The following is a 72,089-nucleotide window of genomic DNA, read 5'->3' as shown; positions in this document are numbered from 1 at the left end:
CAGACTCAGAAAGACTCACATGGTATATACTCACTTGTAATTGGAAATTAGCACAACAGCGATGTCCCCTGAAAGTCTTCACTTACCAGGAGATTAGGATAGATGCAGGGACCTCCTATTGGGACTCTGGGTGAGAGAAGTACAGGAGAATGGGAAAATAAAAAGATTCAGAGGGTTCTAGAAACCTACAAGAAAATCATGATGGGCAGGTCTAGACCCAGGGACATCTACTCAAATTATTGTACAAACAAAGGTCAATACATGAAGTAAATATTGAACTCTTACCCAGATCTAGTCAATGGACAGGATATTATCTACAGTTGTGTGGAGAGCGGGGACTGACTCTGACATTAACTCTGGTGCCCCATATTTGACTACTTCTCCTTGGTGGGAAGGCCTGGTAGCCCTCAGAGAAAGAATAGGAAGGCTACCAAGATGAGACTTGATAGGCTGTGATCATATGGAGGGGGAGAAGGTCCCCTTCTGTCACAGACCGAGGGGAGGGGAATAAGGTGAAAGAAAGAGGGAAGCCTGCATGGGAGAGAGCAAGCACGGATATAACAATAACAATTTAGATGTAATCTGAATAAATTAATAAAAAACACCCTATAATCATAAAATATGTACTGTCTACTTTCACTATTGTGCAATCATGGATATCTATGGTAGAAAAATATTTGAGAGACCAATTAACTTTTATTGAATTAAGAAAATTAGGAAGATGGGTAATTGCAAGCAAGGAGATAGCTACATGGGAAGACAGCAAGCAAGTAAGTGAGCAAGAAGCAAGGAGTCAGAGAGACAGCAAGTGAGACAGGGACAGAAACAGGGACAGATATACAAATGTTTTCATCTAAAAATACTTTTACAAAGTAATATTTTCATATTAAGAAAAATTTAGTTGTGATATTTGTTTATAACATTTTGTGATTATGAGAGGTGCAATTTTTTTAAAAAATTCAATAATTTTTGTCAGATTTAATTTTGAGGTCATTGTAACTGAATCATGTAACATTAAAAATAATAATATAAATCAAAGGAACCTGCAATAAAAGCAAAATATTATAGATTATGTGTCTGCATAGTATATAAAACCAATGGACCTACCATAAAAGTAAAATATTACATAATAGCTGTCTGTATAGTGTATAAAACCATTGAAGACATTAAACTTTAAGATTTTTTATACATAGTCTGTATTTCAATTAAATGCTTTCTCTGAGTTAATAATCCTTAGGTCTACTTTGTAAGATATTTAATGCTTCAGCATTGAAATGTGTAAGTGTAGTCTTCAATAGCTTTCAGTTAATTTACTTTTGGACTGAAATGTCTGACTTGGCTTGTAAAAGTACTTTTCACCATGTGCTTCAAGCCTCCTAGGTATTTAACACAAGTATTTTGTTAATATTTTTTTATTTTTAAATGATTTTTATTTAATTAGTGCTCCATGAGTCATTGGATAACATTTAATGAGGTTCCTTATGGAACTTGAATAGGATGAACATGACGAGACTTTTTCAACCTCAGGTCCTCTGACTGTCATTGGCTTTGCTAAAGAATATTTGCTGGCATTGACAAAGACTGCTTCTCTTACACTGTAGTCATCATGTGTTCAGGATCCCACTTCCTTTTCTATTAACCCTCATTAAGAACATGCCTTCTTCAGTTTATCATATCTCATCATTTTAACTATGATAAAACATATTAACTTCCAGAATATCAACTTTTATTAATTAAATTTATTAAAACAGAAATTCAACCATTTATATTGACTTTAGCTCACTAAAAACCCACAGTTCTTAGAAAACTTAATGGGGCCAGCAGACACAATAGTTACTATACTCTCTATATACAGAAAGTAAAGTTTCTTAAGAATGTCAAGTAGTCTACAATCTTAAGTATGTATGATAAATGCCTTGATGAATGCTGACTATCTTACTAAATTATATTTTGAGAGGATAAAGAGGGTGTAAGCCATGAACCCCTAATTTAACTCCAACAACCTACCATAAATTTTAATCCAAGTGGAAAACAACATTTAAAGGTAAAGCTACCTTATGAGACAGACTAATTTGTTAATGTCATAATCTGAATTGAATTCTTATTTTACTTTGGAACACCATGTTCTTGCTGGATGTTTAATGTACAAATTAAAGCTATTAACATAGTTTTATTATTTCCACTTCTGGATATAAGGAAGATGATCTGTTCGGAGTATCTATAGTGTCCACAGAAGTATGACTAAGGATGTAATAGAAAGGTTTTCACACTTGAAAGTCCCTTTTCTGTCTCAGAGAAAGAACAAATGCTAGTCTTCTTGCTCTAAGGGAAGATCAGAGAATCTGTCAAAGACCTCTAAAATGGAAGAGGCAAAGCTTATGCAATCGCTCTGCATACGCCCAACTCTTAGCTTGCAGACTTTTTTAATGGAGATAATCTGCTCAAAAATACATCAGATCAGGATATCTTTCCTGAGGCTTTTTGCATTACAAATTTTCTAAAGCTGAAGGTACAAGAAAGGGTGACTGTGAATCAGACAGTGTACAAAAATGCCCTTACCAAATGTCATATTTTTAAAACCTCTCCATATTCAAACCATTGCACTCTGCCCCTTTAATTATAAGATAGATCAAGAATAAAAAAGCAAATGACAAATTGGTGTTAAAATTCACTCCCAGACTCACTCATGATTAGATTTTTGTCTGTGTCCTAAAACATCTGCTGAGCCTTCTAATGTCACTGGTTTTACTAAGTAGATAACACTATTTACTGTCAGAAGATAGCAGGTGAAGCAAATGCAGTTATAATTTCATTAACTAGCCTTACAGGAAGGAGAGCAAAGCATTTGGACACCATGGGTGTTTCTCAAGGGTCAGACAAGTGGCATCTGTGTCACTTAGCTCATAATGCTTTTGGGCAGAGCACGCAGTGGTGCGTGCACAGAGCTGACATCTCCATTGAGTCCCAGCACACCTTGAGTGTTTAGATTCCCCTTCACTTGTGTTCTCAGATGAATAAAATCTTAAGGACAATGAATTAATGCTTCAAGAGAAAATAAAGGTGAATAATTTTACACTCAAATTTTAAAACAACTCAATAGTAGCAAATATCTCAACAATCAGTATAGTGAAATTACAATTTTTTTTTCCTCAAGAATAATTCTTTAAACTTAAATTTTAAAAAAATAAGGAAGTCTTTAAATATGGTATCTTGCTTTTTTATTTATAATATATTTAAGTGGTTAATCCCTAAGTTACTGACTCTTCACAATATGAACTCTTAGAATTGAGGCATATTAATTTTCTAGAAATGCCATAACAAGTTACGACAATATAGATTGCATAAGAAACACAAATAAACAGTCTTCTTTCATGTATCTCAAGGCAAGAATTTCTCTTTTTGGTCACTGAGGTTAGTGTCTGTGTCCTGTGTTAGTGTCTGATAACTTGTTGGAAATCCTTCTTTGTGTTTGGATTGTATACAAAGCATCCAATCTTACTTTTACAGTTTTTTTTCCATGTGCATATTTTTGTGTCCTGAGTTAACTTTTATAAAAACAACACTGGAAATACTGAATAAGGGTTTTCAGATGACCACGTTTGAACTTCATTACTTCTGTATAAACTGTCTCCCAATAAAGCCATATTCTGAACCAAGAGGTTTGAAACACCTTTCTTTTCCTAAAGAATATCCAATTTTAATTATAGCTGGTACCAAGTTGGATAAGACATAATTATTATTCAATCTGACTCATATATAGTTGGAGATGTTGACCAGTCATAAATAATTCTTATATGCAATGCCAGAAGAAGTAATCATTTAAAAATTTATTCTCTATTCATGGAAGAATATGGAAGACATAACAAAAGATTCCAATATAGCGTAAGAGAGTTTTCAATGTAAGTTCACATGTTGAAAAGGCTGAATTAGGTTATGTTTGTGCCCATTCCATAGCTAATAGCTCTGAGCAGTTCCAGTCAGTCTTTCCCTAGCCCCAGAACCCACCTTTTGAATCTATAGCATCAAATGCATATGTTTCTTGCTTCCCACATCGTTGGATGAACTACTTTTCAATTTCGCTCACTTTCTTTTCAATTTAATTTTGAGGGGTGCTTCATTTGTGACTTCTGTAGTTAAATAATTTTCACGGATCTTATATCATCCCCTCCTTTGACAGCTCACTCCTTTTCAAGTTGATATTCCTCCCAATTGCTTTTCCAGGAGCCAAATAATTTTTATATTATTATCAACATAAATATTTGGTTTAGTCTGCCATCATTCTTTAAGTAATGCTTGAAAAGCTCCCACACAATAAAGTAAAACTTGACTCAATTCATTGCCTTTCGTAAGTATATTTAATCTAAATTCTCATTGTGATAACATGTACTTCCTGGCTTTCCCTCCTATTCTGATGAAAACATAAATAAACTGAATATCTAAGAATTTTAGGACTAGAATCTCCAGATTTATTTTTCTTGCAATTTCTTTTTTTAAAGCAGTTTATTCAGGTTACAACTTGTTTGTTGTCCCCTCACTTGTACCCCCCTTCCTCCCTCTTTAATCCGATTCCTCTCCCCTAGGTCTGTGATAGAAGGGGACCTCTTCCCCAACCATATGATCACAGCCTATCAGGTCTCATCCTGGTAGTCTGCTTACTCTTCCTCTGAGTGCCATCAGGTCTCCTCACCAAGGGGAAGTGGTCAAATAGGGGGCATTCGTGTTCATGTCAGAGTTAGTCCTTGCTCTCGACACAACTGTGGAGAATGTGCTGTCCATTGACTAGATCTGGATAGGAGTTATAGGTTTACTGCATGTACTGTCCTTGGTTGGTACATTAGTTTAAGCTGAACCTCCGGGTACAGATCTACTAGCCTTAATGGTCTTCTTGTATTTCCTTGGATCCTTCTATTTCTCCATACTCCCTTACCTCTCTTATGTGGAGTTCCAATAGGAAATCCCAGTATCTATCACAATCTCCTGCTAAGTAAAGACTTTCAGGGGACATCTCTGTTGGGCTAATGTCCAGTTATAAGTGAGTATAGTTTTACATGTTCAAAATAGTTTTGTTTACTCTTTTGAGACATCAAGTTGTGTAGAGTAGATTCTACTTTATCCTGATTTTGTATCATGTTCTTTTCACACTCAAGAAAACATATGTGTATTGGTATGTTCATAAAATGGACCACTGTTCTTAGTTGAACATGTATATAAGACATTCCTTTTGATATTTATTATGTATTATATCATTAAAGTACAATACTTTTAATTTTTCTTTATCATATATAATTATATATGATGTATGTTTATATGTCTGTATATATAATCATTTTACATTTCTACTGATATTTATTGAGCATTGGAAGATTACATGGGGCATGAGAGTAATTGGAGCAATTGGTACTTGAAAGTAGAATTAGTAGCCATCAGATAGGCCATGTTTAGAAATCTAGAATCTGGTTATTAAAATAAAAAGAATGTAACTGTAGAGAGATACATGTTGAAGGTTCATGGATAGAAGCAAGCTTAGAGAAATAGATTATATGTGGCTGTTGTATTGAGGAAATGGAACCTGAAAGATACAGTCAAAATAAAGTAATTAATCAACTCATCAACTAAAATTGAAATGTAAGGTGCCATTAAACTCATGAGATTAAAATTGTTTTTCTGCCTTTTCAGCTACTAGCTAAAAATCATGACTTATCCCTTGCTTATGTTTATACTTACGAAGCATGACACAGTGTTTATGTGAAAGAAATTCTGGTGAAAATACTTACTTTTTTTTATCCTATTGGAGCTTCCGTGGTGGTGGTGTGTGTATATACGTGTGTGTGTGTGTGTGTGTGTGTGTGTGTGTGTGTGTGTGTGTGTAATTTGTTAATTACTATCAAGCCCTAATATCTGGTTACACCCCCAGAGAAGCACATTGTCACAAAGAGCAACTGATGCTGTGTAACTTTGCTCCCCAACAATCCCTGATTGGGGAATAAAGTTGCTGACAACATGGGATGGGCAGAAGAGAAATAGGCAGGGCTTGGGTTCTCCAGGATTGGAGTCTAAGAGATAGACCATGAAGCAGGAGGAGAGGAAGCTCGAAAGTAGGAAGTCAGAATGGACTATGAGCAAGTACCCAAGAGCAGGTTTCTCTGAGGACTGACTTGATGGAGCAGAAGCAACCAAATAGAACACATGCAAGTATTTGGGACTTGGATGCAAAGCAGACAAGATAGCTTAGAGGTAATTTGCCAAGCTTTGGTCCTTTAAAGCTTATAAAATAAATTATAGTCTCTCTATGTCAATTACTAGGGAAGTAGCTGAGGTAGAAAAGCCTTCAGGAGTCTAATATATTTTCAACAACATTGTCCATTTACTATTTTTGCATATATAATAAAAATGTTTGACATGTATAAAATAAATTTTTGAATAGTAGAAAATAGCAATGGAATCATAAGTCCAGTTCTAATACTCTCTATTTGAACTAATGAGTTCCCAATAATGTCATGAGATGTTTTCTAAAGCCTACATGGAGGACACATGACAGTGAAGGGAAAAGCCTCTGCTCAACTATTGGGCAAAGTGAGCATCTGTTCTCACGGAAAGAACCATTTTGATGCATTGGTCCAGCAGCAAATTTAGATTAGTGTGAAAATTATTCAAGTAGAGGAAGAGAGTGTCGAGACGGGGGTTTTTCTGTATAGCCTTGCCTGTCCTGGACTTGCTTTGTAGACCAGGCTCTCCTCACCCTCACAGAGATCTGCCTGCCTCTGTCTCCCAGAGTGCTAGTATTAAAGTCATGAGATAGCATGTCTACTTGGGAAATGAGTTTTTAAAACTATAGCTACATTAATAGTCTATAGTAAATTTAACTGAATATTTGTGCCACTCTTAGAAAAATGAAGGAATGAGTGTGGCATTTCTTTAAGGCATCCTGTATTATGTTTATGTATCACATGTCAGATAAAATCTCTAGTGGTGAATAAGTATCAAGAGGGATTGGTTAGCACAAATCTGAAGAATAGCACTGTGATATTTTAAAACAAACAACAATAGTATCAGTATTCCTCTAAAATGTGTTTTAAAATATCATTATAAATATTTTGTTCAATACTGAGGAGGTATCTGTAAAATTATACATCCTAAGCCTACTCTATTCATTGTATTCTCCCTCTCTCTCTCTCTCTCTCTCTCTCTCTCTCTCTCTCTCTCTGTGTGTGTGTGTGTGTGTGTGTGTGTGTGTGTGCTTGTGCTTGTTTTCATGCAGCCATAATTAAATGGAGTAAATTTTCAAAAGAAATTAAAATGTTTAATATTATATCTCAGCTGATATTATCTATCAATTCTTGATACAGTTTTTAGGGTCTAAGTTTGATTTTTCTAGTTTGTCTATGAGAAAATTAATGCAGAATATTTGAAGATCTTACAGTAGACATGATCATCTTTTTCTAAACTTAACCTAATCTTTTAGACATGTAACCATAAATCAGGACCAACAGGAATTTATTCATTTATATTATTTAAATATCTCTTCACAGTAATGGAGTTAATGATATACATTGAAGTGTGTATCTAACAGTCATATCACTTGTGGTTTTAATTTCCTTCTGGAAAGTTTATTATTACTGGCATTGATCATTCATGATGTTTGAATTTACTGTCTCTTTCTACATCTAGGACCTCTATTCATCTTCACACAAACCAATTCGTTCTACATTTAAGATGATGACATCTTATGTGTGATGGTGATATTCTTTATAATAATGTATGATTACCCACATGCTTTCTTATAAAAAGCATCTAAATATAGATTCAATATTTGAAAGAACAAATAGCTTTAAGTGAAATAATTTTAAAGATATAGCTTTACATTTGCAATTTGGCTTTTGGTTTTGGGTTTCATTCCATATTTTGTTAAATATGTCCTTAAATTGTGGAAACAAACAATATAAATCAAAGAGAAAATAGCAACACATACAGTTTAAAATATAAACTAATAAACTTTTAATAAAACTTGCACATGAGGTTGATTAGAGAGTAAAAGTAGTTCTTTGTGTTAAGAAAATAGGTGTGAAGAAAATGTCTTACACATTGATTGCTGGCTGAACACCATGCATTCAGAATATTTCTACTTACTTTCACACTAAGATCTCTGTGACCCTTACTCACCACTTACCAGTCATTATATTGTTACAGCTGACAAAACTATTTAAAATGGAAGATTTATGCCTGTTTGACATATCCCATTTACAACATATTTATTATATCTTTTATTTTTGATATGACAATTTTTATTTATTTTAAGCACACTTCTTACTTTTGACAATATTTCTGCAGCCATTCATAATCTCAAACACAAGCAATAATCTTACCCTTCTCAACTAGTGGATGAGGCATTACTGTAATTTAGTGTTTGAAACCAGAAATAGACTGTGAGCATACTTTCCAACAAGACACTCACAGTAGCTCCACTGATGACACAGTCTCAGATTTTATATGTTCAGAGAGTTTTGGGTGACTGTTCAGGCAGCAAACTCTCTGTCATCTTCTCATTTGGGAAGCTGCTATCTTGCACTCCCTGTGTACTCAGGTAATCAATTTTATTCCTTCTCAAGTCTCTGATGGGATTTAAGACCAGATAGGTTAGTTTTATGATTAAGCTTAATTGTTTAGGGATTAAAATATTTTTAAGTCTAGATAGATGTTTTAAGTTGATAATGATAAGCTATGATAGATACTATGCCATTTACAACTAGACACAAAGAAGTAAGATGATGTTAAAAATGTTTTAAAGTTTTCAAAGATTTCAAGAATTATAACATAATCTCTAGCATTTTATAATACATTATCAACCTTCAAATTAACGGCATTTCCAAAGTTTCATTAAAATAATATGTACTTTAAAGAGGTATTTCATCTCACTAATATTTCAACATTTATTATATATTATATATAATTAGACAGCAAATGTAATTTACTAATCTATACTTCTAGCTCTTGTATATAGCTTCAAGTCTATGTCTACATTTCTATATCTATGAATATAAATGAAAAGAAGTATGCCATAATTTGCCTAGGCTTCACTCAGAATGTATCACTAGAAGACTTTAGTTTTTATTTCACTTAAAAATGTTTATTTTATTTTTTCCTTATATAATATATCATGATTATAGTTTTCCTTCCTCTTCCATTCTCAGTTTTTCCCCACTTCCCCCTCACAAACAGACCTATACCCCTTCGGTCTCTCATTAGAAAAAAGACCAGAATTACAGAGGATAATAATTATGATATAATTAATGTAACAATATAATATAAAGATGAAGCAAAACTAACACATCAGAATAGGAGGAAACAAACAAACAGAAGGAACAGAGCACAAGGAAAGGTGCAAGAAGCATATATACATGCAAAGACTCAGTTCTTCAAACCATAAAGAATCTCATATAAGCACTAAACTAGAAACCATTATATATATATATGTATGTATGTATGTATGTATGTATGTATGTATGTATGTATGTATGTATATCTGCAGGAGAAAGCTTCTCTGCTTTACGAACTGAGTTATACTGACTGATCTTTGAATATAGCAGAATGTCATTTTATTGCTACATTTCAACAGTAGAATTCGGTTTTCCCCTAGGTCCTTCGATTTTTGGTTCACCTAGAAGTGTTTGTTATGGGTTTTAACTTATGGCGATGAAATATTCATCCAGGAGATATTTGTTTTCACGTTCTTAGTTTTGGTCATTGGTAATAAGCAGCAGTATGCGGTGTTCTGCTTTCCAACTCTTATGGGTTGTGCCAACCACTGTCATGAGGTAAACAAGTTATACTTTGCAGTTCAGTGTGCTGCAGAACCATGACGCTTACCAACACATATGTGTTCAGTGTTCCTCCAGCTCATGTTTAAGAATTTAAATATTTTTAAAAGTCCTGGCTAGGTACAGTTTATCATTCACAGCTTGCATTGCCCAGGAGCTAGAAACCTAGTCATGTTAGCTGACCTTACTGCTTTTCTCCCATTTAAAGTGAAAGTATTGCTGTGATAATAGGGTGACTGCTAAATTTCTCTCATTGACATGGTCTTCTTGTTTCTTTCTGGTTCTTCTGTCACGCTGGTTTAAATGGATTTACACAATTATGAGGTAACAAAGTCCTTATTAGACATGCCAAGTTTTTTTTTTAAATCACTCTGCCAGGAATGGGTGACATCATTTGGACTAGATGACTGTGAGGTCCCACAGATCCCCAAACATTACAAGTTATTGTCAATACTTTTCGGTTACTGTCTTAAGTGATACTAAGACTTCATATATTTGAGATGTAGAAGACAGAGACATAAAGCTTAAGGTAGACTTAAAAGCTCCTCCCTCCCTGGCTAGCTTTCATCATGCAGAATAGTACTATTCATTCTCTTGTCAATCTTACCTAGCTGTGTAGAATTTCTGATGCTACAATAAAGACTGACTTAGAAAGACGTGACCACTGGAGTAATAGTGGCACAAATGTGATAGTAGTAACAATGCACTACTTCATTAGATCTAAGTTTTTATCAACAAGATTAAACCCATACAGGGCACATTTGTTGGTCCAAGGACCTGTGACTACATAGGTCATACATCATAGAGATAATGAGTTTTAAACTGACTTTTAATGATTTATGGTTATGTTTTAAACATAACATATTAAGTTTAAGGCATTCGAATTTCAACAAGTTTTGTAAGGGAAGCGCAATGATTTTATGAAAGATTAGCAACAAGACTCTGCTGGTTCTGGGAGTGAAGAAAGCATAGATTCTTTTTGGCCTCTTTTTCATTGATCACAAAGTCTTTGCAGAAAAGGGTTTGATATTATATTTAAGGCTAAGCATTGCACAATATTTTATTCTATGTACCATCGGCAGACTGGAGGCTATACAGAAGAAAGAAGCTTTACTGATGAGGAATGAGAGATACATTGCTAGAAGAAGAGGGGGAAAAAAGATGGTAAACAGCAGATGACTACAAGAAAATATGTTTTCTGGACCAGCAGGTCAGTTACACATATGAAATCAAAGAAGTATGAAGGAAGTGTGTGTGAAAATTGTGAAAGCTTAACCATGGAATAATCAGGTCAAGGAGTAGAAAAACGGTCCCTGGAGCCCACTGCTGAGAAGCTATAAGCAATTGATAGCTACTGAGAAAGGAAGAATAGTTACTTAGGGCCTACGGCCCATGTTTAGTTAATTACCCTGCAGTAGATGTCCACATGTTCAAGAGTATAAAGAAAGGATGTATGGACTTTATAGTTCACATTGTTATTTTTTAAAATATTTTTATTTAAGTAGTTTACTCAGATTACATCTTTATTATTATCCTCTCACTTGTATCTTCCCAATCCTCCTCCCTCCCTCCTTTGCCCTATTCCCCTCCCCTAGTTCTGTGACAGAAGGGGACCTCTTCTCCCACCGTAGGGTCACAGCCTGTAAGGTTTCATCCTGGTGGCCTGATTACCCTTCCTTTGGGTGCCACCAGGCCTCCCCACCAAGAGGAAGTGGTCAAATAGGGGGCACCAGAGTTCATGTCAGAGTCAGTCTCCGCTCTCCACACAATTGTGGAGAATGTGCTATTAATTGGCTAGATCTGAATAGGGGGTCTAGGTTTATCACATGCATTGTCCTTGGGTGTACAGTAGTCTGAGAGGACCACCCTGTGGCCAGATACATCATCCTTGATGGTCTTCTTGTAGGGTTCAAGGACTCTCTGGTTCCTTCCATTTCCCCGTTCTCGCATACTTCTCTCACCAGGAGTCACAATAGGAATTCTGAGCTTTTATGCTGATTCCATGCTAAATGAGAACTCTCAGAGGATATCACTGTTGGGTTTGTGTCCAATTATAAGTGAGTTTGTACCATGTGTGTCTTTCTCGGTCTATGTTAACTCACTCAGGATGATCATTTCTAGTTCCATCCATTTGCCTGAAATTTTCAAGATTTCCTTGTTTTTAATAGCTAAGTATTATTCCACAGTGTAAATGTACCAGTTTCATTATCCATTCTTTGACTGCGGGAGGACACAAGGTTTGGTTAGTAGTAAAGGGTAGTAGAAATTACAGGCATGTTATTCTGAACACAATATCATCACTTACTATACCTAAAATTATCATTAATTACTGTTGACCTGAATATAAAACCTGTCACCTCAATGCTGGAATTACAGGTATGTATGCTATCCAAGGTCTATGTGGTGCTAGATAAGAATTGTTTTAATTTGTTAAAATTCAACAATGACATTTACTGACTTACATGTACTTTTTATTGACATAGAAATATTTAAATATTTATATAGACATTATAGTATGGATTATACTCAAGTCAATAGTCACTTGTTTTATAATACATACATCTATTACTTTTTAGCCATAACAAATATTTGATGACTTTATTTCATCTAAGTTCAACTGCATAATGATACTGTAGCATTTATGCACATTACTTTAAAGCCACAGGCTTAAAATAGTGTTGACTAATTCTTATCATTTCTAACATTTGTTTTCTTTGGTTTTTTTTTTTTTGTCCCAATTACAATTCAGAACATTTTTCCAGTTATACATTTTTCTCAACAGCAAACATGATTTTGTGTTTAATTATTTTGCTCCTCTGAGTTAATTGATGATTTTTATTTCTGCTTTTATCCTCTCCATTTTAAATTATATTTATATATTTTCTTCTTATTATTAATAAATCTTAGGACATGGGCTTATTGTTTTATTTATTTCCAGTGTAAGCATCTACCAACTGTACTGAGATTGCTGTCTAATGGTATTTTATGCACACTGATGCATCCATCTTCAGTCGATTTCACATGTTTCAGTACCATTTGCATCCACTATCTCCTTCACTTCTCTAACCTGCTCTTACTAATACCATTGTTCTACCTTTGACTATCCTACAGCATATTCAAGATATGTATTAATTCTACAAAGAGACTAACAGCAATTACCTCATATGAATTCAATATGATTTGGGTTAAACAAATCTATAAACTTTCAAATTTTCAAGTTGTTTAATATAGTTTGTGGTCAAAGCTAGGTGTGTCTTGATGGTCATTTGACGTGAAATAGTTGAGGTAAAATTTGAGCTATGTACCTTGGCATGTTTAATGAAAGTACTTATTAAAACTTTTTTACTACTGTTTTTGTAAGAATTCATAAAGCAACAAGGTAATTATTGGACAGATCTTCACATTTTCTGTTTTCCTTTAGTAATTCATGCTATAGCATTGAAAAATTAATCCTATTTAAAATTTCAATTTATTGATTAAGAATATACTCAATGTATCATTTGAAAATTTTTAGTGACTGCTGAATCGAAGGCTTTCATTTGCAATCATGCGTATTTACAATGTTGCTCCTAATGAGAGATCTACAAGGAGACCAACAGAACCCACTAAACTGTGCCCAAGGGACTTATGGAGATTGATGTACCAACCAAAAGGCCACCTAGGTCACCTATACATACTTAGCCAATGGGTAGCTTGTGCATCATGTGGATGCCCTATAAAGGGGGGAAGGGGCTGTATCTGACATGGACTATGTTGCCTACTTTTTGATCACTTACTCCTGGATGGGAGTCCTCACCAGGCCACAGGAGAAGAATATGTGCTAAGCACTGGTGTGTCTTGATGTATTTACTGGTGTGAGTCAGTGGGGAGGGGTTCCCCTTATCTGAGGAGTATGTGAGGAGGGATAGGGAGAAGTGGGAGGGCAGATGAAAACAGTAGAAGAGGAAAGAAGAGGGTTCAATGTTGATGTAAAATGAATAAATAAAATATTTAATTTAAAAATATATAAAAATCATTTCAAATTTTGATTTGTATAAATTGTGGAAGAAATGAAAAGGCTCAAGTGATTTTCACATTTTGCATGTAAATACCTTAAACATGTAAATTTGTTAATGTATTTTATGAAATTGGAAATTTGTGTTTATCTATAATGTCAAAGAAATCAATGTACATACAATCCATGTATATATTCTCTGTGTAAGGAAACCATATATGCCCATTATGTTCATGTTCCAAAGAATATTAACATTTTTATTCCTAATATCTTAAAAGTTCTCCTAAGGAAGGGAATCAACTTCAGTTATAGGTTGTAAGCCTAAACTGCTTGCTCAGCGCAGGAGACTTGATCCTCAGTGACTCATAAAACCAAATGTGATGCTGCAAGTCTGCATTCCTTGCACTTGGAGAAGTAGAAAAAAGATCAGAAATTCATTGTCACTCACAACTAGTAGCAACTTAGAGGTCCCTTATGATAAAGGAGATTGTGTCTCATATGTACTTAGGGATGGAGAGATGGCTCAGGGATCAGGAGCACTGGATGTTCTTCCTGAATACCTGGGAATCTATTCCTAACACACACATTACAGCTCACAGTAATCTGTAACTCAATTACCAGAAAATTTAATACAGCCTCCTTACTTCCAAAGGTATCAGACACACTCATGGTCCACAGGTATATATGCAGATAAAACAACATGTACATAAAATAATGATGATAGTAATAATTAATTAGTAAACAACTATTTTAGCATTATTATTTACACTTTCCTTTATCTCTGATTTGGTGTATTTGAAATTTTTAGAGCACACTCATAGACTCCCAGGAGCTTTCCCTGTCCCATAGATGCCACCCACACCAATTTCAGTTCTCTCTCTCTTGGGCCCAGCTTTCCTCAACACCCCTCTCCACTTCTTCTGCACCCAGATCCATCCTTCTACCTACTTTATTTTATTTCCAGTCTGTCTATGCAAGACTTCCTCCCTTGGTCTCACTTTGGTTTCTTTGGGTGTACGGATTGTAGCATTGCTATCCTATACTTTATGGCTAATATCCACTTATATGTGAGTATATATCATACATGCCTTTTTGTTTCTGGATTAACTCACTCAAGTTGATCTGTTTTAGTTTCATCCATTTGCCTGCAAATACAAGGATGTCTTTGTATTTGATAGATAAGTAATATCCCATTGTGTAAATGTACCACATTTTCTTTATTCATTCTTTGGTTGAGGAACATCTAGGTTGTTTCCAGTTTTCAGATATGACAAATAAAGATGCTATGATTATATTTGAGCAAATGCCTCTGTTGTATGGTGGGGCATGTTTTTGGTATATACTGAGGAATGGTATAGCTGGCTCTTGAGGAACATTTGTTGCCAATTTTCTGAGAAAACTCCAGACTGATTTCCAAACTATCTGTATATCTAGTCAATATTGTACTTGAAGCTCTAGTTAGAACAAAAAGACAATAAAGTAGATCAATAGGATAAAAATACGAAAGGAAGAATTCAAAGTATTGCTCCTTGGATATGATATGATTATATACATAAATGACTCCAAAATTCTACTACAGAACTTCTACAGTTGATAACCATCTTCACCCAAGTAGCTGGGTGCAAATTTAACTAAAAAAATCAGTATCCCTTTTTCATATAAGTGATAAATGGGCTGAAAAAGAAAGTATGGAAACAACACACTTCACAATAGTCACAAATAGTATAAAATATTTTGTGGTAACTCTAAACAAGAACATGAAAAACTTGTATGTAAGACATTCAAGTGTTTGAGGAAAGAAACTGAGGAAGATATTAGAAGACAGAAAGTTCATTGATGCTCATGAATTTATAGGATTAGCATAGTAAAAATGACCACCTTACTAAAAACAATCTACACAGTCAATGCAATTTCCATCAAAATTCCACCATAATTTTTACAGATGTTGAAAAAGCAATCCTCAACTTCATATAGAAAATTGAAAAAATCTTAATAGTTAAAACAATAAAAGAACATCTGGAGGAATGAAATAACCATCCCTGATTTCAAGCTGTAATACAGAGTAATAATAATATAATCCACATTGTTTTTGGTATTAAAAGAGACAAGTTGATCAATGCATTCAAATCAAAGACCCAGAAGTAAGCCCCACACACCTATTGACACTTGCTTTTTTACAAAGAAGCCAAATTGATACAATGAAAAAAAAGATAGCATGTTCAACAAATAGTGCTGGTCTAATTGGATGTCTACATGTAGAGAAATACAAATAGATCCATATTTATCACCCATCACATAACTAAAGTCCAAGTGGATTAAAACCAGACAAACTAAATTTGTTAGAAGAAAAAGTGAAAATGTGCCTTGAACTCAGTGGCACATGAGACAACTTCCAGAATGGAACTCATATAACTCAGGCTCTAAGATCAACAATTAATAAATTGGCCCTCACACACACACACACACACACACACACACACACACACACACACACACACACACACAAACAAAAACTAAAGAGCTTCTGCAAGGCAAAGGACACTATCAACAGAATAAATCAACAGAATACAGACTGGGAAAAGATCTTCCCCAACCCTACATCTGACAACAGGTTAATATCCAAAATATATAAATAACTCAAGAATTTAACCACCAAACGAAAAATCCCAATTGAAAAATATGGTACAGAGCTAAACAAAGAATTCTCAACAGAGGAATATCGAATGGCTGAGAAACACTTAAAAAATGTTCAACATCCTCACTCAGTCTTCAGGGAAAATGCAAATCAAAAGGACTCTGAGATTCCATCTTATACCTATCAGAATGGCTAAGATCAAAAACTCAAGTGACAGAAAATGCTGTCGAGGATGTGGAGAAAGGGGAACACTCCTCCATTGCTGGTGGGAGTGCAAAGTTGTACAAACCCTTTGGAAATCAATCTGGCACTTTCTCAGAAAATTGAGAAAAATGCTACCTCAAGACCCAGCTCTACCACATAGTGTTATTTTTATCACTTCAACGATAACCCCTCTTTCATGTCAACTAATCAGTCTCACTAGACATGCCAACTGTACTTATTTCTTTTCTAAATGTAAGACTCTGCTTAAGATACTACACATCAACTTTTGTTGTTGATAGTTACCACTATTTTTATTTTATAACAAAATAGATATTAAAGTACAAATTATATTATGAAGGCTGATTACATTTGCTCTTAACCATAACTTCAACAAGGAGAATTGAGAGGAATAAGTGGAGCCATTGTCTATTTAAATGGCTTCAGTGATACTGACTTACATAAATTTATTCCAAATGATTGCAAATCCACTGGGCTTCCTACATTATGACTATTGAAAGTGGCTGAAAATTTCCTTCATTGTTGTTGATTCCATTTTATTTTGAGTTATGGTTTGGCAGAAGTGAAATGCAATTGAAGGTGTTAAGGTCACTTTAATGACATAGTCAAAGAATGCTAATGACACTAGCAATATAAATTAAAATGTATTGTTTTTCATTTAACTTGTCTTACATATTATTATTAATTTAATATTACTTTATTATGGTAATACTTCTCAATTTTGATATTAAGTCCATAAAGTCTATTGTTGATCAAAATTTTTATATAGTAGGTAACAAATTTAATAGCTGTTTTATTTTTCTTTATTTTCTTTCATTATTTATTTATTTATTCACTCTAAATCTTGGTTACCTTCCCTCCTCTCATCCCAGTCCAAGCCTCCCTCCTTTCTTCTTCCTTCCTCCCCAATCCTCAGAAAATAGGTGCTCCCCTCTACCTACCCAGCCCAGATCATCAAGTTACATCAGGAATGAACAGGTCCTTTTCCCCTGTGTCCTGGCAGTGCAGTTCTGCCAGAAGGAAGTGATCAAAAAACAGGTCACAGAGTACATGTTAGGGACAGCCTCTGTTCCACATACTAGGTGACCCACATGAAGCCTGAGCTGCTCATAGTAGGTCCTAACTTTTGTCTCTAATTTGAAGTTTTTTCTGAATAAGGTATATATGGTTTTGAGCAAAATTATTGTGTTTTCTGTATTATCTCTGATTTTTACTAACTTTCTGCAATTTATAATTCGTCACCATTTTAAGCTCACACCTATAATGGTATGTTCTGGATTTTCTTCTTCAAAATTGCTATCTCACTTTAGTTCTGTGTGTAGATTTATATATTATTTAATGTTTATTATTAATCTTAATGTTGTTGACATCGGAGTTGTTTCTATAATATTAAGTATGGTCTATGTTCTGTACATTCCTTGAGAAGAATACTGTGTCATCATTTTATAAGGGCTTTATTATTTATATTGATCTGGAGGAAAATCTTTGCCTTTGAAGATTATTAAAATGGTTATAATATCTTTTCCTCTTATTGTTCTTTTCATATATTTTAAACAAATTACAGGTCTATTTGCTGGGATAAATCAGTAATGCCATTAATTCTGTTTTTTGAGTCTACATTTAATGAATTGTATCCCTTTGAAACCCAGAAATACTAAAAGTACTTTTTTTGGTAAACTCACCAATGTCAGTAATTCAATATTCATTTTCCATAATAGCTGAGGATGATGATCACAAAATCTCATAATACACAAGTGAAACTTATTCCAAACCAAATAAAAATATCAAGAAATGAAAGTTTTCAAATCTAAAATGGTGAATAAGTAACTGAAAAAGTGATTAAGAGAATTTTTATGATGTACAGAGTCTGTAAATGGTGAAATGATCACAATGGGACAGCATAAATATAAAACCAGAATCCAAAAGTGTATTCTGCCATTGAAATTTTTCAGTTATAAAGGGAACAACAAAGAGTCTAAAAGTAGATGTTTTTATAACCCTGAGAGATAAATCTACCACATTTTATTTAATTATCAAAGCAATAAACTCATAATTGATAACAAATGTTTAGGTCCCCTTTCATTTTTCCTGATTGTAATTTATGTTTCTCACAGTTTATTCATCTGAGTATTGATAGGTTTACAGGCTGGATTTTTTCTGGTAAGTATACAAGCTGTGTTAGAACAAGGGCAATGGTCTTTCTTCCACAAAGGAGAAGCACAACTATACAGACTGACATAATGTGAAGCTTGCATGCAGTTGCAATAGGAGACATAAATGTTTTAGATCACCCATGTCTGAGAATAACATCGTTTTTGCCTAAGATTTGTCCTCATTCCTCCACCTCTGTAATTATCCCTGTTGATTTTTTTCCCATTGCAATTTTTTTATTCAGGTTTTTTTGTTTAATTTTTTTTTTTTGTTAATTTTACATCCTGATTGTGGCCCCCTCATTCATTACTTCCAAATCCCACCCTCTCTCCCTGATACTGCCTCCCTACACAAGTACTCAGAAAAGGGAACCCTCCTTCCCTAACATCCAACCTCAGCCTACCAAGTCTCATTTGGACTGGCCATATCCTCTTCCTCTGGCCTGGCAAGCCCATCCCACCAGGCTGAAGTGATCAACATGTGGGGGCAAGAGTCCATATCAGAGCCCTATTCCTTACAATATGAGATGCACAAGGAGATTTCTCTGCCTATCTACATCTAAGCAGATGGTCTAGGTCCTCACTGTGCATGGAACTTGGTTGGTGCATCAGTTTCTATAGCACCCCTCCTCTGCCCACATTTGTTGGCTCCATTGGTTTCCTTGTGAAGCTCCTGGCCGTTCCAGGTTCTTCTATTTCCCAACTATTCCATAAGACACCCTGCACTCAACCCCTAATTTTGGCTGTGTGTCTCAGAATCGGCTTGGATCTCTTGTTGGGTAGAGTTTTTCAGGTGACTATTGTAGAGGTCTCCTTTCCTGTTCCTTCTCTTTCATAGTTTCTGGTGTCTATTCCATTCATCCTTCTGAATGAGAATTAAGCATTCTCCCTAGCGTCCTTCTTGTTGTTTGGTTTCTTTAGATCTGTGTATTGTAGCATGATTTTCCTGTATTATGTGGCTAATATCAGCTTATAAATTAGTATATTACCATGCAGGTTTTTCTAGGTTTGTGTTACTAACCCAGGATGATATTTGTAGTTTCTTCCATCTTCCTGGAAATTTCAAGATATCCTTGGTTGTAATAGCTGAGTAGATTCTCATTGTGTAAATGTACCACATTATCTCTGTCCATGCTTCACTTGAGGGACATCCAGGTCATTTCGAGATTCCGCATTTTATGATTAAAGCTGAGGTAAACATAGTTGAGCATATGTCCTTGTTGTATGGTGGAGGTATATGCCCATCAGTGGTATGGCTAGTTCTTGAGGTAGAACTATTTCCAGTTTTCTGAGAAAGCACCAGATTGATTTCCTAAGAGACTGTACATGTTTGCGCACCCACCAACAATGGAGGAGTGTTCCCTTTTTTGAACATCCTCAACAGCATGTGCTGTCATTTGAGTTTTTGATCTTAGCCATTCTGATAGGTATAAGATGGAATCTCAGAATTCTTTGAATTTGCATTTGCATTTTCCCTGAAGACTGAGGATGTTGAACATTTCCTTAAGTGTTTCTCAGCCATCCGATATTGCTCTGTTGAGAATTCTCTGTTCAGCTCTGTACCCTTTTTTTCTTTTTTTCTTTAATTAATTTATTCAGATTACATCTCCATTGTTATCCCCTCACTTGTATCCTCCCAATCCTGCTCCTCCCTCTTTCACCCTATCCCCCTCCCCTAGATCTGTGACAGAAGATGACCTCCTTCCCCACTATATGGTCACATCCTATCAAGTATCATCCTGATAGCCTGCTTATCTTTACTTTAAATGCCACCAGGCTTTCCTGCCAAGGGGAAGTAGTCAGATATGTGGTGCCAGAGATTATTTGGTTTCATGTTGTCTAATTTACTGAGTTATTTATATATTTTGGATATTAGCCCTTTGTTAGATGTAGGATTGGTGAAGATCTTTTCCCAGTCTGTAGGCTGTTGTTTTATTCTGTTGACAGTGTCCTTTGCCTTATAGAAATTTTTCAGTTTCAGGAGGCCCCACTTATTAATTGTTGGTCGTTCAAGTTGAGCTACTGATATTCTGTTCAGGAAATGGTCTCCTGTGCTAATGAGTTAAAAGCTCTTTCCCACTCTTTCTTCAATTAGATTTAATGTGTCTGGTTTTATTTTGATGTATTTAATTCATTTGGACTTCAGGATTTTTGCAGAGTGATAAATAAGGGTCTATTTGCATACTTATACAGGTAGACATCTAGTTAGAGTAGGACCATTGTTTAAAGATACTGTCTTTATTCCATTGTATGGATTTGGGTACTTTGTCAAAAATAAATTATACATAGGTGTGTGGATTTATTTCTGGGTCTTCTATTCTATTCTAGAAAAAGAAACCTGTCTGTTTCTATGCCAGTACCATGCTGTTTTTTTTTAACTAGTGTTACTATGTAGTATGGCTTGAGATCAGGGGTGGAGATACTTCCAGAATTTCTTTTTTTTTTTTAATTTTTTACTAATTTATTCTTGTTACATCTTAATGGTTATCCCATCCCTTGTATCCTCCCATTCTTCCCTCCCTCCTATTTTCTCCTTATTCCCCTCCCTTATGACTGTTCCTGAGGGGGATTACCTCCCCCTGTATATGCTCATAGGGTATCAAGTCTCTTCTTGGTAACCTGCTATCCTTCCTCTTAGTGCCACCAGGTCTCCCCTTCCAGGGGATGTGGTCAAATGTGAGGCACCAGAGTATGTGTGAAAGTCATACCCCACTCTCTACTCAACTGTGGAGAATGTTCTAACCATTGGCTAGATCTGGGTAGGGGTTTAAAGTTTACCACCTGTATTGTCCTTGGCTGGTGTCTTAGTTTGAGCGGGACCCCTGGACTCAAATCTGCCTATCATAATGTTCTACTTGTAGGTTTCTAGGACCCTCTGGATCCTTCTACTTTGCTATTCTCCCATGCTTCTCTCATCTAGAGTCCCAGTAGGATGTCCTCCCCTCTGTCCCAGTTTCCTGGTAAGTGAAGGCTTTATTTGCTCAACCATGTTCATAGCAGCCTTATTCATAATAGCCAGAACATGGAAACAGCCTAAGTGTCCCTCAGTAGAAGAATGGATAAAGAAACTGTGGTACATACACACTATGGAATACTACTCACCTATTAAAAACAAGGAATTCCCAAAATTTGTGGAAAAATGGATTGAGCTAGAAATGATCATAATAAATGACTCAAATGGTATATACTCACTTATATCTGCATACTAGTCCAAGGGGAATTTCTTTTATTTTTATAGGATTGTCTTAGCTATTTTTTCCCTAATGAAAATGAGAATTGTTCTTTCTAGTTCTGTAAAGATAGATATTGATTTACATTCAGAATTTTAGATGCACCAAGATAGGAAAGATGTTTTCTTCAAGGCTGTCATATACAAGTAGCTGAAATACTAAGAGTGTAATATTCATATAATTCCTGATTGTGTTATGGTTCTTCTTGCTATAGGTAATTTATTGTATATATGTGTAACAATATAAATATATATATATATGTAAAAATGTTTACTTAAAAAATAGAATTGTGTTGCCATCATATCGGAATTGCATTAAATCTGTAGATTGTTTTGGAAAGGTGGCCATTTTTACTATGTTAATCCACAGATCCATGAGCATGGGAGATCTTGCTATCTTCTGATATCTTCTTTAATTTCTTTATTCAGAAATTTGAAGTTTATTTTTCATATAAGCCTTTCACTTGCTTGGTTAGAGTTACATGAAAATACTTTATATTATTTGTTGCTGTTGATTATTAGTTGTTCTGCATAGTGTTATGTCAACTTAATACTCAAACGAGAGTTCTCTGAAATGCTGAGAAAATGCTTCCATAAGGTCCAGCTACAAAACATTTTCTTAATTAGTAATAGACATGGGCAGGGTCCAGCATACTTTTGGGTGGTTCTATCCCTGTGCTTGTACTACTGAATTCTATAAGAAACCAGGCTGAGAAACAAGCCAGTAAGCCCCACCCCTCCATGGCTTCTGCATAAGCTCCTGCCTCTAGGATGATTCCGTGTTTGAGTTCTTTCTTGACCTCCATTAATAATGGACAGTATGAGTGTATAAGTTAAATAAATCCTTTTTTCCCTAGCTTGCTTTTTTGTCATGGTGTTTTCGTCTCAGCCATAGATGCACTAAGACAATAGTAATATAGCTAAATTGTGACTTAGCTGCTTTTATACACTAATCAAAAATCTATTTTATTTTTTATAAACTCACTTACTGAAATAAATTGTTTCCCTCAAGAAGTTCACAGACCACATTCTGTTGTCATGAACATAAGCCTCCCACTACACCCACACACACACACACACATACATACAAACACACACACCACAAGTGTTATAAAAATTGCAGTAGAAATGCATGCCCCTATGATATAAGTTATTTAGCAAAAACAATGAAGTTATTAAGACACTCACTTTAACACAGCCATATTTTAAAAATAATCAGCTCACAGTGATTTATGTTAGTGACTTAAAGACCTTTCAAAGAAATGTAAATTAGATTGTCATTTAATCACATATTTTTATACATTAAAAAGAAACATGATGGACGCCTGGCAAAAATATACATTTTGTTAATTTCCACAGGTAATATTTATAGTATGATTTAGAGTTAAACCTAGCCTTGCTCCAACTAATTAATACCACTTCTTAAAAATATGCACATGTGGATGTGAGTGCACATGCATGTGTGTGTGTATGTGTGCCTTATGGTATACATGTATATGGGAGAATGTAGTTTATCAAAATCAAGGCTGACACTGGGTTTTTATATTGTTACCACGTTGTTTATTTATACAGTTTCTCACTGAAGCCAGTTGTCTACACTGGCTTGCTAGCTAGTTCCCACATCCACCTTCCTAACCACATCTGTCACAACAGTGTGTGCCACTCTTCTTGTCATAGGAGCTGGATTTCTTAATTGAGGTCCTTATCTTTACATAGCAACATTCCACCCTCTATGGCTTCTCCTCAGCCCTACTACTTAATTAGAACATAGTTATTATGTCCTTTTACATTTAAATATCAGTTGTTGCTCCCTATAAACTAAAACCTGAGCTTCCATATATCATTGTATTGTATTATAAACTTATAGTGTTCAAAATGGCTGACATATTTCAAAGATTCTTGTTAGTGGTAGTTTTTAAAATGTGTGGCACTTTTTTTTCCTCTTAAACCATCTAGCACCCAAATAATTGAGACTGGGCTGTTTTATGCTTCCTGGAACAAGAACTGAGCTGTATTAATCTATTTGAACCCTCTAAATTAATCTGGCTTCCACCCAGCATAAATCCCTGAGGTACTTGAGACACTTGCCCTCCTTTATGGCTTCCTTTGTTCCAGCTGCTCTCTCTATTGATGTATTCCTTACCTCCTCATGGCTGAATCCTCACTTCCTCTCTCTCTCCTCTCCTTGCCTGGCTGGCAGAAAGTTGAGACCTATTTTGTCCCCTGCTGTCAAGCTGTTTATTTGACATATAAGGAAACAATTACTGAGCAAAGTTTATATAGAAGACTCTCAGAGCACAAATTGCAACTAGATATGGGGGGGGCATCAAGGAAATCAACACTGGAATCTTTACTCTGTGCACAATAACATTATGCTTATGTATTTACTTATTTGTATATTTTTCTTTATTTTTAAACCCAAAAAATATTGTGGAAGATAAACTAGAAAGTAAAAGCCAGAGGGCATGGAGGGCACCAGGAGAACAAGGACTTCTAAATAAATTGAGCAAAATTCATATGAACATGCAGAGATTGAAGCAGCAAGTACATACCTGTAGATGTCTGCATGAGCTACTCTGTGTATATACTACAGCTTTCAGTTTAGTATTTTTATGAGTGTGTCAGTGTGTTGCTCTCCAATTCTTGTGTCTTCTATAGAGGTCTTTTCCTTCACCTGGATTACTTTATCCAACTTTGATTTGATGATCATTGCTTTATATTATTATATTTTATTTTGGTATGTTTTGGTGTTATATCTTAGAAGCCTGTTCTTTTGTAATGAGATGCAGAAGATAATCTCTCTGTCTCTCTGTCTCTGTCTCTCTCTGTCTCTCTCTGTCTCTCTGTCTCTCTCTCTCTCCTTCTCTCTGTCTCTCTCTGTCTCTGTCTCTGTCTCTGTCTCTCTGTCTCTGTCTCTGTCTCTGTCTCTCTCTCTCTCTCTCTCTCTCTCTCTCTCTCTTTCTCTCTCTCTCTCTCTCATGCACACACACAAACATATTCAAAACACATCTATAGTCAAATACATAATGTGTAAAACAACAAAAGTAACAAATACACTGTATGAAGTCAATGTTTTAAGCATTTGAGTGAAGCCATAAATAATTCTGGTAACTTGAAATTCTACAGTATTTCAGGAAAAGGATGGAGAGAAGTTTCACCTTTAGGCTGTAATTGAGAAATAGAAGTAAATAATGGCTCCAGGAATTGAACTTGGAGACTTTCAGATTACTAGACCTTTACTTTGGATAATGCAAATGACAGTCAGTACATACATTTTACATTTGACTTCTCTGATAAACTGTGTCAATCTGTAACTATATAAAATATAGTTTTTACTCCATGTACTTGGATAATTTGTGACAACAAGCACAATGACAATTCTGTAAGGTTTTTATTTCATCAGCCATATTTTAATTTTCTTGTCATCTTTCACAATGTGCATCATTCATGTATTTTGATGCCTTGAGAGTCTACATAAAAATGAAATGCCATGCTTTATATCATCCCTATTGAAAAGTCAGGATTATTTAAAATAGTACAGTGTCATTTAGTTTTTCTGGATTGTAAAAGGTGATTGTTACAATTTGACAGGCCAGATTTTGGGAATAGAAATTTGTCTGGATTTAAATAACTAATTAAATTGACATGTGCATCATGCAACATAAATTTTAAAAATATGTCCATCAGCAGGTCTATTTCCTCTGCACTTCTTCAAATTAGTGCAATGTAAATTATGGTCTTGGAATTGATTGATGACTGAATCCTATTTTAAAGGGTCTTGTGTCAGTGCTTTACTGTGAAGTTTTAGCAATCCATGTTTTTTGTCTATACATATAGAACCTTGTTATTGATTATTCAGATAACATTTTATATGGAAAAGGAAAAAAAATTAAATATATTGTATTAATTTATTCATATTACATCTCAATTGTTATCCCATTCCTTGTATCTTCCCATTCCTCCCTCCCTCCCATTTTCCCCTTACTACCCTCCCCTATAACCATGACTGAGGGGGACCTCCTTCCCCTTTATATGCTCATAGGGTATCAGGTCTCTTCTTGGTAGCCTGCTATCCTTCCTCTGAGTGCCATCAGGCCTCCCCATCCAGGAGACTTGGTCAAAGATGGGGAACCAGAGTTTGTGTCAAAGTCAGTCCCCACTCTCCACTCAATTGTAGAGAATGTCACGTCCATTGGCTAGATCTGTGTAGGGTTCGAATTTATTGCATGTATTATCCTTGGCTGATGCCATAATTTGAGCAGGCCCCTGGGCCCAGATCTACCATCATAATGTTCTTCTTGAACGTTTCTAGGATCCTCTGGATCCTTCCATCTCCATTCTCCTGTCCTTCTCTCAGCTAGAGTGCCAATAGGATGTCCTCCCCTCTGACCCACTTTCCTGGTAAGTGAAGATTTTCATGGGACATGCCCATTAGGCTAGTGTCCACATATAAGTGAGTATGTACCATTTGACTCTTTCTGCTTCTAGGTTAACTTACTCATTATGATCATTTCTAGTTTCATCCATTTGTCCACAAATTTCTGGAATTCCTTGTTTTAAATAGCTGAGTAGTATTCCATAGTGTAAATGTACCACAGTTTCTTTATCCATTCTTCTACTGAGGGACACTTAGGCTGTTTCCATGTTCTGGCTATTATGAATAAGGCTGCTATGAACATGGTTGAGCATATGTCCCTGTTGTGTGGTAGTGCATCTTCTGGGTATATTCCAAGGAGTGGAATAGCTGGGTCTTGAGGAAGCCCTAGTCCTAGTTTTCTGAGATAGTGCCAGATAGATTTTCAAAGTGTTCGTACTAGTTTGCATTCTCACCAGCAATGAAAGAGTGTTCCATTTTTTACTTCAGTATATCCTACTATTGGGCACATAAAGACATTTTTTCAACTAACTTCTCAAAAATGTTAGACTATATTTCAATCCATTATTAGTGAGAACTTACTGACATTAGTAACAAAGTCATTAAAGTATATTTTCATATGCTTTTCACCTATTACTGTCATCATTACACAGTCATATATACAGGTTATGCAGGAAAAGTGGATATCTGTTGTGATATCCTTATGTAATCCTCCCAGCAGAAAATATACTTTTATGTTATTTTATGAGCTGTTTGAGGGAAAGTATAGTTTTTATCCTCAATTTCTTTTGGTTATAATTTCCTGAAATTTCAATTGCCTAAAGTAATATTTTGTTATGTTATATCTGTAATAAATAATTAAGACACACAAGAAATTGAATTTTTATGGGAATTTGTGATCAGCTGTAGTAAGGCACTTTGTATTATAATAATAAGCTAGAAGTGTGCGTTGGAGAATTGAGTTACTAGGAGCCACACATGAGAAAACTGTTACTGGGGTGCTACTCTTTCTGATGTATATATTCATATCAAGGGTGCATTTTAATCAATTACAACTCTTCCCCTGGGAGGAAAACACTTTCTACAGAGATAAATTTTTCCTAAGTGAGACAAACTGAATGTTAACTGCTTCACCACAATAACATATAATAGTTGATACGTATAGTAATTTCTACCCATGTCATGTGCTTTTTTCTTCCTTGTAGGAAGAGAATAATTGAAATATATTCTATGAGAACTCTTTCATATTTTGTCCACAAAATTAACTAGATTTTTTTCTTTGGGTTTTTGAATTGTGTTTGACTCCTCATCATTTTTTGTGAAATTAGCAAGGTCGTCATTGTTGCTGTGTCCCAAATTCACAAGTGTAGCACAGAGAAATATTTTTGCAATGATTTAAGTAGCTATGTTACTCAGCCTAGTATACAAGTTATAGGAAATAACCCCTATATCAACATTATATTTAAAAGAATCTAGCAGGGCATTATTATTAAAACAGTTGATCTGTCATGGATCCTGGTAAATTCTTAATATTCAGGTTCAGATCAGAGGGCAGCTTCAGGAAAATTTTCTCCTTTTTCCCAGATGTTTCTCTGACAGCTTCTCAGGATTACTAGCACAATATACTAAGAGCCAACATTTAAATCAACGTTACATGCTTTCATAGTATTAGAAGCAAAGTAATATATAGAAATAAAGTTACACTGATGGGAACCCCCATAAAGAGACCTTCAAGTCTGGTTGATCTGAACCCAAGGTGCACTGCACAAGCTGATGCACCAACCAAGGACATTGCAAGGAGAAAACCTCAATCACTTTTCAGATGTAGCTGATAGCTCATTCTCCACATGGAGAAGGGGATGGGGGAGCAGGAGACTGCCTCTGACATGAACTTTGGTGACCCTGTAATTTGATTGCTGTCCCTTGGCAGAGAGGCCCTGTGGGAACACAGAGGAAGGGGATGCAGGTTATCCAGATGAGACCTGGTAGCTGAAATCAGACAGTGAGTGAGGAGGATGCCACAGGCCAGAGGTCTAGGGGAGAGGAATAGGGCAGAATAGGGGAAGAGGGTGGGAAGAAGAAGATAAGAGTGAGGGCATTACTTCATTTATAAAATTGACTTGTAACACAGAGACACAGATTTACATCATTATACAATTCCATGAAGTCTTACAGTGGTAACACAGACAATATTCAATTAAAAATGAAGATTAATTATTTTTAAACCAATATATGTCTGTTTGGCCTTTTGGAGCAATAGCTCTTGAAATATCCTTTATAGCTAGTATTGTAAATTATCTATTCTCATAAGTAGAGTCATGCAAAGCACATTGCTATGGAAAAGCATGCTCTTGATGAAACTGTGAGATTAATTTCTCCTGTTAGATATGTGTGGCTTTACTCATGTTAATGTGTAAGTGTACTATTATTTATGAATCAACTCTAATATACAGAAGTAGTTTTTTTCACTTGGGATGTGATTTATCAATATGTATTCTATAAATATACTTTTGTCTTTTGAAGATTGTATTTTACATTTGAGAATTATGAATCTATGACTAAAATCCATAGTTCTCTTAACAAGTCTCTGGTGTTTTACCTGCTCAAACTAAGCTGTTAATCACATTCAGAATACTTTCTTGTTAGTTATTACAATACTTGTATCTATTTCTTCTGTTTTTGATATGTGCTTTAACTAGTTTGGCATATAGCTGAGTTTTATCTCCTTATATTTGAAAAGGGAATTAATTCAACTATTGTAAAGTTTTTAATAAGCTCCTCTGAAATATCCAGGACTTATTTGAGTTCTGGTTTAGACTCAAAAGGTTGGTTTTGTTGTTGTTGTTGTTGTCGTCATTGTTGCTGTTGTTGTTGTCCTTCTTCTTCTTCTTCTTCTTCTTCTTCTTTTTCTTCTTCTTCTTCAATAAATATATGTATATTGATAATTCTAAAGTTTTAATTCAAAATACTTTTTCCTATAATATATTCTGATTATGGTTCCACTTCCCAAATCCAAAGAGTTTCTTCCCATCTCATCCCCCACCCATATCCACTCCCTTTCTGTCTCTTCTCAGAAAGCAAACATCTAAAGAATATTAGCAAAAATAGAGTAAATTAAATTAAATAAGCTAAAAAAAAGATGTGAATGGGACAAAACAAACAGAAGAAAGATAGCCAAATAAAAATAATAAGAAACGCAAATAGGTACAGAGATACATATATTCACAAACATAGAAATCACATAAATACAAAAACCTGAATCCATAATAAACATGCAAAGGATCTTTAAGAAATAAAAAATAACAAAATAAATAATAAATTTAAATTTTTTACTTAAAAATATGTAGAGAAATAAGTGCATGACTAGATATTATGAGATGAAGAACCTCCAAAGATGCCATTGAGTTTGTCTTGATTAACTATCTACCCCTGGCCTAAAGCCTGGTTTGTATACCTAGTAAGACTCCTAGTGAGCAGTTATCAACTGGAGATAGGTCCTGGGGAGGCTTGTGTCTACTTCTGACAAGGCTGGGGCCTCATCAGTCCTATATCAGTACAAGCCCTATGAAGGCTGCCACGTTCTCTTTGAGTTTATGTGTGCATTGGTCCCTTTGTGTTTAGAAGGCCTTGTTTCCTTTGGTGTCCTCAATCCTGATTCTCTTTCCACTTGATCTTCCACATTTGCTGAGTTGGGAGGAATTTGATGGAGACATCTCATTTAGGACTGAGTGTTGTAAGTTCTCTCATTCTCTGCAAACTATCTTGCTGTGGATCTATGTATTCATTCTTATATATATTGAGTTAGACAGCTTCACTGATCATGTCTGAGTAAAATATGGGTTTATTAGAATGACAGGGGGAGTCATTTTGTTATTAAGTACTGTTATCAGAATGGTATTATTTGGACTAAGTTTATCTATTCTCAGGTTCTGGAACAACCCAGCAGTGTCAGGCATAATTCCTTCTAGGAAACTGGCCATTAAATGTAATCAGGTGTTGGTTGGTTACCCCAACAAGTTTTGTTTCACTATTGCACTAGCTAACCTTACACACAGACCATTGTTGTAGACTGAAGAGTTTGTAACTGAGTTGGTGTTTATCTTTTTCTTTTGGTAGCATGTAAAGTACCTTCAAGTATCAAGAACACTAGTTCATAAGAGTGAAGGCTTTAGGTAGCATCCAACTTGATTTCTTTGTTTGATGGGTTATGTAGGTGTTGTCTTGAACAATAGGGCCTTAGTCTTAGTTCATGCATTCTAACCAATAGGTTTACCAATAGCCTGGGTTATTTGAGGTTTACTATGGGGCAGATTTGTCTAACAATTTTATTGTATGTAAACTATTCCCAATATAAGAAGCTACAGTTGTTGACATAAGATGTCCATTTGGATTACCTCTACCCTGTTATTTGTTGATATCTTTCATATCATTTTCATATATGTATATTTTAGAACGATTATACAGTATTAGATTTCCATATAGCCTCACAAATGGCCTTTTGTTTTTAGCTGTCCTATTCCATAGCCTTTGTCTTGCTTCCCTCTTCCCTCTTGCTCATTTGTTCCTCCAATTCCAGTCCCTATCCCCATTCTATCTATTACTATTTACTCTTTTTCCCCTTTGTAGAGAGATCTACTACCTCCCAAATAGCCTTATTCCATATCTAATCTCTGTGGGTGTATAGATTATAGCATGCTCATTCAGTACTTAACAGGTAACATCCACATTTAAGTAAATACAACAATATTTGTTTTTCTTGGTCTGGGTTTTCTAAGGTTTACTTATTCTAGCTTCTTCCATTTTCCTGTGAATTTCATGATTTTTTTAATGTCTGAACAATATTCTATTCTGTAAATGTACTCTAGTTTCTGCTTCAGTTCATCTGTTTACAGACATATAGTCTTTTCCCAGTTTCTAGGCATTGTGAATAGATCACACATGGTTGAGCAAATGTCTTTGTGATAGGATGAAGCATGTTTTGTGTATATGCTCAAAAGTTGCATAAATCTATACTGATGTAGATATATTCCTGAGGAACTGCCACACTAACAGTAGTTGTATAAGATTGCATTCCCACAAGAAACAGATGAGTGTTCCATTTACTATACATCCTCACCAGCTGTCATTCAATTTACTGATTTTGGCCATTATGACTATTGTAAGATGATACGTCAAAGTAGTTTTGATTTGCATTTCCCTCATGGGTAAGAATGCTTAGTATTTCTTCCTGTGCTTCTTAGTCATTTGGGTTTCATCTTTTGAAATACTTTGTTCAGATTTGTTCCATATTTTTAATAATTTATTCAGATTACATCTCAATTGTTATCCCATCGCCTGTATCATTCTGCTCCTCCCTCCCTCCCTCTTTCAATCTATTCCTCTCCCCTAGTTCTGTGACAGAAGAGTACCTCCTCCCCAACCATATGTTCACAGCCTATCAAGTATCATCTTGGTTGGTGCCTATTCTTTCTCTGAGTGCCACCAGGCCTCCACATCAAGAAGAATTGGTCAAATATTGGTCACCAGAGTTCATGTCAGAGTCAGCCCCCACTCTCCACACAACTGTCCACTGGCTAGAACTGAATAGTGGTTCAATGTTTACTGCATACATTGTCCTTGGTTGGTGCTATAATTTAAATAGGACCCCTGGTTCCAGAACTGCCCATCATGATGTTCTTCTTGCATGATTCTAGGACCCTATGGGTCCTTCTATTTCACCATTCTCCCATACTTCTCTCATATAGAGTCCCAATAGGAAGTCCTTACATATATCCTAATCTCCTGGTAAGTGGAGACTCTTATGGGATATCCCGTTTGTATTGGGTACAATTTTAAGTGAATATATACCATGTGAGTCTTTCTGCTTCTGGGTTAACTCACTGAGGATGATCATTTCCAGTTGCATCCATTTGTCCACAAATTTCTGTATTTCCTTGTTTTTAATAAATGAGTAGTATTCCATACTGTAAATGTACCACAGTTTCTTTAACCGTTTTTCAACTGAGGGACACTTACGCAGTTTCCAGGTTCTGGCTATTATGAGTAAGGGTACTATGAGCATGGTTGAGTATATGTGTTTGTTGTGTAGTGGAGCATCTTCTGGGTATATTCTAAGGAGTTTAATAGCTGGGTATTGAGGGGCCCTATTCCCAGTTCTCTGAGAAAGTGCCAGATTGATTTCCAAAGTGGTTGTACAAGGTTGCACTCCCACCAGCAATGAAGGACTGTTCTCCTTTCCCCACGTCCTTGCCAGCATGTGCAGTCACTTGAGTTTTTTATCTTGACCACTCAGATGGGTGCAAGATGGAATCTTAGGGTTGTTTCAATTTGCATTTTTCTGATGGCTAATGATGTTGAGCATTTCCTTAAGTGTTTCTCAGCTGTTCAATATTCCTCTGTTGAGAATTCTCTGTTTAATTGTGAGCCCCATTTCTTGATTGGGTTATTTGCTTTGGTGGTGTTTAATTTCTTGAGCTCTTTATATATTTTGGATATTAGACCTTTGTCAGATGTAGGGTTGGTGAAGATCTTTTCCCAGTCTGTAGGCTGTCACTTTGTTCAGCTGACAGTGTCTTCTGCCTTACAGGAGCTTCTTAGCCATATGGTGTCCCATTTATTAACTGTTGACCTTAACGCCTGGGCTGCTGGAGTTCTGTGCAGGAAGTTGTCTCCTCTGACAATGAGTTACAGGTTCCTCCCCAATTTTTCTTCTAACAGACTTAGTGTCTCCGGTTTTATGTTGAGGTCTTTAATCCACTTGGACTTGAGTTTTATGCATAGTGACAAATATGGGTCTACTTGCATTTTTCTACATGTAAACATCCAGTTAAACCAGCACTATTTGTTGTAAATGCTATGCTGCTTCCATTGAATATATTTGACTTCTTGGTCAAAAATCAAGTGTCCATATGTGTGTGGATTTATTTCTTGGTCTTCAATTCAATTACATTGATCAACCATACTATTGCTATGCCAGTACCATGCTGTTTTAATTACTGTTTTTCCATAGTACAGCCTGAGATCTAGTATGGAGTTTCCTCTGGAGGATCTTTTGTTGTATAGTATTGTTTTACCTATTCTGGGATTTTTGCTTTTCCATGTGAAACTGAGAATTGGCTTTTCAATGTTTTTAAATAGTTGTGTACGCATTTTTATAGGGATTGCATTAAATCTGTAAATTGCTTTTGAGAAAATGGCCATTTTTACTATGTTAATTCTGATCCATGAACAAGGAAGGTCTTTCCATCTTCTGATGTCATCTTCAGTCTACTCCTTAGTAGATATGAAGTTTTTTCAAACAAGTCTTTCACTTGTTTGGTTAGAGTTACTCCTATATATTGTATATTGCTTATGGGTATTATGAAGGGGAAGTTCCCCTAATTTCTTCCTCTGCATGATTTTCATTTGTATATAGGAAGGCTACTGACTTTTTTTGAGGCAATTTGGTATCCAGCCACTTTGTTGAATGTGTTTATCAGCTGTAGTAGTTCTATGAAGGATTTTTGGGGGTCACTTATGTATACTATCATATCATCTGCAAATAGGGATAATTTGATTTCCTCCTTTCCCATTTGGATCTTCTTGATATCCTTTTGTTGTCTTATTGCTCTGGCTAGATCTTCAAGAACTATATTGAAGAGATATGGAGAAAGTGGGCAGCCTTTTTCTAGTCTCTGATTTTAGAGGATTTTCCTTGAGTATGTTTCATTTAATTTGATTTTGGCTATTGGAGTGCTGTATATAGCCTTTATTATGTTTACTCTATGTGCCTTGTATCCCTGATCTCTCCAAAACTTTAAGCATGAATGGGCATTGGATTTTATCAAATGCTTTTTCTGTATCTAAGGAGATGATCCTGTGGATTTTTTTTCCAGTTGGTTTATGTGGTGGATTTTATTGATTGATTTCATATATTAAAACCTACCTGCAAGCCTGGAATGAAGCCTACCTGGTCATGGTAAATGATATTTTTGATGTGCTCTTGTATTCATTTTATGAGTATTTTACTGAGTATTTTTGCATCAATGTTAATGAGAGAAATTGGTCTAAAATTATCTTTGTTGTGTCTTTGTGAGGTTTAGGTATGAAAGTGAGTGTGCCCTCATAAAACAAATTTGGTAATGTTCCATCCATTTCTATATTTTGGAGCAGCTTGAAGAGTATCAGTATTAGCTATTTGAAGGTCTCGTAGAATTCAGTGCTGAAACCATCTTGCCCTGTGATTTTTTTTTTTTTTTTGGCTTGGGAAACTATTAATGATAGCTGCTATTTCTGTAGGAGAAATAGCACTATTTAATTTGTTTGTCTGATCTTGATTCAATTTTGGCAGGTGGAATAGATAAATATAATTGTCAATTTCACTTAGAATTTCTAATTTTGTGGCATATATGTTTTTGAAGTAGGATCTTATGATTCTTTGTATTTCCTCAGTATCTGTTATTATGTCTCCCTTTTCATTTCTGATTTTCTTAATTTGCATAGTGTCTCAATGCCTTTTACTTATTTTGGCTAATGGTTTGTCTGTCTTGGTGATTTTCTCAAAGAACCAGCTCCTGATTTGTAGATTCTTTGAATTGTTCTCTATGTTTCTAATTTATTGATTTCAACCCTGAGTTTGGTTATTTGTAGACATCTACTCCTCTTGGGTGTTTCTGCTTCTTTTTATTCTAGGCCTTCCAGATGTGTGGTTAAGTTGCTTATATAAGATGATTGTAATCTCTTTATAAAGACACTTAGTGCTATGAATTTTACTCTTAGTATTGCTTTAAATGTTTCCCACTAATTTGCATATGTTGTTCCATCATTTTCATTGCATTTCAGAAAGTCCTTAATTTTTTTATTTCTTTCCTGACCCAGGTGTCATTAAGTAGAGAGCTATTTAATTTCCGTGTGTGTAGGCTTTTTGTTATATTTGTTGTTGTTAAAGTTCAGCTTTAAACCATGTTGATCTGATAGGACACAAGGTATTATTTCAATCTTCTTGTATCTGCTGAGGTTTGCTTTGTGACCTACTACATGATCTGATCAATTTGTAGAAAGTTCCATGCGGTGTTGAGAAGAGGGTATAATCCTTTGTGTTTGGCTGAAAAGTTCTGTCGATATTTGTTAGATCCATTTGATACATGATGTTTGCTAATGTCATTCTGTTTTGTTTCTGTTTCAATGACCTATCGTTTGGTTATGGTGGGGTGTTGAAGTCTTCCACTATTAGTGTGTGGTGTGTGGTTTAAGCTTTGTTAATAGTTGTTTTACAAACGTGGTGCCCTTGTATTAGGAGCATAGATGTGTAGGACTTTGATGTCACCTTGGCTGACTTTATCTTTGGTGAGTATGATGTGTCCTTTCTAATCTCTTTTGATTAATTTTGAATAAAATTCTATATTTTTAGATATTAAAATGGCTACACCAGCTTGCTTCTTGTGTCTGTTTGCTTGGAATACCCTTTTACAGCCTTATACCCTGAGGTAATGTCTACCCTTGCAGCTTAGATGTATTCCTTGAACTCAGAAGTATGTTGGGTCTTTTTATGGAACCATTCACTTAGTCTGTGTCTTTTTATTAGGGAATTAAGACATTGAGGTTAAGGGATATTAATGACCAGTGACTGTTAAGTCTCTGGATTATGATGCTGGTTGCAGGAGAGTGTTTATGTGATTATGTTTTTGTGACAATGTTGTTATCTGTTTCCCATGTAATTTTGGTTGTAGTATATTTCTTTGGGTTGGAATTTTCTTTTTAGTAACTTGTATAAGGCCAGATTTGTGGATAGGAACTGTTTGAATTTGTTTTTGTCATGGAATATCTTGTTTTCTCAATCATTGGTTATTGATAGTTTCACTGGGTATAGTAGTCTGGCCTGCCATCTGTGGTCTTTAGGTTTTTCAGGACCTCTGAGCAGGCCCTCCTAGCTTTTATGGTCTCAGCTGAGAAGTCCAGTGTAATTCTGATAGGTTTGCCATATGTGTTACTTGCCATATGTTTCCCTTGCCACTTTTAATATTTTTCTTTGTTCTATATATTTTGTGTTTTGTTTACTATATGGCAGAATGATTTTCTTTTCTGGTCTATTCTATTTGTTGTTCTGTAGGCCCCTTGTATATTTATATGCATCTCATTCTTTAAATTGGTGAAATTTTCTTCCATGATTTTGTTGAAAATATTTTCTAGGCCTTGGAGTTGGATGTCTTCTCTTACTTCAATGTCTATTATCAGGTTTCATTTTTTCATGGTGTCCTTGATTTCTTGGATATTTAGTGTCAAGAATTTTTCAGGTTTAGCATTTACTTTGATGGTTGCTTCAAGTTCTAAGATAATGTCTTCTAGTCCTGGGATTCAATCCTCAATCTCTTGGGTTCTGTTAAAGAAGCTCACCTCTGTGTTGGTTGCTTTCTTCTCTAAGGTCTCTCCTTCCCATTTTTTTCCTCTCTCTGACTTTATCATTGTTTTCATTTTCTTCTTCAGATCTTGAGCTGTTTTATTGATTTCCTTCGTCTGATTGTATTTTCCTGAATTTCTTCCAGTGACTCTCTATATGCCTCTATTCTGTCTTCAACTAGCTTGGCTGCATCTTCCTACATTTGTTAACATATTTTATTCATTTCCTCCATTGTCATATTCAATACTAAGGATTTTACATCATTTTTTTTGTATTTTAATTGTGCTTGAGTTCTCCAGGTTGCTTTGTTTGAGATAGCTGGGATCTGGAGATGCCATATTGTTTTTGTTTTGTTGTTTATGTTTTTTACACTAGCCTTTAGTCATCTTGCTGTCTCTTATGTTTGGAGGTAGTTTCTAGAGTCCTTCACTGGTCGTTGAGAGTGGATTGTTGGTGATTATAGACCAAGCGCCCTTGTCTGTGGATATCAGGGAATTCTTCCATGACACAGGTCAGGTGACCTGGTTTCAGTTACAAGAGACATTCTTGAACACTCTGGGCTGTCCCTGGGTCAGCCTAGGTAGATGCTGCTATTCTGCAGTCCCAGGAAGATTTTGAGGTAGTATATGTAAGGTTTGGGCTTTGCATACTAGGCTCAGGTCACCCTATAGTGCCTGTACCCCTGCTTGCTCTCCGTAGTTCTTTAGGTTTCTTCCTGATCCATCCAGGCAGTGGGACCAGGTTCTGCCCACCAAGGTGAGAGCAGCTACTTGTGTCTGATTGTTATTGGAGGGATGTATTTCTGTCCTATTCCCTCAGGCCTTTCCAGCCTTTCTGGAGAGTGTGGGAAGTTCTGCTAGGCTGTGGAGCCTGGCCAAGCCAGGTCAGTTTTGCCCAGTTGTGCAGGGACAGTCCACTGGGGTGGGTTGCTAGGTTCCTGCCCCATTCTATTCAAAGCACACAACTGTGGATAGATAAAGTGTCCACAGCTTCCTCAGGCCCCATGTGGCACCTGGGGCATTCTGTGGACTGGAGCAGGGTGGGTGTGAGGAGTCTGAGGACAGAACCACCTGTTTCCTTAAGATTTCCACAAGCCAGAAGCTCAGGTTCTTCACAGTCTGGAGTATAGCCCCATATACCAAGTTCTTGCTATTTCACACGCAGGTCTGATCCAGACTCTGGGGACTAGGCTCCTGATCTCTGTGGGCATTTGTATGACAGGGGCCGATCCACCTGTGGTCTGCACTGTGTGGACAGACCCCTCTCATCTAGTGTTCCCCAGATCTTGCAGTCTGTGACTCCCATTAGGGTCCTTAGTCTCCTTCCTGTAGATCAGATGCAGTGGTTGCTCAGTGCCGCCATCTTGAATTCCTTGTACCACATTTTAATTGTGTTATTTCTTCATGTTTAGTTTTAAGTTCTTTATATAGTTTAAGTACTATCCATCTATCTGATGTGTAGTTTGTAAAAATATTTTTCAAGTTTGTAGCCTGATGTTTTTTCAGAGTGATGGTGTCTTTTGCTATGCATATTTTCAGTTTTATGAGATCTTCTTTATCAATTGCTATTCTTAGAGTCTGTGATATTCTTGTTCTCTTCACAAAGTCTTTTCTTGTGCTAGAGAGTTCCAGGCTTTTCCTCACTTTCTCTTTTATCATTTTCAGCATATTTTGCCTTAAGTTAAGGTCTTTGATCCATTTAGCGTTGAGTTTTGCATAAGATGAAAAGTATGGTTTATTTATGCTCATTTACATGTAGGAATTCATTTTGGTGAGCACCATTTTTAAGATACTGTCTTTTTTCAGTGTGAAATTCTGGCTTCTTTATCAAGTGTCCATAAATGTATGATTATGTCTGGGTTTTCAATGTTATCCCATTGATCAACTTTTCTCTTTTTGTGTCAACACTATGTACCACTTGAGATAAGGGGTAGCAATACTCCCAGTACTTCTTTTAATATTCAGAATTATTTTAGCTAGCCAGGTGTGTGTGTGTGCGTGTGTGTGCGTGTGTTTCCATGTGGAGCTGTAAATTATCATTTCACACTGTGAAGTGTTTTGCTGTACCTTGCATTGAACCTGTGGATTACTTTTAGTTAGGGCGGCCATGTTAATCCTAATTATTCATGAGCATGGGAGATTTTTTTATTTTCTGCTATCTTCTTCAATTCTTTTCAGTGTCTTAGAATTTTAATCTTATAATTATTCCCTTACTTGTTTAGAGTTATCCCAAGCTATTTTATATTTATATTTTATATTTTCAGAGGTGAATGAAGTTTTACCAATTTCTTTTTTTTTCTTTTTTTTTCTTTCTTTCTTTCTTTTTTTTTTTTTTTTTTTTTTTTTTTTGTCCATTTGTCATTAGTATATAGGAATGCTACAGATTTTTTGTGTGCTAATTTTCTGTCCTGCTATTTTTTCTGAAATTTTATCACTAGAATTCTTAGGATCAATTGTATATACAATCATGTCATCTAAAATTAGAGACATTTAGACTGCCAACCTTCCTGTTTGTTTCCGCTTAATCTCCTTCAGTTGTCTTACTGATCTAGCCAAGGCTTCAATTACTATATTGAATAGAAAGTACTGAACAGCATGATTTTTCAATATATTATCCTTAAGGTAATTTTTATGTCTCTTGCTTGGGATTCTTTTATCAGATGCCAACTAAAGAAAAATTAGTGTAAATTAGTTACTTCTATAGTGTAGACATTATGGTACTTAAAAAAATCAGGTTTTTTTCATCTTGTTGATTTTCTCAAAGAAATAGCTCTCAATTTAATTGATTCCTTGAATTTTTTTTTTGCCTCTAATTTCACTCCTTAATTGCTAGTGTGAGTGCTAACTTATACAATCAGTTTGGAAATCAACATGGTGCTTTTTTAGAAAATTGGAAAGAGCCTTACCTCATGACCCAGTTATACCACTCTTGGCTATATACCCAAAAAGACACTCCACCATACAACAAGAACATTTGTTCAACTATGTTCATAGTGACATTACTCATAATAGTCAGAATCTGGAGACATCATAGATGTCCCTCAACTGAAGAATAGATAAAAATAATGTGGTACATCTACACAATGGAATACTATTCAGCTTTTAAAAACAAGGGCAGCCTGAAATGAAGAAAATCAGACCTAAAAGGACAAACATGGTATATACTTACTGTTCAGTTGGCATCTCTGGTTACTCTCCCCCTCCCCCACATAGTCTGTTAAATGCCTCAGCTTTCTTCAATCCTGACCCCTAGAAGGAAAACCTCTGCACATTCTCAGCATTCCTGTGAATGCCCTAACACCCTCTCCTGGAGCCACTCAGCACGTGACATACACATCATCTTTCTTCACTTGCAATGCTTAACCCCCCTGTCCTTCCCCCAACATCCCAGCCCCTACCACCCTACCATCCCACCCCTGCCTTCCATAACCCTGTGTGACTTATTCTGGCCTCTTCCCTGTAGGATGCTGAACTCACCCAGGAGCTTAAGTTCCCAAGTAAACTGGCCTCATTATACTTTTAATCTGGCTTTGATTGTCTTATTTTCTCAGCAGAGATAACCCATCACTTACTTATAAGCAGATATTAATCTTAGAATGTAAACTAACCATATTACAATCCACAGATCTAAAGAAGCTATGTAACAAGGAGGATCCTAGAGAGAATGGTTAATTGTCATTCATTAAGGCAAATAGAATAGACATTGGAAGCTGCAGAAAGGAGGGAACACAAGAGGCCCCTATTGTAGAGGTACAAAAAAACACTCCACCCAGCAATGGATCAAAGTAGAAGACAGGAGGGTGGGACAGGGAGGAAAGGAGGGAGGGAGCTAGCATTGGGATGTAAAGTAAATAAAGTTTTAAAATTAAATTTAAATTAAAAAAGATTTTTAGTCTATTTTCCCCAGTTTAAGCCATGCAATATCTTAGTATGTAACCAATTTATTATCATATTTTAAACTAAGCAAACAATAAAAATATCTGAGTCTCTGATTATATTTGAATGTCTATAATTTTGCATAAACAATTGTTTATACTGTGAAAAGTTCAAACATAAGTTTTAAGGCTATAAGATTTCTTATTACCTAAAAATAAATTTAGAAATTAAAAATAAGATTTATCAAGGACAGAAAAAAATCTAAAATTAAATAGTGTAAATTACTTCTGCAATGCTAATTGTATGATTATTTAATGATGTGGATATGAAATCTGCAAAAGCTCATGTATTGAAAGTTTAGTTCTCAATGCTCAGAGGTGTGATGTTGAGAATATATTTGATCACAATCCTGATAATTTAATCAATTAATAAACCCATTGGTAGTTTCATAACGCTGTGGATTTGTATTATGGCAGAACAAATAATACAGTTCAGCTAAAATGTAGTTAAATGCTCACTGAGAGTTAGGGAACAGAAAGATACATAGTCTTCTGAATTCTGTCTCTGTCTCTGTCTCTGTCTCTGTCTCTGTCTCTGTCTCTCTCTCTCTCTCATCAAGGTTTTGCACAACTAACAAAACTTACTAACACTAACAAAAATTACTTATTAAAATATAAATCTTTATATTGAAACTTTTGCTGTAGTAATGAATCAATATCATGTATACCTGATTACATGTTTGTATAGTTTTACATGGTTATCAAAAGAAAAAAAGAGTCATAACAAGATGCTTTCATTTGTAATGGGGAATATACACGTATGAAAGCCCTTTATAGCCAACATTTGGAGACTATTGAAACTTATCATTAAATATGCTATCATTAATAGTAAAAGAGACAACCATTAAAGATAGTGCTGCTTATATAAATTAACAACAATGTTATTTCCATATTACATTTATAGAAAATTAAAATAATAAATCAAATGTTCATTCTAATGGCTAATTTTAAACAAAAGCCCTGGAGATTTAATCATATATTGTATAATATTTTACAAATAAGCATAAGAAGGAAATTTATTACTGAATAATTGGTAGAATTGAAATTTTAAAATCATATTTATTAATAGTATTCATATATTTTGGATACTGAAACATGAATGATATAAATCTCTTTTACAACCAGATGAAAAAAATCAAAGTAGTTCAATTAAATAATTTCCAAAACTCATTTTCAGTGGATGCAAACTCATTAAATAAGTATTATATAACATTAGTACATTTACACACTTCAAAATGTTCTGGGATTGAATGTAGCTCAATGTTGATTTAGCTGCCCATGTCCCTGAGTTGGATCTCCACAAATACAAAGACATGCTTGGGTATTATGTCAGACCATACACAAGTTGCACTACAATTGGGCCTTAGCTACATGGAGCATAAAATACAAAATTGCCTTACCTATTTGTTAACATATAAAATATGTGCTACAGAAAAAATATACATTTTTTCTAATTGTTTTTCAAACAAAATATTGCTTACACTTACAGATTTGCAAGTCATAGGACATAGAATTTTTATGCAAATATGGATTTTCAAATAGCCATATACATTTTATACATATATAAACTAACCTAGTTTAAGACTAGTCATTTAAATTTTTTATTTATTTTAATTTCATCAAATTACAACCAGATTGTTATCCTCTTGCTTGTATCTTCCTGTTCCTACCTTCCTTACCTCTCCTGCACTATTCCCCTCCCCTATACCTCTGACAGAAGGGGACATCCTCCACAACCATGTCCACAGCCTATCAGGTCTCATCTGGATAGCCTGATTCCCCTTCCTCTGTGTGCCCATCAGGCCTCACCACTATAGGGAAGTGATCAAATGGGGGTCGCCAGAGTTCATGTCAGGCAGACCCTGCTTCACCTTGAACCATGAAGAATGAACTGTACATTGGCTATATATGAACAGGGTATCTAGGTTTACTGCAATTGTTTGTTGAGCAAGGGAATTGCTCAACTATGCTCATAACAGCTTTACTACTAATAGCCAGAATCTGTGAAACAATCTAGATGTCACTCAAATGAAAACTAGATAAAGAAACTGTGCTAAATTTACAGCTATTAAAAACAAGGAAATCTTGAAATATTCTCTCAAAGTGATAGAACTAGGAATAACTCTGAGTTAATTAGCCCAGACCCAGAAAGATATACATGCTATATACTCATGTATAAGTGGATATTAGCCCAACATTGATGTCCTCTGAGAGAGTCCACCCAGAGGGGATCTGGACAGATGCTGCGTCTCGCTGCTGGATTATGTGTTGAACAGCGACTGAAATGGACAAATGGGAAGATTGGAAGGACACATAGGGTTCAGGAGCCCTATGAGGAGAACATCAATTTTGGCAGATCTGGACCCAAGGGAGACCTACACAAGACTAGTCATTTTTTATTTCACAAATGTCTATAAGACTTTGAAATTTCCCTCCAATATCTGGTCCTTAGACAGGAAGCAATTATCTTCCTTGGAGCCACTCATGACAGGACAAGCCACACAGGTAACAGTAAATATTTTTCATTTTTCCATTTACTTATTTGTAATTCCTTTTCAGCCTGATTGCTGCCCTCCCCCTCCACTCCTCTGTGTCCTGTTTTTATGAGTCTCTCCTCTTCCTGCCTTTTCCCTTCATCTCAGGAAAGAGGAGTCCACCCAGAAGTACCATCCTACTCTGTTACATCAAGTTGCAGCAGTGGTAAGCACATCCTCCACTACTGAGATCAGGCAAATCAGTTAGAAGAAATGGATCCAAAAGCAGCCAACAGAGTCAGAGATAGTCTCCATTCCAACTATTAGGGTATGCTCATGAAGAAGAAGATGCATACCTGCTACATGTGTGCAAGGAGCCTAGGACCAGCTCAGGCATGTCCTTGGTTGGTGGTTCCGTCTCCATGAGCCCCCTTGGGCCTAGGTTAGTTTACCTAGTTGTAAGTCTTTTAGTGTTGACCTTGACACCCCCCCCTTCTACTCCCTCAATCCTTGGTCCCATTCTTCCACAAAACCCCAAACTCAATCTATCGTTTGGCTGCAATATTCTGCATTTATTTCCATCAGCAGACGGAAGAAGTCTCTCAGAAGACCATTATGCTAGGCTACTGTCTGCATGCAAAACAGAGTATCATTGATAATGCCAAGGGTTGTGTCTCTCCCATGCAGTGGGTATCAATTTGGGACAGTCGTTGGTTTGCATTCCAGAAATCTCTGCTCCCACTTTACCCTTGCACCTCCTCTAGGCAAGACATATTTTGGGTCATATGATTTATACATAGATTGGTGCTCCCTCACTACCAGAGGTGTCAGCTACAGGCTCCATATACTGTAATGTTAAGAGTGTCAGCTAGGATCATCTCTATAGGCTATAGGCAACCTGCCCTGTCCCAGTGATGTCCCCTTCTGATTTTCAATCCTTCTCCCTGTCCTCCCACCCATCTGGATTCCCCCTTAACAGAGGAATCTCTAATGGTAGTAAAACACTGAAATAAATTTCAATGTCTTTAGCCATCAGGAAAATGCAAATGAAATGACACTGAGATTCCATCTTACACATGTCAGAATGCCTAAGGAAAAAAAATACATGCAATAGCTCATGGTCACAAGGATGTAGAGAAAGGTGAACACCCCTTACTCCATTGATGGTGGAAAGGCAAAATTGTACAACCACATTGGAAACCAATCTGAGAATATCTCTGGAAAAAAAAAAACAGGAATAGTTCTATCTCATGGCCCCACTATACCATTCCTAGGCATAAACCCAAAAGATGCTTCACCATACCTCAAGGACATTTATTCAACTATATTCATAGCAGCTTTATTAGTAATAGCCGGACACTGGAAACAATCTAGATGTTCCCTCAACCTGAAGGAAGGATAAAGAAAATGTGGTACATTTGCAAAATGGAATATTACTCAGATATTAAAAACAAATACATCATACAATTTGTAAGAAAATGGATGAAAGTAGAAATGAATATCTGGAGTAAGGTATCCCAGGCCCAGAAAAACATGAATGGTATGTATTTACTCATAAGTTGATGTTAGCCATAAAGTATTTGATAACCATGCTATGATCCACAGATGTGAGGAAGCTGAGGGACCAAGGTAGGATTCTTGGTTCTCACTAAGAAGGGAAAATAAAATAAACATCTAAAGTAGATGTAAGGAGGATACTGGGCAAGAAAGGGGATAGAAAGGGAAATGGGAGAGGAGACGAATGTTTTTAAATTTAAAAGGTGCATCTTGTCTTACTGTATTTCATAGTCATTATATAATTTAAAGGGTCTAATTTTTTATATAAATAACCTCAAAATTATTGTTCTCTTCAGGGTAGCTCATTATAAAGTGCACATTGTTTACATATTAAGATGAACATTTTAGTGAATGATTACATTGTTTCTGCTTATTTTTTCATGAATAAGAATGTTTTAATAGTGCTAGTAAAGCTTCAATATCAACCAGATCTGAAAATTTTGCTTGATAGGCCACCTGCTGGTACAACTAAATCTTGAAGGTCCAGATTTTTCTTGTTTTGATAGTTACCATGACATATATGTTCTTTTTTTAAAAAACATTTTTTATTTTTACATATATATATATTTATATTATTACATAAATACAATAAACACCTATAGCAAGAAGAACCATGACACAATCAGGAAATATGTATGTGTGTGTGTGTGTGTGTGTGTGTGTGTGTGTGTGTGTGTTACATTCTTTGTGTTTTGGACATTTGTATTTGACAGTCTTGAATAAAATATCTTTCCTCTCTTATTGCATCTAAAATTCTGAATGTAAATCAATGAGAAGAAATAAAATTGATTACCTGAGTATACCAGGAGTTCAGGTTAGTATCTTTCCAAAAGAGAAGATGACAGAGACAGTTTGTTACCTAAATAGTCACCCAAAACTCTCTATAATGTTGGAGCATCATCCATTGTCAGTGAATCTTTAAAATAAAAACATCTTAAATACCATAATCTGTATGTCTCTGAAGTTTTTGAAGACCTTGTCTAACTAGTTACACCTAAGATGTATATTCTTATGTTAAAAATAGACTAGTAATTGATATGACCATGATTTGACCAACTAATAATTAACTTGAATAACTTATGTATCCTAAACAGCCTGCAATCGCACTTTCAAAGTATTGGAATTAAACCTCTTATTATAATTGAGTTATTTGGGTACAATACTTCATATTAGAGTAGAAATATATCTAGTGTGTGAAGAATGATCTTACATTTGGATTCTTTACAACTGTATCTAAAATTAAATTTATTTTGCATCTACATACAAAATTCTATACCAGTGAATTAAAAATAACCTTGTAAGTGATGATTGATGAATTAAGTTGAGGAGTAGATTCACTAATCTCCTTTTTTTGTCATAAGCAATATATGTTGAGTAATGTGTTCACATATCCAAATCACAGTTATATTTTATTTAAAAATAAAAGTTAAGGTTACATATTTGGCATGAATTTTTTACCTAATATTTAAGGAAATGTGATAGAAAGATGTTCATAATACTAATAATTTCTCAGCATCTGGGTGAAAACTATGACATCTCTGTGAATTGAAAACCATGAAACACTAGTTGAAAATTTTAAAAGACTCATATAAATAGAAGTACATATTTTTCTCATGGACTGGAAAAATTAGTCCTTAAAATATCTGTACAACACAAAGGTACAATGGAGTGCCTATGAAAATCTCTTTGTAATTTTTATAGAAATAGAATAAGTGATTCGATTTCTATCAGAGCTCAAAATAACTGAATTCATAATTATTCAAAATAGCTAAGACAATGTAAAAGGGACACTATAAAACTCAATGGAGCATCTCAAGCCACATGTAGACTAAGAGGATGCAGGAATCCCTGATGAGATTTGACAGGCTGGTTGTCATAAGGTAGTGGAGAAGGGCTCCCTCTTTTTGAGTACTAGAGGAGGTGGGAGGGGGAAGAAGAGGAAAGGTACGACTGGGAGAAGACAAGGGAGGGGACTACAATTGAGAAAAATGAATAAATTTAAATAACAAATTAATTGGGAAAAAGAACTGTATTGTAAGTCTTCAAAACAACAAAACACTTAGATAAAACAGACACACAGACCAATAGAATACAGACAGTCAGAAATTAAATATAAAAATGTATAGAATATTTTTGGTAATAACGTCAATACACACAGTGTGTGAAGGACAGTTTTGTTAATAAAAGTTATTCAGCAAAAGTTATAAAAGTCACACACTGTATATCAGGTATCTTGAGGCCTGTCTTTGTGTGTGTGTGTGTGTGTGTGTGTGTGAGAGAGAGAGAGAGAGAGAGAGAGAGAGAGAGAGAGAGAGAGAGAGAGAGAGAGAGAGAGAGAGATGTGGAATGAAAGATACCAAAGACACACTCATGCTGAGAAAATACTGAGCTTTATTCAAAGATAGTGTCCTGTGCTTATTCAAAACTTAACACCTACGACATTTTTTCAACTCCAGATTTGTGCACACTTATCTTTTACAGTGAAATATTCTGAATATTCTTAGCCTGGATACTTAACAGAAGCATTAGTCAGTAAAATATTTGTTTTCCAAAATATACTATTTGGATTGATGACTATAAATAAGAATCTTCTGATATTTGACCTCTTACTTGGGAACCTGTAGTTGCAGAAATGCATAATGCCCAAACAACACTGACATTCCATCTTACATAAATCAGAATGACTAAGATTAAAAAAAAATCCAAGTTACAGCACATCTAGAAGTTTCTCAGAAAATTGGGAATTCTTCTAACTCAAGACCCAGCTATACCACTCCTTGGCACACAACTAAAAGATGTTCCTCCATTCCACAAGGACACTTGCTCAACTGTGTTCATAGCAGCTTTATTCATAACAACCTGAAACTGGAAACAGCAAGATGTCCCTCAACAAAATAAGAGATAAAGAAAATGTGGTATATTTACCTAATGGAATACTACTTAGCTATTAAAAACAAAGACAACATGTAATTTTCAGGAAAAGGGATAGAATTATATCCCCAAGATGATCTTGAGTGTGGGAACCAAGATCCAGAAAGACATGCATGATATGGACTCACTTATAAATGAATATTAGCCACAAAATACACGATAGCCATCCTACAATCCACAGAACCAAAGAAGCTAAGTAACAAGAAAGGCCTAAGAGAGAATGCTTGAGTCTCACATAGAAGAGAAAATAAAATACACGTGTGAAGTAGATGGAGAGACAGAACTGGTTAAGAGAAGAAGTGGAGATGTGGGAAGGGAAAAAGGTAGTGGGGGTTGGAAATGGAAATTGAAATCAGAATGGACCATCTCTGGGATGGGGGAGTCTCCTGGAAATCTACGGCAGTGACTCTAGCTCACACCCCTATCAGCGGGGATAGGGAGCCTGAGTTGTCTGCCTCCAGCAGCCATTGGGGATTCCAGTGGAGGGAAGAGGACACAATCTACCCACCAAAACTTTGACCCTGACAACCAATGAGTAGGCCAATGTCAGTTATAAGCCATGAGAGAAAGCCCATTTCTTATACTATTAACAATAGTCTACTATACTTGGAGACAGGACACTAGCATAACAGTCACCTGAGTAGCTTTACCCAGCATCTGAGGAAAACAGAAGCAGAAACCCCCCAAGCCAAACATTAGATGGAACTGCAGGAATCATGGAAGAATAGATTGAAAGAGCCAGAGAGGTCAAGGACACCACAATAAAACTTACAAACTCAATGAAATTGGGCCCATAGAGGCTCACAAAGACTGAACCACAAAGCAAAGACCAGCTGCGGGATGCATTTAGGCCCCCAACATGTGTGTAACCGATGTACAGCTTCTTTATCATGTGAGACCTCTAACAGCAGGAACAGGGGCTGTGTCTGAACTGTTGCCTGCCTTTGGATCTCTTTCCCCTAGCTGGACCACTTTGTCTAATGTCAATTGTAGAATACAAAGATATTTTTTTAAGTATGATTACAGGTACATACATAAAATAGAATATTGCTAATACTAAGGCAAGGAAATTATATCATATAGACATCTCTTAGCTGCAAAAGTGTTAAGTGAAATAAGCCAGTAACAAAATGGTAAAGACCATATGACTACACATTCATAACATACTCATAATAATCAGATTTTGGGGTAGAAACAGAGTTTGAAGAGAGAAGAAAGCAGAATTATTGCTTAAACAAAACAGACTTTAGTTTTGAAAGAATGGAAATGATATAGAGATAATATTTGTCATGGTTCCACAGGTATTGTGAAATATACATATATATATATATAATTTTACATGTCATATTATACAATACATATTATACAACACATTATACAACAATAAATAGTAATGTAACATTTAACAATAAATTTTGTCAAGTATTTATATGTTGCTATTTTTTTATAATTTTTAAAATTAATTTATTCTTGTTACATCTCAATGGTTATCCCATCCCTTCATCCTCCCATTCTTCCCTCCCTTCCATTTTTCCCTTATTCCCCTCCCCTATGACTGTTCCAGAGGGGGACTTCCTCACCCTTTAAATGCTCATAGGGTATCAAGTCTCTTCTTGGTAACCTACTATCCTTCCTCTGAGTGCCACCATGTCTCCCCCTCCAGGGGACATGGTCAAATATGTGGCACCAGAATATGAGAGAAAGTCATATCCCACTCTCCACACAACTGTGGAGAATGTTCTGCCCATTGTCTAGATCTGGGTAGGGGTTTAAAGTTTACTGCCTGTATTGGCTGGAGAGATGGCTCAGCCGTTAAAGGCTAGGCTCACAACCATAAATATGTTGCTATTTTTAATGAGTGACTTAACCCAGAAGCAGAAAGACTCAAATGGTATGTACTCACTTATATCTGCCTACTAGCCCAAGTGGCATGTCCCATGAAAGCCTTCACTTACCAGGAAACTGGGACAGAGGGGAGTACATCCTATTGGGACTCTAGATGAGAGAAGCACGGGAGAATAGCAAAGTAGAAGGATCCAGAGGATCCTAGAAACCTACAAGTAGAACATTATGATAGGCAGATTTGGGCCCAGGGGTCCCGCTCAAACTAAGGCACCAGCCAACACAATACAGGCAGTAAACTTTAAACCCCTACCCAGATCTAGCCAATGGTCAGAACATTCTCTACAGTTGAGTAGAGAGTGGGGTATGACTTTCACAAGAACTCTGGTGCCTCATATTTGACCATGTCTCCTGGAGTGGGAGACCTGGTGGCACTCAGAGGAAGGATAGTAGGTTACCAAGAAGAGACTTGATACCCTATGAGCATATACAGGGCGAGGAAATTCCCCTCAGGAACAGTTATAGGGGAGGGGAATAAGGAGAAAATGGGAGGGAGGGAAGAATGGGAGGATACAAGGGATGGGATAACCATTGAGATGTAACAAGAATAAATTAAAAAAATTTTAAAGATGTATTTTTGGTATAAGTAAAATATTGTTCTATATTGATATATTGATACTAAATAGTGCATGCATAGTTGAAATTTTAAACATTTAACACAAAATTGTACCAAATTTCCCAAAATAATTTTTAAAAACTATCAAAAGTAAAACATCATTTTGTGTGTGTGTGTGTGTGTGTGTGTGTGTGTGTGTGTGTGTGTGTGTGTCTTTGATTCAATTCCATTGGTCAAGCATCTTGTTGCCAGTACCATGCTGTTTTATTTACTGTTGATCTATAGTACAGCTTGAGATCAGGTAACAGATTCCTCCAGAGAATATTTTATTGAACAGAATTGTTTTAGCTATTCTGGGTTTTTCCATATGAAATGAGAATTTATCTTTCAGTGTCTTTAAAAATCATGAATGTGTTTTGATAGGGATTACATTGAATCTGTAAATTGCTCTTGGTAAGATGGCCATTTTTACTATGTTAATTCTCCTGATCCATGAGGAAGGGAGATCTTTCCATCTTGTGATGTCATCTTCTATCTCCTTCTTCAGAGATTGGAAGTTTTTTCAAACGGGTCTTTGACCTGCTTGCTTAGAGTTATTACTAGAGACTTTATATTGCTTGTGTCTATAAAGGGTGTAGTTTCCCTAGTTTCTTTCCCAGCACATTTGTCATTTATATAGAAGTAGGCTACAGACTTTTTTGAGGTAATTTTATATGCAGCGATCTTGCTGAAGGTGTTTATCAGCTGTAGGAGTTCTCTGTTGGAATTTTGGGGGTTACTTATGTAAACTATCATATCACCTGAAAATAGGGATAATTCGACTTCCTCCATTCCCATATAGATCCCCTTGATAGCCATCTGTTGTCTTATTGCTCTGGCTAGAAAATGTAGAACTATATTAAAGAGATAATGGAGAAAGTGGACAGCTTTGTCTGGTCCCTGATTTCAGAGGAATTTCCTTGAGTTTCTCTCAATTTAGTTTGATGTTGGCTATTGGCTTTTTGTTTATAGCCTTTATTATGTTTAGGTATGTGCCTTGTATCCCTGCTCTCTCCAAAACTTTAAACATGAATGCATGTTGGATTTTGTCAAATGTTTTTTCTGTATCTAAGGAGATGATCATTCAGTTTTTTCTTTCAGTTTGTTTATATGGTGGATTACATTGATGGATTTCCGTATATTGAACTTTCCCTGCATGTCTGGAATAAAACCTACTTAGTCATGATGAATGATACCTTTGATGTGTTCTTGGATTCAGCTTGTGAAAGTTTTATTGATAATTTTTGCATCAATGTTCATAAGAGAATTGGTCTAAAATTCTTTTTCTTTCTTGGATCATTGTGAGTTTTAGGTATCAAGGTGACTGTGGGGTAATCTTCCATCCATTTCTATTTTGTAGAGTAGCTTGAAGAGTGTATGCATTAGCTCTTCTTCTATATTCTGATAAAATTTGGCCCTGAAACAATCTTGCCCGGGGCCTTTTTTTTTAATTGGTAGAGTATTAATGACAGCTTCTCCTTTTGTAGGAGAAATAGGACTATCTAATGTTTACCCGATCTTGATTCAATTTTGGCATGTGGAAACGATCAAGAAAATTATCCATTTCATGTAGATTTTCAATTTTTGTGGCACATATGCCTTTAAGGTAGGACCTTATGATTCTTTGTATTTCCTCCATTTCTGTTGTTATGTGTCCCTTTTCATTTCTGATTTTTTTATTTATATAGTTTCTCTATTCCTTTTGTTAGTTTGGCTAAAGGTTTGTCTATCTTGCTGATTTTCTAAAAGAACCAACTCCTGGTTTCGTTGATTCTTTGAATTGTGCTATTTGTTTCTAACTTATGGGTTTCAGCCCTGAGTGTGATTATTTTTAACTGTCTACTTCTCTTGGGTGTTTCTGTTTTTCACCCCTAAGATTCCAGATGTGTCATTAAGTTGCTTATATGAGATGTTTCCAAATTATTTCTTTATAAAGGCACTTAGTGCTATGAATTTTTCTCTTTAGCACTGCTCTCAATGTGTCCCATAAATTTTGGTATGTTGTTCCATCATTTTCATTGAGTTTTAGGAAGTCCTTAATTTATTTCTTTATTTCTTCACTGACCCAGTTGTAATTAAGTATAGAGTTGTTAAGTTTCTGTGTGTGTAGGCTTATTGTTATTTCTGTTGTTGAAGTCCAGCTTTACTCTGTGTTGATATGATAAGATACACGGTATTATTCCAATCTTATTATATCTGTTGAAGTTTGGTTTGTGACCTGCCATTTTGTTCAGTTTTGGAGAATGTTCCATGAGGTGCTGAGAAGAAGGTAAAGTCTTTCGTATTTGGATATCTGTAGATATCTCTTAGACCCATTTGATTCATGACACTGGTTAATGTCATTGTTTCTCAATTTAGTTTCTGTTTTGTTGACCTATCCTTTGGTGAAAGTGAAGTGTTAAGTCTCCCACTATCACTGTGGTGGTCAATGTGTGGAGTCACCTTTGCTAATATTTCTTTTACAAATGTGGATGCCCTTGTATTGGGAGCGTAGATGTGTAGGATTTGGGTGCCATCTTGCTTGACTTTACCTTTGATGAGTATGAAGTCTCTTTTGATTAATTTTGTTTGAAAGCCTATTTTATTAGATATTAAAATGGATACACCAGCTTGCTTCTTGTGTCTGCTTGCTTGGGATACTTTTTTCAGGCCTTTTATCCTAAGGTAATGCCTATCCTTGTGGCTGAGATGTGTTTCTTGAGTGCAAAAGAATGTTGGGTCTTGTTTATGCATCCATTCAGTTAGTCTGTGTCTTTTTATTGGACAATTGAAACCATTGAAGTAGAGAGATATTAATAACCAGTGACTTTTAAGTCCCTTGATTTTGATGTTGGTTGCAGTAGACTGGTTGTGTGGTTATGTTTCTGCAACAGAGTAGTTATCTATTTCCTGTATAATTTTGGGTGACGTTTGGCACTCAGTTGGAGTTTTCCTTCTAGTAACTTCAGTAAGGATGGATCTGTGGATAGGTACACATTAAATTTGCTTTTGTCATGGAATATCTTGTTTTCTCCATCAATGGTTATTGAAAGTTTCACTTTGTATAGTACTTTGGCCTGGCATCTGTGGTCACTTAGGGTTTGCATGACTTCTGTCCAGGCTATTCTGTCTTTTATGGTCTCTGCTGAGAAGTCAGGCATAATTTTGATAGTTTTCCCATTATATGTTACTTGGCCCTTTTTCCTTGTCACTTTTAGTATTTTTTCTTTTTTCTATACATTTTGTGTTTTGATTATTATGTGGCGGTAGGATTTTCTTTCCTGATCTATTCTATTTGGTGTTCTGTAGACCTCTTGTATGTTTATATGATCTCCCTCCTTAAATTGGAGAAAATTTCTTCCATGAATTTGTTGAAAATATTTTCTGGACCTTGAAGCCAGGCTTCTTCTCTTTTCTCAATGCCTACTCTCCTCAGGTTTTGTTTTGTTTTTTGTTTTTTTGGTTTTTTGTTTGTTTGTTTGTTTTGTGTGGTGTACTTGGTATCTTTAATGTTTTGTGTCAGGAATTTTTAAGATTTAGCATTTTCTTTGATGATTGTTTAAGTTCTACCATAGTATCTTCTACTCCTGAGATTCTTTCTTCCATCTCCTCCAATTCTGTTAGGGAAGTTTACCTCTACATTACTTGCTTTCTTTTCTAAATTTTCTTGTTTCTGGCTTTCTTCTGTATTTGCTTTTATCATTGTTTCCAATTTTATCATCAAATCTTGAACTGTTTTTGGATTTCCTTCATCTGATTGTTTAGATTCCCCTGAATTTCTTCTAGTGCCTCTCTGTAATGTTTTCAATTCTCTTTGGCTACATCTTCCTGCGTTTGTTTACAGATTTTATTCATTTTCTCCAATATCATCTTCGTTGCTATGTACTTCTTGGTTTTCGGTTGTGCTTGAGTTCTCAGGGTTGATCTCTTTGGGATAATTAGGATCTAGAGATGCCATGTTGTATTTGTTTTTGTTGTTTGTGTTTTTACACTGGTGTCTAGTCATCTTACTGTCTCTGATGTTGCAAAGTAGTTTCTGGTGTCATTCCCTGTATCAGGCAGGTGACCTGGTTTCTACTCCAGGGGATTTTAGTCCACACCCTGGCCTCCCCACTGGGTCAGCAGAGGCTGATCCTGGTGCTGTGTAGTCCAAGAATTAGTTTGATGTACTGTAGATAAAACCAGTTATCCTGCCTTTGGCTTTTTTTTAAAACCTTGCTCTAGGTCAATGGGGCTATGGGGGCCTAGGCTTAGTCTGTCCTGGAGTCCTGGATCCCCTTCTGGCTTCTGGGCATTGCGTAGGATTCTGCCTGATCCATCCAGGCTATGAGGTCTAAGTTCAATCCCACTTTAGAGAGCAGATACTACTCTCTGGCTTCTGGAAGTTGGCTGAGTTTCCTCTCTGATCCCTTCAAGCAAGCTCAGTCCTGTCTAAGTATGCTCAAGCACTCCTGATGGGTTGTGGCAGCAGGTCAGGTTCCATCAGACATTGTGGGAATGGCTCCCTGGGTGGCTAGTTTTCTGCAAGATAACTTCAGGCCAGTTCAGACCCTCCCAAGAGTATGGGAGCCCCTGCTGAGTTGTGGTGGCTAGTTAGGCATTTCCCTGTCCATTTAGAGCAGATAATTTCTGTCCAAGTGTGCAGGAACAGTCCGCTGGGACAGAGGTTTCTCCCCAATCCACTCAAGCCTTGCAGCCTTAGATCAGTCAACCAGAGTGTGCAGCTTTGTAAGATGTGGCTAGAGGGCATGTCCACAGCTTCCTGGGCCCCAGTGTGGGCCCTGGGTCCCTCCATGAATTGTGGGTCCAGATCCACATTCTCTGGTCCATCTGGGCCAGCCAGCCCACAGATCAGTCAGAGAGGGAGGCAGAGAACACAGTGCTGAACGGGACTGGACTTTGGATATTGTGTCCTTGTGGTCAGCAGCCTCTGGGACTTTCTCAGGACTCACAGGCTAGTCTGAGGTCAGAACCATTCGTTTTACTGATTTTTCCCAGGATAGCCACTCCAGGCTGGAGTTATACCACCCACAGTTCAGTCTCAGATACCAAGTCCCTAATATAGCTTATTTCAGCAGCTCACAGTGAGTACAGGTCCAGATTCTAGGGACTGGGCACCTATCCTCTGTGGGCCAGTTGGATGGCCCAAGGCTGGACCCACCTGTGCTTTGCACTTTGCCGAACCCTCTTACCTAGGGCTTTTTAGGACTTGTGTAGCTCCCTGATGGGTCCTGAGTCTCTGCCCTACAGATCAGATATCCTGTTGGTTCAGTGCCATCTTGGATCAGGTGCCTTAGTGCTTCAAGTGACACCACATGCTGGCGAGGATGTGGAGAAAGAGGAACACTCCTTCATTGCTGATGGGAATGCAAATGTGTACAACCACTTTGAAAATCTATCTGTTGCTTTCTCAGAAAAATGGGAATATGTCTTCCTCAAGACCCAGCTATTACATTCCTTGGAATATACCCAGAAGATGCTCCACTACAGAACAAGGACATATGCTCAACCATGTTCATAGTGGCATTATTCATAATAGCCAGAACCTGGAAACTGTAAGTGTCCCTCAGTCGTAAGAATAGTTAAAGAAACATTGGCACATTTACTGTATGGAATACTACTCAGCTGTTAAAAACAAGGAATTCCTGAAATTTGTGGACAAATTGATGGAACCAAAAATGATCATAAGGAGTGAGTTCACCCAGAAGCAGAAAGAGTCAAATGGTATATACTCACTTATATCTAGATACTAGCCCAAGGGGCATGCCCCATGAAAGTCTTCACTTACCAGGAAAGTGGGTCAAAAGGGAGGACATCCTACTGGGACTGTAGGTGAGAGAAGGATGGGAGAATGGGGAAATAAAAGGATCCAGAAAGTCCTAGAAACCTACAAGAAGAACATTATGACAGGTGGATCTGGGCCCAGGGGTCCTGCTCAAACTATGACACCAGCCAAAGGACAATACAGACAATAAACTTCGAACCTCTACCCAGATCTGGCCAATGGACAGGACATTCACCACAGGTGAGTGGAGAATGGGGACTGACTTTCACATGAACTCTTGTGCCCCATCATTGACCACGTTCCTTGGATGCAGAGGCCTGGTGGCACTCAAAGGTAGGATAGCAGCCTACCAAGAGGGGACTTGATACTCTATGAGCATCTACAAGGGAAGGAGGTCCCCTTCAGTCACAGACATAGGGGAGGGGAGTAGAGGGAAAGCGGGAGGGAGGGGGGAATGGGAGGATACAAGGGATGGGCTTACAATTGAGATGTAATATGAATAAATTAATAAAATATTTTAAAACACTTCAATTCTCAGCTGTGGGCTATTACTGTCTCATTTAAGAAGATTTTCAAGAGTATGGGCAATACCTGCTGTTTTGAAGGATCTAAGAGAAACACTATCATTATTTTCAAGTATATAATACAGCATATTACTATATTCATCACGGTGTCAAATTTTTGTAGAACAGAAATGTGAACACTGATCAATAGCTTAATGAATTCATCACCCTGGGTATTCAAGTTGCAAAGATCAAATAATGACAGTTTCCCCTATGGAAGTCCCATTGACAAGTACTTCCAAGAAAAACTGTCAGCACTTTGGAAAGAATGCAGAATGTAGATTCTGCTTAACAATAGAATTGGAAAGATAGCATGGGTAGTAAACCAAATAATTTCACTATTTTTCCACCAAAGCATCTACAAAATTCTGTTTTAAAAGTCAAATTTATACACAAAGTAGCCTGAAGTTATCATAAAACAATGCTAAAATTAGAAATTAAATTAAAAGTGATTAATATCAAGAAATGTGCATTTTAATTAGGTTATTATCTTCAAAGACTGTTCCATTAATTTAATTTGCTTATAATAAGAAAGAGAGACAATTTAGAATAACAAAATGAAGTATTAAGAACTGATAAAAACCTTGGAATAAAATATAGTTTGGCTCTTTTAAAAAATCTTGAAATGCCTTCAAAGCTATTAAAAATCTGGTTTTTCTATTAATATTTAAAACAGAGTATTTTTATACAATATAACATACTTAAACTTGTTAATAATGAATCATATTTATCAATATTTGAAACTTAAATGTTTTCAATCAATAGTACAGTTGTTTTTATTGATCCACATATCAATGAACATCCATTACATTTGTTCAATGATTTAAAATTTCTTTGTAAAATATGTGTCATCATATTGATTTTCCTGCACATATTGAAAAATAGTCCAGACGAAATTATCAGAAAAAGTGCATTTGTTACATCTATTATTAAGGAATCTTACCAGAGGGTCCACAAGATGCAAACTGTTCTTCTCTGCAAAGCCGTTAGGAGTTACAGGAACACTTCTTTGATCTATAAGTGTTTAGCATTTTCCAGTACAATGTTTATAAGACATTTACATCTTACTTTTGTATAATAGCTAAGAATCTGACTATTATGGTCAGAGTTGAAAACGAGATTTGAATTTTCCATTTGTCACAGAAAGGGAAATGTGTCTTGAGTATTCTACGTGAGAAAATGAGAAAATTCTATAAACCTGTAGTTCACTGCAGTTGCAAGGATCTCCACCTGTCTTCTGGGTGTGATTAAGGTCTGTGTGGAGATCGCGGGTGCGCATTTCACACCAGGAAAAGGACAATCCTGATGATGTGTGCAGTCTGGGCTGGCTATGTTTGCTTAACCTAAGGAGAGTACTTTCCAGTTATTCAGTCTCTGCCAAACAATTATGAGACTTATGAATTAGCATCATAAAAGTGAGGTCAGTCTTGATTGATCAGAGTTCATTGTTTGGCAAGTAGTCACACTGTGTGGGTGGCAGCTCTGTGGAGTGAGGTGAGTGCATTTCAGTACCTGGTGGTTGGCATTCAAGTCGGTAAAAATACCCTAATCTCATGGCAAGATACAAATCCCAAAACGTGTATGTGTGCATAATCACCAAATAACAAATAAAATATGTATATGATATTACTTTAAAAACCTAAAGTATCATGTTGCCCTATACTATCCAGATGAACACACCTACTGAGCATTTCTTTCTTTTTAAAAATTTGTTATTTATTGTAATTATTTCTCATCACATCCTGATTGTTTTTTTTTTACTTTATTAATTTATTCTTGTTACATCTCAATGATTATCCCATCCCTTGTATCCTCCCATTCTTCCCTCCCTCCCATTTTCCCCTTATACCCCTCCCCTATGACTGTTCCTGAGGGGGATTACCTCCCCCTGTATATGTTCATAGGGTATCAAGTCTCTTCTTGATTACCTGCTGCCCTTCCTCTGAGTGCCACCAGGTCTCCCCCTCCAGGGGACATGGTCAAAGATGAGGCACCAGAGTATGTGAGAAAGTAATATCCCACTCTCCACTCTACTGTGGAGAGTGTTCTGTCCATTGTCTAGATCTGGGTAGGGGTTTAAGGTTTACCGCCTGTATTGTCCTTGGCTGGTGCCTTAGTTTGAGCGGGACCAAAATATATAAAGAGCTCAAGAAATTAAACACCACCAAACCAAATAACCCAATTGAGAAATGGGGCTTGGAACTAAACAGAGAATTCTCAACAGAAGAATATCAAATGGCTGAGAAACACTTAAAGGAATGCTCAAATTCCTTAATCATCAGGGAAATGCAAATCAAAACAACGCTGAGATTCCATCTAACACCCATCAGAATGGCTAAGATCAAAAATTCAAGCGACACCACATGCTGGCGAGGATGTGGGGAGAGAGGAGCGCTCCTTCATTGCTGGTGGGAATGTAAACTAGTACAACCACTTTGGAAATCTATCTGGTGCTATCTCAGAAAAATGGGAATAGGGCTTCCTCAAGACCCAGCTATTCCACTCCTTGGAATATACCCAGAAGATGCTCCAGCACACAACAAGAAAATTTGCTCAACCATGTTCATAGCAGCCTTATTCATAATAGCCAGAACATGGAAACAGCCTAAGTGTCCATCAGTAGAAGAATGGATAAAGAAACTGTGGTACATATACACTATGGAATACTATTCAGCTATTAAAAACAAGGAATTCCCGGAATTTGTGAATAAATGGATTGAGCTAGAAATGATCATAATGAGTGAGTTAACCCAGAAGCAGAAAGACTCAAATGGTATATACTCACTTATATCTGCATATTAGCCCAAGGGGCATGTCCCACAAAAGCCTTCACATCCTGATTGTTATCCCCTAATTTATCTCCTTTTCCTACCCTCCCTACCCCTTCTGACCTGTTCCCCTCCCATAAACCTCTGACAGCGATGGGAACCCTTCTCTCCCACTGTCTTGCCTCAGCCTTTCAGGTATCATCAGGATAGCCTTCATCCACTTCCTATATGCAACTTCAATGTCATCCTACCAAGGAAGAGTGATCAAATCATGGGAACCTGTGTGCATGTAAGAGGTTCAGTCACAGTACCCCTACCTCTACCCCATGTGGAGATTATCTTTCCATTGGCTACATCTGAATGTGAGGTATCGGTTCTCTGTATGTATTGTCCTTGGTTGGTGCATCAGTTTGTGTAGGACCCCTGTGTCCAGATCCTCCAGCCTTGGTGTTCTCCCTGTGGTGCTCCTGACCTTAGTACTAGGAAATTGATTTACCCATTGGTCATTAGACTGCACTCCTCTTGCTCAAACTTGTCACATTTGGGAATTCAGGAATAGAGTATAAAGAATATTCCTCTTGATAAAAAGAGCTTCAGCGAGTTTAACTTTGTTATTAATATGTCTAATTTATTTACTATATCACACAACAACACACATTCAACTCAACTATGAAATTTGGAAGCAGTAATTGTGCTTCCCCATAGTCAATTTCCCTTTTTGTTATGTATTTTCATTTACTATTAAATGTTTCATGAGTCAATTAAGTATCAATAGAAGATCTAATAAAGCCAAGTCCTTCTTCTTGGCTTTGGTTGTATATCTGGAAGCTTTTTATATCCTCCTGTCTTCCTCCAAACTTACAGCTCATGATCAGACCTTGACATTTTCCTTGGATTTTTTACAATCTCTCTGTCTCTGTCTCTGTCTCTGTCTCTGTCTCTGTCTCTGTCTCTGTCTCTGTCTCTCTCTCTCTCTCTCTCCTCCTCCTCCTCCTCCTCCTCCTCCTCCTCCTCCTCTTCTTTCCCTCCCTTGCTCCCTTATTTATCTCAATTATTTTATATACCTCAAAATGTTTAACAAATGCTCTAATTTTAAAAGAAAACATCATTGAATTTGGGTAAATTAAATGACTCAGAGTTAATTTCCTTTTGATGGTCAGTTCTTAACCACAGCATATAATACCTAAATTAGCAAAGGGTAAATTCTCCTTCAGACGTTGAGGGTCAAATTGAAGCAAGGTACTCCATCTTTTATATTTTTTCCATCCACAGTAGACTCAAGAAATGGTTATGAAAATATCACCTATGGTATTCTATAACATATAATTTAAAAATAATTACATCTATCCATAATATTTTATAGCTAGCAAATTTGTACTTAAATGTCACTTTTCAATGACTGAAGTAGACATGCTTTTATTTCAAAGTCACAGTTAATAAAGATTTAACCAAATTAATAATTGTGCTATAGAATTATACAATATAAATGCCCTATATATCATTTTCATTGTAAAACTAAACATATGTGCTTAGTCTTTACATTATTCTCAGACTACAGAAGGTCAATTTGTAATATTAATAGGAATATCTCATCTAGTATTCAAATTGTACCTGCCAATGACTCTGGTTTCATGGAGAATAAAGTAGATTTAGATATGTAAATTTAATTGTTAGTACTAAATATTTCTATTTAAATATGTCCAAAGATATAAAAATTTTTCATATGAGATATTTTAAAAAGTTAAAGCCACATTTTCTACCTCACCACTCATATATATTAATAAATTATATAAGTATCTCATGAAAGAATTTCAGGCTGGATACAAATCCAAACTATATTTTATTCTTCAAAACATAATGTTTGTTAAACATATAACCTTTGTTAAATATAAACACAGAAACATGGCACATACAAACACACACTTACACAGTCACACAAACAAATGTTGTATACAGATATACAAAGAAATACACACAAATATACAAACTTATACATCCATGGAACAGATACACACACCAACACAGACACATATTACAAAAAATATTAAATTTATTTCTAGAATTTTGGTACACTCATTATGGTAATTATTGTTTAATAAATCATATGTCTCTATATTACATAATATAATATATATTAAAGTTCTATGGTTTGGGGACATATTTGACTGTATATTAGTACAAAGTTATAATTATATTCATCTTATTTTCTCATGCTATATCTGAGACCTGTGTGTATATGTATCTTTGTGTCCTTTTGTAGTTCTGGAAATTAAACCAATGCTTCTGAACATAGGAAACTGAATCACAACTGAGTTTTCCAGTATATAAGGTATTTCAGAAACATGTAGCTTAAACCCATTATCAGTTTTTTATTAAGTGAGCATAAAGAACTAATCTCTCCAAGTAAAACCCAGGTGTTGCTGCTGATATTGGTTGTAGAACAAACAGTGCCAATGGTTATATAATGGCTTCATTTTTATTATTTCCTTAATGTTCTTTGAAGTAATATTGTGAAACAGTTTTAATCAATTATTTGCAATTATCTTGTATAATATTTTTCTACACTTTTCATTACTCCTCTAGACTCCTCTTATAGGTGCAGTGAAATTTTCATTCTCTCTCTCTCTTTCTCTCTCTCTCTCTCTCTCTCTCTCTCTCTCTCTCTCTATTTCTTTCCTACCCTCTCACCCTCTCCATATTACAATGATTCCCTTTTTTCTTTCCACTTCAGTTTCTATGTTTTATATTTATTCTTCTCGTACAGTTACATAGCATTTTAAACTGTCTGTGTACATGCTTGTTAATGAAGACTTTGCAAATAAAATTTTAGCATATCTTATACTAAACTCAATAGACTAATAATACAAAGACATAAATTGTAATTATATTCTCTATTAAGAAAATGTCATTTTATAGTTACAAAATTTATACATGCTTTTGGAAAAAAGAAAAGTAAGTAGATTTAACGTAAATCCATCAATGACTGGTTATTCATGTGTATTTGGCTCTTTATGAGGAATACTAAGTATGGAAACAATGATAAAACTTATCAATTTTTGAGTTCCCAGATGTATTCCCTGGCTTCTCTTATCTCATTGCTTTTTTAAATAATAGTTTTAACAGACTAAAGTTGCTTAAAGTATTCCTTATATCTAAAATTATATCTTTATTATAAATACTTTTCTAGAATGTGAATAATTACAAGATATAATATTATATTTTCTCTGAGTAATTATTCACTTGTTTTCTTTATCTTATTATTTCAGTTGAAATTCACAATGCTGTTGATTTAAATAAATAACTAAAGTTTTTTAAAAACAATAAGTATTTTTCCTGTATCCACATATGCTAACTGGTTTTTAGAGATGTAATTTATCTCTCAAGTCACTAACAGTTGTTTTCTGTTATGTCTTATGCATTTTACATGGAAAATTCTTTACCTAATAACCAAAGTTACTAATATTCTAATATCCAAAACAGTTTGAGTTTGTCTACATAATACCACTAGAGGAAATATATACCTAAATTTATGTCATGTTGCAACTATGATATAGGTGCTGTATAAATGTTACATAAATTCTCATCATTATTTGTGCTGTAGATGCATAAGATAACATAATTCTCATAAATAAATTCAGTGATTTGAGTTGAATCCAATTCTCAAGATTAAAACTGCACACAGTGTTTTTGGTTTACAATATTTTGAGCAAGGGGTACTCAACTTGAGTTTACTTATTGATAATATAAAAAGGAAGAATGAGAATATTTTTATGGATACAACAGAGTTAGAGTTAAGGACATGAATTCAACAACACATTGAAAGCATGATATAGCATAATTAACTAAGTTTTATTCCAGGAATACAAAGATGGTTCAATATCTGCAGGTCAATAAATGTAATTTGGTATATAAATAGGCATCATGTACCCATCTCAATAAGTGCATAAAATCCTTTTGCAAAATTCAACATTTTCATAACTGAACATAATAAAAGCAATGTTAAATATAGCCAACTTTATTCTCATAAAATCTGAAAATATTTCACTTAAATCAAATATAAGCCTCATTTTTGTCAATATAGTGCTTTTATATATTCTTTAGATAAAAAGCAAGAGGTAGAAATGAAAGTCATTAAAATAAGAGATATTTGCTTAAATTATGATCTTGGGCTTAAAATCCCAAAACCCCATTAGACATAGAAAACACTTTTAGAAAAATGGCAGATTTTTTAAAAATACAGAAATTATTAACTTGTCTCTGCACATGATAAATTCATTGAGAAATGAAGAAATGACACAACTTTTAAGCCACCCACAAATTTCTAAGAATAACCCTAAAAGATATGAAAGATCAGTGCTATGGAAGTGATAAAATGCTGAATAAAATGAAGAATGCAGAGGTGTAAAGGTATACTAGTTCCATAAATCAGGGTATTAACAAGGTGATACTATTAAAAGCCATCTACAGAATTCAATGCAGCATCCATATAAATTATTTGACATTTCTGTCAGAAATAGAAAAAGAATCCTAAATTGTTGGCTCTCTTTTTTCAACAATTAAACTTTATTATACAACCCAACTATCTTACATAAGAGGGAAAAATGGTTAAAGGAAAAAAAGAGTGAACCTTCTGGTATCCGGTCCACAGGATGGGTCTCTAGGTGTCTCTGACCTGCGCACTGGTCCGGCCTGTTTGCTGATCCTTTTCCCGATTCACATGAGCTCCAGCCCGGTCTGAACCTGCTGCCCTTCTCATCCTCTCCACCTGCCTGTCTCTCACATGCAAGGGCCGGTCTCTTCCTCCCATTGAGGGCAGATTAGAAACCAATAGTCCAGGTGGAGTCCCTGGTCTGCTTCCTGAATTCCAGGCCCAGGATGGCTCCACCCAGTCTATCTCAAGGTTAATCTCAGGGAGTATCTGTGGTGTCTCCAAGAGCAAAGCCTGCCAAGAGCAAAGTCCGCCAAGACTGCTTTCACCTGTGACAAGTTTACAATCCTTCCCACACTAAATTTCATTTGAAAACATCAGTTTCTCAATAGCTAAAACAACCTTGAGCACAAAGAGCAATGATGGGGAAACCAAAATACACAACTACAATTTATACTGCAGGCCTATCTTAATAAAAATAACATGAAATTGACACAAAATAAGACCTGTAGGCCAGCACAACAGAATAGAGAATCCAAAATAGCCACCGCATCAGCCATCTGGTTCTTGACCAAGTTTCCCAAAATATACATTGGAGAAAAGACATTCTGCTTAACTTATGAGGCTAGAAAACTGGGTACCAATAACCACAAGACTAAATTAGACACATGGTTCTACCTTGTGTGAAAATTAACTCAAAATGAATCAAAGTGAGATCTGAGACTGAGCACCTTACAGAAACAATGCAGGAAAATAACCTAGCAATTTAGGTTAAGGTAATGGCTTTTGAGCAAAAACCTTATAAAGAAGGGAATAATAACAATAGTTGGTAAAAAGAAATTCTAGCAAATTAAGAATCTTTGAGGCTGAAAATAAATTGGTTACCAGATTTAGAAAAAAAAAAACTTGTCAGATATCCATATGATTGGTGATTATGAACAGAAAATATAAAAGTAGAAAAATGAACACTAAGAGAGAAGTATTTCACACAATATATAAGTGCATGAATTGAGTAGTCAATTTTCAAAACAAACATAAAAACATAAATATTTGAAAAAAATCTCTGTATCAAAACTACAATGGGATCCTGCCTCACAGCAGTCAAAATGATTTATCAGCTTTAGCACAAGTGAGTAAAGTCACAAAAAAAGGATTGTAGGTCAAAACATATTAAAGAACGCATCCAGTTTAGGAGTTAGTCCAGAGTATACTGAAAATCTAAAATTAGAGCTACCATATGCTTCCGATTTCTTCCTATACACTAAAGGAATCAAATACAGATGCTCACACACTCATGTTTAATGTACCTCCACTGATGATAGGTAAGCCACAGAGCCACCTATGAACCCATAAGCAAATGAATGAAAAACGCATCATGGTATCTTGAACACAGTGTTTCTGCACTCAGCAATAAAGAATGAATTCATAGCATTTCAGGAAATGGCCAAAAATAAATCCTCCTCTAAAACAAAATTATCACACACTTTCTAACGGTGCAGACAACTACAAAATATTTTTTGAAAAAGAATAAGTTAGAAAGTACAAAATGTGGGGATTTTTTTCATACAATGTGGTTTGATCACCATTTCTGTTTATTCATATTCCCTCAATCCTCCCTGGGTCCATACCCACAAGACTACATACTCATTTAAATGAATCAATATAAAAAAACTGATTTATTGAAAAAACATTAACAAAATTCTCACGGGATGGAAAAAGGTGTTTCTACCATACAAAGGTAAAAGTGTTAAAAGGCCAGAATATAAGTACTATAGAAAGAGATAAAAATGATAAAGACCTTTTCAATCATGGAACTGGCACAACAGAACACCATGCATGTACTCCAAGTACAATGACAATATGAAGAAGTAGGCTGGAGGAGAGGAGTTCAAGAAAAGCCACCATGGGAGCTCACTAGTGTTTTCAGCTCACAGACAGTTGTGTACTCCTTATGAGGGATATAAAATACAGTCGATAATGTTCTTATTTAAAGAATCACCCAAAAAAGTGATTTGCAGAGAAGAGGCAGAGGTAAGAGAAACAAATTTTAGTAATGAAAATTAATTTAAAAAGCACTCAACCAATCCTCTATATCTGTGCACAGCTTGTGAAACAGAAGTATGGCTTCCAATTTCTCCACCTGTCAAGAAAAATACCATGGTAGTCCAAGAATGACAAAAAGAGGTAAATTATTATAAGAAAAATAAAATTGGGTGAATTGTATTAGGCATGTCACAAATCATAAAAACAAAATTTGACACACATATATATGAAAAGATATTTAACCTCTGATGTACTCAGTAAGTTGTAAATTAAAACAAAATATAGTGCATAATTTTACACTTTTATCTTGGGAAAAACTTGACAGCAGACTGTATTATTGTAGATGCACAGAAACAACAGGTCTTACCAGTTATTTTAGTTTTATGCTTCTGCTTTTGCTTATTTTGCAGCCCAGACAGGTTTACCCTCCTACATAAGCTTCCAAAATTCTCAACATGCAGACATGTACCACCACATCAAAATTTACTACCTCCAAAAAGAAACCAAGCTAGTAATACAAGGAAAGTTCAACTTCTAGCAATTACATGAAAATTCTTCTAGATCTGCCTTTAGAGATAAAAATGTATGCAAATATTCACATAAGACTTTGTTGGCTAACTATGAAAACAACTTTAATAAATCACAAGGAAAGATAGTCTAAGAATGGTGAATATTATCAAACTGAATGTAATAAAAAGCTGAAATGAAGAGCTTGAAAAATAACCATGCAACTATGAAGAGTATTTGGTTGTAAGCATAAGGACCTAAGCTCAAATACTTAGAACACTCATAAAGTGTTGACCTTATATGCATATTATGCATGTACAGGGGGATACAGAGTAGAGAAAAAGACTATCTCAAGGGGAAATACAGAGAGTCCAGGACATTAAAAAAAACCTTAATAAATGTTGTATTCATATATAAAATATTTTAATTTAAGAAATTATTTTATCTTCATATTAATTTAAGTAGTTTTGAAATATTTGTTTTTAAAATTTAGATATTACACTTCATTTAGTAATGAAAAATTCTAAATAAATAATACAGAATAGAAACTAAAAATTACTGTTCTATTTTCTTCAGTAATATGTATAAAAGTTAATATGAATTACATATTTTAATATCACATTTATATTTTATTTTAATATATTATTAATATTTTGTGTATGCATATGTTGATTTCAATGATGTCCCTTAAGACAATATATCAAAATTCAAAGTCTACGTATATTCTTTAAAATTATTCTAATCACAAATTTAATCTTAACCATTTTGATTTAAAAATAATTATTTCCATGTTTTTTTTGTTTTTTAAATTTTATTTATATTTTAATTTATGAGTATTTTGCATACATGTATAGATGTGCACCGGGTGCTCATTGCACACCTAAAAAGGCCAGATGATGGTGTAGGGTCCTCTGGAGCTGGAGTTAAGACAATTATAAGTCTACAACTGGGTTCTGTGAACTGAACCCAGATCCTCTTCAAGAACAACAATTGCTTTTAACTGCTGAGTTTTCTCTCCAACCCTAGAACTTAACATTTTGGCATGAAAATTAAATCATCCCATCCTTAATCTTTCAAACCCCGTCTCTCTATTACACTTTCTATGATATATCTAGTACTTAAACAGACATATAATAAGATGTGTGATTCATATTTAATTAAGCAAACTATTAGCATATCTTTTTATAAAACAAACATTGCCTGTGTCTTAGTTATTTTAATGAAGATAAAAATACACATGGCAGGTGTAACAGATAGTATTGATTCTACAGAATAAAAAAGTAAAATAGTGGCCCTAGGACCACTGCATGCCTGCTCTTTGGTTAGTGGTTTAGTCTCTGTGAACTCCTATGGGCCCAGGCTAGTTGATTCTGTAGGTCTTCTTGTGGAGTCCTTGGCCCTTCTGACTCTCTCATTTGTTCCCCCAACTCTTCTACAAGATTCCCTGTGTGCCCCCTAATTTTTTGGGAATGGACGTCAACACCTGTTTCAATCTGCTGCTGGGTGGAACCTGTCAGAGGAGAGTTATGGCTAGGCTTCTATCTGCAAGCACAGCCAAAAGCCACTAATAATCTCAGAGGTTGTCTCTCACCCATGGGGGTGGGTCTCACTTGGGACCCACCATTGGTTAGCCAGTCCCTGAATCTGCTTCATCTTTATTCCTGCACATTTTGAAGACAGGGTAAATTTAGGGTCCAAGTTTTTGTGGGTGGGTTAGTATCCCCTCCCTCTGCTGAAAGTTCCACCTGGCTATAGGAGGTGGCCAGTTCAGTCTCCATAATCCCACTGCTAGGAGTCTCAGCCTGGGTGACCCTCACATCCTGCCAGGAGCTACCTGTGGCAGGTCTCCAGCTATTAACAAGTACCTTTTTAACACTTTTGACTTACACTCATAAAAAAAGTGAGAGTGGTCACAGTGCATTCCAAACCATTCTAATTTTTAGTACAAACATAAATTTGAAAAGACTACAGTAACTTAATTGTGAATATGAGTAATGTTCAATGTTATTCAGAAAAATTATTGTCCTTTTATTTTTTATCTGCTCATTTCTAATCTAATTACTTTAAAAGCTAATTGCTAAAAGAAGTGTTTTATTTGATTAAATCAATCAATCAATCAATATTTGTTAAATTGTAGGAAATTTAGATTTTTAGCTCATCTGTTAAAGGATTATGAATACTATATCTATAGCTCATGTAATAATTTACTAAATGTTTATAGTCAGCAAGCAATATGTTCTTAGTTATTATATTATGTAGTATTTTAATGAGAGTACATAGGCTTTCTTTTATAATAGAACATTTAGGCAGTAGATGTATATTGACTATTTTCTTAATTCTTAGTCACCTTTAACCTACATCTTTGTATGCTTTGGGATTTGTAATTTTATATACTTTAAACATAGTAAATGTTATGATTCTATTTTATTTTAGCTTTTGGCTGAGAATCTTAAGTATTATCATTATGGCAAGGAGGACAGGAATTGGTTGTTGATTTACCTACTTCAATTTTTGTGTTAATGGTAGGACATGCAATGTGTGGGAAGTCATTGAAGCGTGCATTACTGGAAGACTTTCATGTTGTTCTCATTGGGTATTTTCCCTTCTGGTTAATTATTTCTAGCTGCTTATGTGTCCTTGAACTTAGGTTTTATTTTTCCCTGTCTAGAAAAAAATAAAACCAATAGGTAAAAATATCTATTATGTCCTCTAAAAATTTTCATTGCTTGACATTCAGCTCTGTATTTCAGCTCTGTATTTCCTCGTGTGTGTGTGTGTGTGTGTGTGTGTGTGTGTGTGTGTGTGTGTGTATTTCAGTAGTAAGCTTCTTATACTTGGCTATTCTCAATTACATACACACATACACACACACATACACACACATTTACATTTAGACTTATACTTTGTCTCGATTCTCATGAGTTTTATATGTAGAATTGTATAAATCCATAATACTCACCTACCCCCAAAAAGTTGTATTCTAATATAAAGTTTCTTTTCAAAAGCAATTTTTACATCTACAGAAAGGGTCATTTTAGCTTACTCTGTAGCTCTATTGAATGATGAGTTGTTTTTCTTGTTATTTTGATAACAAGCCAAGCCCACATTTCTAAAATGTGTTCAAGTAAATGGAAATGTATTATGCTTTCTTTGTACAATCAATTAGCTCTAAGCTTTCTACATCTTTTTGGTAGGTGTTGGACTAGTAAAATTCCCTCTCAATTCCTTTTATTAAAATCACCCTCTTATAAAACAATTGAAGCAGTTTCTCTTTTATTTCAACCCCTGAAGGAGTTTTTTAAAAATAAGTATTTTTCGTATATTCATGGTTTTGTACAGAAGAGGCATCTGTGCTTGGAGATTTTGAAGAAAAAGACCTTTAACACTAGCTTAATACCTGCAAATCATGCAAGTTTCATATTCCCCTCCTCCTTGTGCATATTTAAATTTGCTTCCTGTGCACATTCTGTTCATATGAAATTTCAGTTGTTTACAGGATTTTTTTTTCATGATTTTTCTGGTGTCCAAATATCTTAAGCTGATGTACTTCTGTGGCTGTGAAATCTATAGCTGCTCTAGTATGTCTATACTAACTCAACTCCTGCTGATGTCGCCTGCGATCTTTTCATAGTCCTGCCATGGTACCTCTACAATGTTGGCAGTCACCTGTGCAACTGACCAGTGACCTCTTTGACCTCTTCAGGGGCGATAACACTGCCACATGTTGCCATTCCTCAGTTTCTCTTCATGATGCCTACAGTCCTAGAGTCTCTGCTGAAGATGAGGACTTCCCTTTAATAATGGATTCTCCTGATCTCTATTTAAGGAAATTACAACCCTGCCATAATATGCCAAGTCAGAGTTCTTCTCCGTTCCATCAAAACCAATGCCATGTGGGAGACTTGTGGCTCAGTCATTGCCACTATCATGAAGTGAATCCTTGTTCTCACACCTTCCAATCACACACACTTGACCACAGCTTCTGTGCACTGACAGAAATAAGAGTTCCAGTTTGGTATTGATGGTCTCTTATTAGCTGATTCTTAATCTCCAGCTGGCCAGAAATCATGGATTCTTAACTTAAATTAGTATGCAATCATCTTGATAAAGTCTCTGAGGAACTTTAAAACATCCTTTTGATACTTCACAAGTCGCTTTCATCCTTTGCGCTTCTGTCCGAATTACCTTCAAAATTCCCACAGCTCTTTAGGCTTTAAATACTCAATAGATTTCTGGCCCAGTGCTCCAAAATTCCCAACCTCACTCTCATCAGTCCAAGGCAAAAAAACATACAGTCAGATCAATCCCATCAACACTCCACTTTCATGATATCAGTTGGCTCTAGTCTGTAACTCTGTTGCTGTGCTGAACATCAGAATAGAAAAAAAATGAGGCAAGGCTTTATTTGACAAAGGGTTACACTCTGCCATCAAGGGAAGCCACATCAGGAGCTGTAAGAAATAACCTAACCTAGAGGCAGAACTATACAAGAAACATGAGGTACTACTTCTGCTTACTGCTTTGTTTTTGTGAATTGCTAATGTTGCTTTCCTATATAACTCCATGCCACTTGATCAGAGGTGACATTTTCCACAATAATATGGAATCTCCCACATCAATCATTAATCTAGAAAATGTCCCAGACACATGCTCACAGGTTTATCTGATGTAGACAGTCCCTTGCCATTTCTCAGTTGACTTTAGTTTATATAAAACTTACAAAACTAAACACCACATATGATAACTCTTACTATTTGAAGCTGTTTAGAAAATATTACAATAATACACAGAATATTCCTATCTACATCATAAGCTTTCTTTGTTTCTTTGGGTTTTTTTTCTGACTTTCTTTTCATTCTTTCTTTTTTTGTTTTCTTTTTCAAAACAGTGTTTTTCTGTGTAGAACTGGCTGTCCTGGAACCTACTTTGTAGACCAGTAATCCACAAGCATCCGCCTCTTGAGTGCTGGGATTAGAAATATGTGCCTTAGTAAACACTTCTCTGAGGCTTTTTGAAACCAAAGATTATTGTGTTGCTAAAGTCATTAAATCAACTTTTCTCTACCTAAATATTGCTATTATTTATATATATTACTAGTAAATATTACTAGTAAAATTACTAATTTGCAAATTAAATAAACTATCCAAGTATAATCCATCTTTCTATCTACCATGACAAGTTTTATATTCTATTTACTTATAATAGTTTTGTGTAATTATAACACTAATACTAACAGCCAAATTATTATCTTATTTTATTTTTATGTATATGGATGTTGTACCTGCATTTATTTTATTTGTATTCCTCATGCCAAGGAAGGCTAGAGGATGTTGTCAGATACCCCGGAACTAGAAGTTAAAGATAATTGTGAACCTCTATGTAAGTGATGAAAATAGAAGGGTACCAGGGTACTCTGAAAGGACAACCAAGGCTTCTATCTACTGAGCTACTCTCCAGCACCATCAAATGAGGTGTGTGTGTGTGTGTGTGTGTGTGTGTGTGTGTGTGTGTGTGTGTGTGTGATATCTTTAGTTCCTAGAGTGCTCATATATTCTTTGATAGATTGCACTTGAGTGAGAAATACATATTAGAAAATTATAAAGATAAT

The sequence above is a fragment of the Acomys minous genome, assembly GCF_964271855.1.
Source record: "Acomys minous genome assembly, chromosome: 4".
Taxonomy (NCBI): Eukaryota; Metazoa; Chordata; class Mammalia; order Rodentia; family Muridae; genus Acomys; species Acomys minous.
Note: the sequence above shows the minus strand (reverse complement) of the source record.